Genomic DNA, 72,089 nt, shown 5'->3' with positions numbered 1-72,089 from the left:
ATTTCCACACAGCTCTCTTTTTGCACCGAAGATTCACCTTTTTCAAGCACTCTTGGAATGTTTTCTTTACTCTCTTTTCTTTCCTCACAACAACCCTTGTCTTGCTCACTCACAACATTTTCACTTAATTTCTTTTCACTCCTTTTCTTCTCTGCTCTCTTTTCGGCCACTCTTGATTTTACCTCACCCATTGCTTGTTTAAGCCTTGTTTGGTTTTCATAATTCTGTTTCGGTGTCATAGGTGTCAAAATGATTTTCCTTCCATTCATTTTAAAAGAATACTTATTTTTATACCCATCGTGGATCACTTTTCTATCAAATTGCCATGGTCGGCCAAGTAATAAATGGCCAGCTTGCATTGGAACCACGCCACACATAACCTCATCTTGATACTTTCCTATTACAAAGGAAATTAGCACTTATTTTGTTACTTTCACCTCACTGCTGTCACACCCTACCCCTCTGTAAGGCATAACATGATCCCGTAGTATACCTAATGAATTACCAACTCCGTCTACTGATAACCCATTAAATACACTACAAGGAATTTTAAAAAAAAACTTTTCTTACTTCTTTTATAGTGGTGAGCACTATTTACAGGTGTTAAAGACTTTGGTGAACTGAAGTGAAATAACTAACTCATTTGATTTATTTAGAATTTCTGTAAAATTTTTGGCAAAGTGCCCTCTGTATTTTGGATATAAAGCACTTCTAGACTTTTCCAACTCTCACCTTCAATACATTTCTCAACACAACAATTCATCCACTCCATTCCATACAAATTTTTCAAAGTCTGAGATAAGGAAATATAATACAACAACTTTTACAATCCAAAACACTCATAATTAATTTACAACTTCAAGTACAATTTAATTTACAAATCTCAAAACCAAATACAATATATACTACACAGTGTCATACACATAAAGATAAAAAAAAAAAAAGCGTATAATATACTAAAACTCATTGATGTATATTATATGCATGCTAGACTCTGCTCTCTACTATCTCTCTCTACTGCTGCGCAATAAAAATAAAAATGGAGACAATGTCTCGATGGTGCAAATCCAATTTAAATCACAATTCATAAGTCATGTAAATAGTGGATACTTAAAATCATAATTAAATTCAAGACAATAATTGTCAACAAGAATTTAAACTCCATTTCTCAATATCACAATAATTTTCCATAAGTCAAAATCGTTTTGATTCAAAAAAAAAGATATATATGTGAGAGTTTAAATCCATTTTACAACAAATCACAACACACACATCATCAACACACACACACATCATGATCCATCCATTCATTCATTCATCAAAAAAGCTAATGAATATAAATTTCAATTTCAATCAAAATGAAATGAGGAATAACAATGATAACACTAAAAAAAATAAAAAAAATATGATATTCATTCTATTCACACAACAACACACACACAACACCACCACAAGAGAATTCAAATTCATATCATAATTCAAGAGAGAGACAGAGAGGAATACAATAAATATACATGATAAACCATTTTTCAAACCATTTCAATCATTTCAATCAAAATAAGTTCATTCAAATATCATTCAAATAGTTTTCATTTTTTTTCAAATTTTTCAATATTTTTTTTCAATAAAAATGTCCATCAAAAAACAACAAACAATTTAAAAAAATGAATATTAATGATATATATTTCAAAGAAAAAAAAAAAAAAAAAAAAAAAAAAAAGTTGTGTACAATGTCTCTCTCTATTTTTCTCTTTTTCTTTTTTCTTTTTTTTTTTTTTTTACACAATTTGAAGTGTTTCGAGAAGAAATTAAATTTAAAGTGTTTATTTCTCAAAATTAATTTTTGCAACAATGTTGGTGCAATAAATTATCAATAACTCACCGCAATTATTATCCTTATATATATTTTTTTTTAGTCAGTAATTAATTTATTTAATTTTTAGTATTTAGGGTTTTTAGGTTTGGTTTTTGTTTTTTTATTTTTTTTTTTTTAATTTTTATTTTTTAATTTAATTTAATATTTTTTTTTCGTTTGACCGGACTGTCTAGCCTCGATCGCCTCTCCTTCCTCCTAGGTCTCTCCGCTCAAACTAAAACTTATGTCTCTCTAGGTGGCAAAATCTTATTGCAAAAATTCAAGTCATTATGTATTAAGTTGACCAAGTATCAACATTTACCATTCAAATGGTATTTCAATTTTAATTCAATCAAATTTTGTTGGTCTGGTTTTGTCTTTTTTGAGTTGTTTTTGGACTTTTGCTTGTTTTTGTTGTTTGACTTGCTTTTGGTTGTCTCTTGGTGTAGGTATGGTGTCTTCACTTAATTTTTGGGGAAATTCTGAACAATTTGACCAAAATTGGGTCTGGTTTTTTGGAAACAAATACTATTGCCTTCTGGCTGGTCATTTTTCACAGTGCAATTCTTGTCCATTTATTTGCATTTTTTCAATTTCATCACAATTTTGATTTTTATGTTTGGCATTTTTTTTTTTTTTTTTATTTTGTTTTTAGTTTGTTTTTTCATTTTAATCATTACACACTCTCAATTGTACTCATACTAATAAGGGTTAACACATTATAACTATATACACACATATACACACAAATATACACACCACTACACACACACTTGCCAACACACACTTTATCTTTGCAACTTTTACTTTTTTTTTCTACACCACATACACACACCACACAACATTCATTTACATTATTATTATTTCATTTCATCATTTTAAACACAACACACCACATCATTTTCAATTTCATTACCATTACAAACACACCACAACATTTCAAACTACACATACACACAAATTACAATTTTCATTATTGTACACATCATCACATATATTCAATCACACATCATTCACAATATATATAATTTATTTCTTCCACACACACACACCATAAAAACATTTTCTTCACAATTACAATCAACATAAACAACATTTTCCCAATTCATAATTTCCCATCAACATAATAAACATGATAATAATAACTAAACAAATCACTCACATTTATAAAAATCTTTCCATCAATTATATCATAATTTATCATATCATAACGTGACCTCAAAAAATAAAAAATAAACAACAATAATAACAAAAAAAAAAAAAACCAACCAAACTAAAAACAACAACTATAACATAAAACAAAAAAAATAAACAACAAAAAAAAATAAAAAAAACAAAAATCAAAAATTCATTAAAACCTTCAAAAAAAAAAAAATTGTAAATTCTTCAAATTCTTCCTTGTGATGTGTAGACAAATTTGAAGAAAGTCAAGAAGTGAATGGTGGAAGATGAAAGGAAATGAATGTTGATGGAAATGTCCATGGAGTTTTTCATCCTTCCATGGCAATGTCTCCTGAAATGGTGAAGTTTTTTCTGGATGCTGGGGATTTATAATAGTACATCAATAATATTCATATATTCCTTTATTTACACTACTACCATAATAATTTTTATTTATTATTTTTATAATTAATTTTTTTAAATTAATTTTTTTTATTTTATTTATTATTTTTTTTTATAATTTTTTTTTTTTTTTTTGTTTTTTAATTTAATTTTTTTTTTTTTTTTTTTTTTTTTTAAAATTTTTTTTTAAATTTTTTAATTTTTTTTAAATTTTTTAATTTTTTTTTTTTTTTTTTTTTTTTTTTTTTTTTTTTTTTTTTTTTTTTTTTTTTTTTTTTTTCATTTTTTTTTTTTTTTTTTTTTTTTTTTTTTTTTTTTTTTTTTTTTATTTTACTTTTCTTTTTTCAATAAGGGTTTATTTATGTTTTCAAATGTTTTCGTTGGTTCCCCAAAATTTTCTTTTCTTTTCTCCACACACCCGTTTTTTTTTTATTATTTATTTTTTTTTCTTTTTTTAATTTTTTTTTTTTTTTTTTTTTTTTTTTTTTCTTTTTTTTTTTTTTTTTTTTTTTTTGATTTTTTTTTCGTTTCATTTGTGTATTTTTTTAGGTTTTCTCATTTCTATGTTGCCTCACTCATCCTAGATGTCCTAGGGGTCTGCACAACGGAGGAGCAACAATGGCATCAACTGCATTCATTCAACCACTGTAATTTATAGGGTCTAGGGTGTTTCAAAGTCCTTAACCCTAATCTCTGCACCAAAATAGTACTAGCAACATTGGCACAACTTCCCCCATCAATGATGACACTACAAGCTTTGTCTTGGATAAGACACCTTGTATAGAAAATTGTTTCTCTTTACAATTCATCACCAACATCCTCCTTTACTTGAGTATTTAATGCTCTCATAATCACTAGAGCACTTCCTTCAGCAGCATATCCTACCTCTGCATCCTCCTCCCCTGAAGATGTGGAATCACTCACAATTTCCTCCTTTATTTCTTTCTCACCATTTTCTCTCATGACCATGACTCTCTTGTTAGGGCATTGAGATGCTATGTGTCCACTACCTAAACACCTAAAACACTTCACATCTCTATTTCGGGTAATAGTTGCAACCTCCTTTCCTTTACTTTCTACAAATTTCTTCTCCACCTTCTTTTCCTTTTCCTTATTTTTCTTATATTTACTAACATCTTTTTCCCTATCCTCCTTCTTCCAGTTAGACTTCCAAGATGAAGAAGTACCTGCATTTCCTCCAAATTTTGACTTTCTTTTAAGTTGCCTTTCTACCTTCATAACCATATGGACCATGTCCTCCAACTCAACATAGTGATATAACTCAACAATATGAGCAATCTCCTTTTTTAGCCCATTCAAGAATCTAGCCATGGTGGCTTCTCTATCCTCCTCCACATTTGCTCTAATCATAGTAATTTCCATTTCTTTATGATAATCTTCAACACTTTTAGAACCTTGAGTCAATCTTTGTAACCTCTGATATAGCCCTTTATAGTAATGACTAGGAACAAATCTCTTCCTCATTATAGCTTTCATCTCACCCCAGGTTGTAATTGATTGCTCATAATTTCTCCTTCTACTAATCAACACTTTATCCCACCATACCAAAGCATAATCAGTAAATTCTACTGCTGCTAACTTTACTTTTTTCTCCTCTGAATAGTGATGACAATCAAAGACAGCTTCTACCTTCCTTTTCCATTCTAGATGCACATCTGGATCATTTTTTCCTTGGAAAGAAGGGATGCTCATTTTAATACTTTTGATATTGTCATCTACTCTATTCCTCTCTCTTTCCTCTCTTCTTATCCTCCTATCCCCATTCCTCCTATATTCAGCTCTTCTCTCATACCTACCCCTCCTAGGTCTTTCAACCTCAAAATCATAGTTATCAACCTCATCTTCATCAGATTCAACTATTGGAGGTACAAGATCCCTCCCATTTGGCCTTCTCTCATTTTGCCTATCTCTTTGCTCCAATCTTTCCAACCTATCTATGATTCCATTGCACACAACATTCATTCTTTCAAATTGTTGTCTGACAGCCTGAATATAGAATGGATTTTCACCTTCCCCCTTACTACTATCACCCCTTCTAGACATGTTTTCAAACCTATAAGAAAATGGTTAATGTAAAGAAAAATACCTCATTCACTCCCTTACTTGTTTACACTCAACAGGGGACACTCCACTCATGTTTAATTCAACAAGGCTTTTCCCCTCTTATGAACTCACCACTCTGTGCCTTTTACCTCTCTTGGCTATGTCCACAAGTTCTTATCAAACTCAAGTAACTCAAACCAAGACTGTACTCACAAAAATTTAACACACAATAAAATTCTTGCACGTGACGGATCAAAATGAGTAATCAAGAAAGCAATAATGTGACTCAAGAAGTCAAGAAAAGAAAAGCTCAAGTATGGAAATGTAATGCAATAAGGAATCAAGAAAGAAGACACCAAAATAAAAAAGTAGTAAGCTGGAAAAGAGACAACCTAAAGAAGTGATATCAAGCTTAAATATCCAAGTTCACCACCAACTTATCACAACTACTAGCAGTCCACATAATACACCAAGAATTGCATCAATTTAGGATCACCAAGCAAATGAGTGTATTTTGATCTGAAATTGAGTAGGCAAATGCAACCCAATACTGACTAATTGCTGTTAGAATTTCAAGCTTTTCTTGACAGGTTTACTATGTAAACTAAATTTAATCGTGTCTGCCGCAAAATTTTGGTTCCCCATACAAACGGTTAAATTTTGAGCAGAGATTTAATTTAAGAATAGCTCAAATGTGGCACAAACAACTTGTAAATTTTCAGGAATTTATGGGCTGATTTGCTATGTGAACTTAATTTGATCGGATCTACCGCAAAGTTTTGGTTCCCCACACAAACGGTTGAATTTAAAGCTGAAATTTAATTTGGGAACTACTGAAATGAGGTATAAACACCCTGTAAATTTTTAGGAATTTCTGGGTATATTTGCTATGTGAACTTAATCTGATCGGGTCTACCACAAAATTATGGTTCAGCAGGCAAACAATATCAAACAAACCCTAAAATTTACACCGAGTGTAACACTCCTATTTGTATAGCCTGGTATATTTTACTGTTCCAGTAACCGGTGTCGGTCCGAATAATTAAGGGGATTAGAACCACACTTAAGACAACTAGAGAAGCCATAAATACAAATAATTAGTAATTACCAATTAGTTAAGTATAAATAAGAAAAACAGAATATAAGAAGTTAAATGAGGTGAGAGTCACAGCGATGGGTGATCGTCTCAGGGACGACTGCGAAGCTATTTTAAACTCAAATTTCGAACCGTAAAATGTGACGCTGCGGTCCTTAGGACCATTACGAACACAGTGGACAAAAGGAAATCACAAAAAAGAACTGTTAAGCCAGTCAAATAATTAGGTCAGGGAGCCGGAGGAAATACTGAATTATTTGCAAACCGAGATGAACCGGCGGGGGCAATTTGGTCAATTGACCCCGAGAGCTGACTCCTGACCTAACTGTCAAATAAAATTGAAGAAAAGAAAATTTCAGAATCGAGAATTAAATTAAAGAACTAATAGAAAATAAATAGAAAAAAAAAGAAAATGGAAAAGTCAAAAGATGATGACATCATGCATGACCTCTTGCATGATGCCATAAAAATAATACTTAATATATTTACTTAATTGGAATTTTTGGGTCTTCCATAAGTAAATAAAAGAAAAGAAAAGAAAAACAAAAATCATTGTCTTCCTTATTCCATCCAAGCTGCCACTTCTCTCTCCCTTAGCTCTCTCTCTCAAACTCCACTGAAGCTCCCAATTTAAGCTTCATACACCCCAATTTAGCCATAAATTCTCCTAAAGTCCTTAAGTAAATCTTGCCCCTAGACCTAGATAAGCACTTTGGGAGCAAGAAGGAAAAGAAAATTTGGGGAATTGAAGAATTAGGAAATCTACAAATTGAGGTAAGTGTAATTTCAAGTTTATATTCTTATTGAATTCATGAATTTAAGTTTATGTGTGATGAAATTGCATTAGAAATAAAGGAAATCATGCTTAAATAAGGGAAGAAAGAATGTGGCAGCCATGGAACCCTAAGGTTTTGATGGTATTTAGTTAGGTTAAACATGAAATCTTGGTGAATATATGTTATATATGTGAATTGTATATTTAGATTATATGAATTGTGAAGATTGGACAAACTTAGGGTTTCAGACCTAGGGTTTAGAGACCAAAAATGTGAAAAACTTGTAAATGGTGTCTTTGACTTAATGTGAAGTGAGAAATGGTCATTTGTGACCTAATTAAGTGTGTTAGAAGTGTTGGAATTAAAGTCAAATTCGGAGGGAGTGTTGTCATGCTGCTGCAGCATGACCAAGTCAACTTTGAGGGACCAAAAATGAAATTTTACAAGTCTAATTGGTATGAGACCAATTGGGAATGAAAATAGGCACTAAATGACACAATTTTCATTTAGGAAGCATGCCCAAAAAGTGACTAAAACCTAGTGAACAAATTGACCAAAGTTGGAAAATTGCAAGCTGCTCTGTACAAACTGACCAAATGAACAGTGTTTGTTCATTTGGTCATAACTCAAGCTAGGCAGTCAAAATGATCTGAAATTTTACCAGTGCTTAGATGAGATATAGACCTAAAACTTTCATGAATAACACAAACCCAAATTATTCCATTAACCCAATCAAATTACTCAGCAAATTTGAATCACTGAATCTGCAGAATTGCAGATTTACCATATGAACAATAAAGTTTCAATAGCTATAACTCTCTATAGAAAACTCCGATTTGGGTGATTCTTGAACCGATGGAAACCTACGGCATAGTAGGACATTTCATATGAAGAAAATTAGATCAAATTATGGACTTAACTTAATCAAATTGCTGAACAAATTTGGATCAATAATCTGCCAGAACTAAAATCTGCAGTATGAACAATAACCATAATTTGGATATAACTTGAGCTAAAAAACTCCAATTGGAGTGATTCAAAAAGGAGAATAAACTTAAGACAATAGGGAACATTTTCTATAAAAGGAAGTTTTGCCAAATTCCAACAGAAAAGTGACCAATGGAATAGTGCAACCTTAGACACCAAAACTGAAAATTTGGCAATTTTGCCTAAAAGACCTAAGTTTTGAGAAAATGACCAAAACCAACAAGTTTGGTGACCAAAATGTGGTATGTGGGTGAAATTCGAATTCCCATACCTATTAAACCTTAGAAAGTCAATAATTTGACTTGAATAGTGTAGTGAATAGTAACTCGAAACACAAAAATTTCAAGAACGTCGAGTTTAGCACATTAGAGCTAGGTAAAAGTGAAGTTAAATTTATTTTTGGATTTATGCTAAGTTATGTTACTGAAACACTGTGAAACTGTGTTTCAAATTTGAAAAGACTTGGAAGGTCTGAGAGACTGAGTCAAGGCCTAGAGGCGACTCACGTCAGGTTTGTGCACAATAAACCTTAATTGAGTATTTTGTCATTGAAAAATTGATTTAGTATAATTTATGAAAAATTGATGTTAATCATGAATTGTGTTGCCACCTTGTGAATGAAATTATGACTTTGGAAATTTATCGGATTTCTCATGAATTATTTGAATAAAATGTTTGAAATGGATTTTTGATTCACACTTAGCATGACAGTGCCTTATTACTCCTCCTCCATTCATGGGGTGAGATCGATTATTTTTCCTCCCTCTCTGGTTTACCAGTTGAGGTTGTAGATCGGAAGAATACTCATTAGCTAGCTAGCCACCTCCCTCATTGATTTCGATTAGTGGGGTTGTAGATTGCTTTGTCGTGGTGTACAACACGACATTGATAAAAAATTTTGTGTTATTGCTTAAGTTGTGTATGATTTGGCAACACTTTGTTTATTAAATTATTTGATCAAATTGTATTATTATGAGTTTTGATAATTTGTGAAATGTGATTGAGAAATGTTTAAATTGTGTTTTGGCAATGAATGATTTATGTATTATATTTAAAATTTTTATTGTGTACCAGTGAGTATTTTTATACTCAGTGATAGCTTGTTTTGCTGTCATAGATAAGAGCAAGGAGAAAGCAGCAGAGTGAGCTGCTATCAATATTGAAGATTCTATTGATCTTTTTGTACGGGTATTATTTTATACCCTTGTAGTTATTTTGATGTAAATATTGTAATGTTGTAAATATTGTAATGTTGTATATATCAATGTAAAGTGAGCAGTTGTATAAAAAATTATAATAATTTTATTTTTGGATTGTATATCTGTAAATTTAATTTGTGCATACAATATTGATGGAATGATATGAAATAGTTTGTTTTGAGAATTTTGAGATGACAAATTTTGGATTAAATTATGGAATTGATTTGAGATGTGTTGATTTGAGAATATTTGGAGGTTGGGAGTTATGAAAAATTTATTAAAAGTGCTTTTTACAGGTTTTTGAAGAACTGTTTTCTCAAAATATAGACGGAACTCTGTCAAAATTTTTATAAAATTTGCGAAAAAATTTAAAATGGACAAAAATGTTTACTAGTATTTAAACTTTGAATAAATGATTTTAATTCCTACCAAAATGCTCACCACTTCCAAAATGTAAGAAAATAGTTTTAAAATCCCTTGTAGGGTACTTAATGAGTTATCGATAGGTGAAGTTCGGTAGTTCATTAGGTATTCTACGGGATCATGTTATGCCTTACAGAGGGGTAAGGTGTGACAGGTTTTAGTGGTATCAGAGCATGGTTTTTCAATAAATTTTAACTATGTGTATGAATATTTCTTTGATAAGTACAACTACTCAAGTGTCTTTAATTGATACATATGACATATTTACATCATGAATATGCACTAACAGGAGGTCAATCTCCTTGTGTTTGATCTCAGGAAGTAAAAATTTTGGGAAAACGGAATGGAAGAAGCAGATCATTTCGTAGAACAATCTGTTGAGGCTGAGATTCAAGGGGAAGCCCAGCACTCTATAACGTGATTGGGTCAGCCACTCCAGCTCCTACTCCAGCACCGCAGTTCCCTGCTCAGTTTGTACAGTAGATGGCTACGTTTTTCCAGCAAATGGTAGGAAATGTGCCACCCCAAGTTCAGATGCAAGCACCAGTAGCACAACCATAGCCCTCAGCTCGGCAATATAAAAAATTAATGAAATTTGGGGCCACCGAGTTTAAAGGCACTGTGGATCCACTGGAGGTAGAACAGTGGTTGGAAAGAATGGAACGGTTTTTCAGGAAGCTGCAGTGTATTGAAGAATTAAAATTTGAATATTCAGTATCTCTTCTCCAAGGGGATGCATATGAATGGTGGAAGACCATCCCCCACAGCCTGGTAGAACCTCCAATCCTTACTTGGTCAGACTTTTTGAGGGAGTTTCGATAGAAGTGGGTTCCGATGCATATGTGGATATGAAGTTACAAGAATTCCTGAGTTTGAAACAAGGGGACAGAACTATAGTAGAATATGAGAGAGACTTCTCTCGACTGAGCCACTACGCTGGAAGCTTAGTCTCCACCCCCAGAGATAGATGTAAGAGGTTTGAGTCCGGGTTAAGGCCGAATCTGAGGATGCAAGTTGTAGGATTCAGACACCAGAATTTTTCTGAGTTGATCTCATAGGCCCTGGAATTGGAAAGGATAGAATCAGAAGGGGCAGTGAAGAAGGGTACACAAGAGAAAGAGAAAATTGAAAAGACTACTGGACAAGCACCTGAGAGTGGTTCAGGGAAGAGGAAACAGTCTGGAGGATCTAGCTCTCGCAGATCTGGTAGAGGCAGATTCTCTGGCCAAAGATTACCCCGGTCTGGTCAACAGACCCAGCAAGCACCCCGAGGAGCTCTATCAGTACTGCAGTGTGAAACTTGTGGTAGAACACACGGTGGGGTTTGTTTCAAGGCCACTGGTGCATGTTTTAACTATGGAGGGAGCGGACATTTCGCTAAGGATTGTACTAGTCCACGCCGGTCTGGACCTTCTGCTACATCTGAAGGATCAGCCCAAGTCTCTACACCTAGAGGGTCACAGTCAGCTGGTAGAGGTAGAGGCAGAGGCAGAGGTAGGGGTCCTAGAAACACTCTTGGGAGTCAAAGCACTGTTAACCAGCCAATATCCAGTGGCGCACCAGTCAGAGTGTATACCATGCGTCAAAGGGAGGAGGCTAAAACATCAGACGTAGTAGCTGGTATTTTCTCCATCCTTGACCAAGATGTACATGTGTTATTTGATCCTGGCTCCACACATTCGTATGTTAGTGCTAGTGTGATGTGTTCTACTGCTATTCAGTGTGTACTAATGGATTATGATGTGCTAGTAACTAGTCCATTAGGCCAGGAGGTCAGGGTAAATAAATTATATAGGGATTGTCCTTTGGTGATCCAAGGACATACTTTTTTGTCTGATTTGATTGAAATGCCCTTCAGAGATTATGACATTATCTTGGGCATGGATTGGTTAGCCAGGCATCATGCGATGATTGACTGTAGACTGAAGACAGTCACTTTTGGTCTTCCTCAGTATGGTGATGTAGTAATACATGGAGAGAGGCAGTTATTGCCTTTAAACATCATTTCAGCTGCACTGGCCAGAAAAATGATTAGTAAAGGGTGTGAGGCGTACTTGGCACTTGTGATAGACACCCAAGTGGATAGTCCAGCATTGAGGGACATCCCTACGGTATGTGAATTTCCGGATGTATTTCCTGATGAATTGCCAGGATTACCTCCAGAAAGAGAAGTGCAGTTTGAAATTGATGTTATGCCTGGTGTGGACCCAATCTCCATAACGCCATACAGAATGGCACCAGCAGAACTAAAAGAATTGAAAGTGCAGTTGCAAGAGTTGCTTGACAAGGGCTTTATCAGACCTAGTGTGTCACCTTGGGGAGTGCCAGTGTTGTTTGTAAAGAAGAAGGATGGCACTCTCCGGTTATGCATTGACTATCGGCAGTTGAATAAGGTGACAATAAAGAACAAATACCCATTGTCCCGCATTGATGACTTGTTTGATCAGTTGAGGGGTGCAGCTGTGTTCTCCAAAATTTACCTGAGATCAGGTTATTATCAGCTGAAAGTACAAGAGCAGAGTATTTCTAAAACTGCCTTCAGAACCCATTATGGCCATTATGAGTTCTTGGTTATGCCATTCGGGTTAACTAATGCTCCGGCCGCTTTTATGGATCTGATGAACACTATCTTCAGACCATACCTCGACCAGATTGTTGTGGTATTTGTTGATGATATATTGGTCTATTCGAGGAATGCAAAAGAGCATGATAGACATCTGCGGATTGTACTACAGACTTTGAGGGAGAAACAGCTATATGCCAAATTGTCAAAGTGTGAATTTTGGCTGAAGGAGATATCCTTTTTGGGGCACATAGTATCAGCAGAGGGTATTAAGGTAGATCCTAGCAAGATAGAAGCTGTCCTTAATTGGAAGCCACCCAGAAATATCATAGAGATTCGCAGCTTCAAGTTAGCTGGATACTACCGTCGATTTGTGAAGGGATTCTCCATGTTGGCATCTCCATTGACCAAGCTGCTTAGAAAAGATGTGAAATTTCAGTGGACGGATAAATGCTAATAGAGTTTTGATGAATTGAAGAGATGTTTGACTGAGGCTCCAGTCCTGACTTTACCTACACCGGGTAAAGAATATACAGTTTATAGTGATGCTTCTCATAATGGGTTAGGCTGTGTATTGATGCAAGATCGAAATGTCATTGCCTATGCATCACGCCAGCTAAAACTGCATGAGAGGAATTATCCGACACATGATTTGGAGCTTGCAGCTATTGTGTTTGCTCTTAAGATCTGGAGAAATTATTTGTATGGGGAAAAGTGCTATATCTACACAGATCATAAGAGTTTAAAGTATTTGGGCACCCAGAAAGAGTTGAATTTGAGACAGAGGAAATGGTTAGAGTTGATAAAAGACTATGATTGTCTGATAGACTATCAGCCAGGGAAAGCTAATGTTGTGGCTGACGCCTTAAGTCGCAAGACTATGGCAAGTCTATGGGTTACTCCTTTGTCTATGGTACATGAGTTAGGATCATTACATGTAAGCTTAGAGGTTAATGATGATGGACAGACAACAGTTGCATGGCATGTACAGCCAGTGTTGATTAATCAGATAAGTATGGCTGCTCAGAATGATGAAAGGTATCAGAAGATGTTGGAAGAAGTCAGGCAGGGCAAGAAAGCAGGATTCTCAATCAGAGATGATGGTCTACTGCTACACCAGGGCAGAATATGTGTTCCTAATGATGTTGATTTGAGGCAGATCATTTTGAAAGAAGCACATGAGTCTCCTTTTGCCATGCACCCTGGTAGTACAAAAATGTATAAAGGGCTGAAGGAGCATTACTGGTGGATGGGTATGAAAAGAGATGTGGCAGAATTTGTTTCCAAATGCCTAACTTGTCAACAAGTGAAGGCAGAGCATCAAGTACCCACTGGGTTGTTACATCCACTACCAGTGCCAGAATGGAAATGGGAAAGAATAGTGATGGATTTTGTGATGGGACTTCCAAAGACACAGAAGAGTCATGATGCAGTATGGGTCATTATTGACAGACTGACTAAGTCTGCTCATTTTCTGCCAGTCCGAATGGACTACAGTTTAGATAGATTGGCCAGGTTGTACATCGATGAGATTGTGAGACTTCATGGAGTGCCAGTATCCATTGTATCAGACAGAGATCCTAGGTTCACTTCTAGATTCTGGGGTAGTCTTCAGAGAGCCCTAGGAACTACAATGAACTTCAGTACTACATTCCACCCATAGATAGATGGCCAGTCTGAGAGGGTAATTCAGATCTTAGAGGATATGCTACGGGCTTGTGTGATTGAGTTTGAGGGCAGTTGGGATACACACTTGCCTTTGATTGAGTTTGCTTATAATAACAGCTACCAATATAGCATTGGGATGCCTCCATATGAAGCTTTGTACGACAGAAAATGTAGAACCCCGTTGTGTTGGGATGACGTGGGTGAAAGAAAAATGATTGGACCCGAAATTGTTCAGCAAACTGAGGAGAAGATCAGGGTAATCAGAGACCGAATTAAGACTGCATTAGATCGTCAGAAGTCTCACATTGATTTGAAAAGAAGGGATATTGAATATGCAGTGGGTGACAGAGTATTCCTCAAAGTTTCTCCTTGGAAGAGAATTATGAGATTCGACAGAAAGGGGAAACTGAGTCCTCACTTTATTGGGCCTTATGAGGTTCTGGAAAGAGTGGGTCCTTCGGCATATCGTTTGGGACTACCTCCAGAGTTGGAGAAGATACATAATGTCTTCCATGTGTCTATGTTGAGGAGGTATCGATCAGACCCATCTCATGTATTACCAGTAGAAGAAATTGAAGTGAATCCATACCTCACATATGAAGAAGAACCCATAGAGATTCTGGCTTATGAGGTGAAACAGCTACGGAATAAGCAGATACCATTGGTAAAAGTGCTGTGGAACCATCATTCGGGCCAGAAGGCTACTTGGGAACGAGAGGAGGACATGAGAAGACAACACCCACAGCTGTTCAGAGATTAATACCAGGTAAAAATTCGAGATGAAATTTATTTAAGGGGGGGAGAATTGTAACACCCCTATTTGTATAGCCTGGTATATTTCATTGTTCCGGTGATCGGTGTCGGTCCGAACAATTAAGGAGATTAGAACCACACTTAAGACAACTAGAGAAGCCATAAATACAAATAATTAGTAATTGCCAATTAGCTAAGTATAAATAAGAAAAACAGAACATAAGAAGTTAAATGAGCCGAAAGTCACAGCAATGGGTGACCGTCTCGAGAACGACTGCGAAGCCATTTTAAACTCAAATTTCAAACCGTAAAATGTGACGCTGCGGTCCTTAGAACCATTACGAACACAGTGGAAAAAAGAAAATTATGAAAAAGAACTGTTAAGCCAGTCAAATAATTAGGTCAGGGAGCCGGAAGAAATACTGAATTATTTGCAAGCCGGAATGAACCTCCTAGGGGCAATTTGGTCAATTGACCCCAAGAGCTGACTCCTAACCCAACTGTCAAATAAAATCGAAGAAAAAAAAATTTCAGAATCGAGAATTAAATTAAAGAACTAATAGAAAAATAAATAGAAAAAAAAAGAAAATGGAAAAGTTAAAAGGTGATGACATCATGCATGACCTCATGCATGATGCCATAAAAATAATACTTAATATATTTACTTAATTAGAATTTTTGGGTCTTCCATAAGTAAATAAAAGAAAAGAAAAGAAAAACAAAAATCATTGTCTTCCTTATTCCATCCAAGCCGCCACTTCTCTCTCCCTTAGCTCTATCTCTCAAACTCCATTGAAGCTCCCAATTTAAGCTTCATACACCCCAATTTAACCATAAATTCCCCTAAAGTCCTTAAGTAAATCTTACCACTAGACCTAGATAAACACTTTGGGAGCAAGAAGGAAAAGAAAATTTGGAGAATTGAAGAATTAGGAAATCTACAAATTGAGGTAAGTGTAATTTCAAGTTTAGATTCTTATTGAATTCATGAATTTAAGTTTATGTGTGATGAAATTGCATTAGAAATAAAGGAAATCATGCTTAAATAAGGGAAGAAAGAATGTGGCATCCATGGAAACCTAAGGTTTTGATGGTATTTAGTTAGGTTAAACATGAAATCTTGGTGAATAGATGTTATATATGTGAATCGTATATTTAGAATACATGAATTGTGAAGATTGGACAAACTTAGGGTTTGAGACCTAGGGTTTAGAGACCAAAAATGTGAGAAACTTGTAAATAGTGTCTTTGACCTAGTGTGAAGTGAGAAATGGTCATTTGTGACCTAATTAAGTGTGTTAGAAGTGTTGGAATTAAAGTCAAATTCGGAGGGAGTGTGGTCATGTCACGCAAAGATGACCAAGTCAACTTTGAGGGACCAAAAATGAAATTTTACAAGTCCAATTGGTATGAGACCAATTGGGAATGAAAATAGGCACTAAATGACACAATTTTCATTGAGAAAGCATACTCAAAAAGTGACTAAAACCTAGTGAACAAATTGACCAAAGTTGGAAAATTACAGGCTACCCTGTACAAACTGACCAAATAAACAGTGTTTGTTCATTTAGTCATAACTCGAGCTAGGCAGGTCAAAATGACCTGAAATTTTACCAGTGGTTATATGAGATATATACCTAAAACTTTCATGGAGAACACAAACCCAAATTATGCCATTAACATAATCAAATTACTGAGCAAAGTTGAATCATTGAATTTGCAGAACTGCAGATTTACCATATGAACAGTAAAGTTTCAATGGCTATAATTCTCTCTACAAAACTCTGATTTAGGTGATTCTTGAACTGATGGAAACCTAAGGCATAGTAGGACATTTCATATGAAGAAAATTAGACCAAATTATGGACTTAACTTAATCAAATTGCTAAACGAAGTTGGATCAATAATCTGTCAGAACTAAAATCTGCAGCATGAATAGTAACCATAATTTGGATATAACTTGAGCTACAAAACTCCAATTGGAGTGATTCAAAAAGGAGAATAAACTTAAGACAATAGGGAACATTTTCTATAAAAGGAAGTTTTGCCAAATTCCAACATAAAAGTGACCAATGGAACAGTGCAACCTTAGACACCAAAACTGAAAATTTGGCAATTTTGCCTAAAAGACCTAAGTTTTGAGAAAATGACCAAAACCAACAAGTTTGGTGACCAAAATGTGGTATGTGGGTGAAGTTCGAATTCCCATACCTATTAAACCTTAGAAAGTCAATAATTTGACTTGAATAGTATAGTGAATAGTAACCCGAAACACAAAAATTTCAAGAACGTCGAGTTTAGCACATTAGAGCTAGGTAAAAGTGAAGTTAAATTTATTTTTGGATTTATGCTAAGTTATGGTACTAAAACACTGTGAAACTATGTGTTTCAACTGAAAAAGACTTGGAAGGTCTGAGAGACTGAGTTAAGGCCTAGAGGCGACTCACGTCAGGTTTGTGCACAATAAACCTTAATTGAGCATTTTGTCATTGAAAAATTGATTTAGTATAATTTATGAAAAATTGATTCTAATCATGAATTGTGTTACCACCTTGTGAATGAAATTGTGACTTTGGAAATTTATCGGATTTCTCATGAATTATTTGAATAAAATGTTTGAAATGGATTTTTGATTCACACTTAGCATGACAGTGCCTTATTACTCCTCCTCCATTCGTGGGGTGAGATCAATTATTTTTCCTCCCTCTCTGGTTTACCAGTTGAGGTTGTAGATCGGATGAGTACTCATTAGCTAGCTAGCCACCTCCCTCATTGATTTCGATTAGTGGGGTTGTAGATTGCTTTGTCGTGGTGTACAACACGGCATTGATCAAAAATTTTGTGTCATTGCTTAAGTTGTGTATGATTTGGCAACACTTTGTTTATTAAATTATTTGATCAAATTATGTTATTATGAGTTTTGATAATTTGTGAAATGTGATTGAGAAATGTTTAAATTGTGTTTTGGCAATGAATAATTTATGTATTGTATTTAAAATTTTTATTGTGCACCACTGAGTATTTTTATACTCAGCGATAGCTTGTTTTGCTGTCACAGATAAGAGCAAGGAGAAAGCAACAGAATGAGCTGCTATCAATATTGAAGATTCCATTGATCTTTTTGTACGGGTATTGTTTTATACCCTTGTAGTTATTTTGATGTAAATATTGTAATGTTGTATGTATCAATGTAAAGTGAGCAGTTGTTTAAGAAATTGTAATAATTTTATTTTTAGATTGTATATCTGTAAATTTAATTTGTGCATATAATATTGATGGAATGATATGAAATAGTTTGTTTTGAAAATTTTGAGATGACAAATTTTGGATTAAATTATGGAATTGATTTGAGATGTGTTGATTTGAGAATATTTAGAGCTTGGGAGTTATGAAAAATTTATTAGAAGTGCTTTTTACAGGTTTTTGAAGAACTGTTTTCTCAAATTATAGACGGAACTCTGTCAAAATTTTTATAAAATTTGTGAAAAAATTTAAAATGGTCAAAAATGTTTACTAGTATTTAAACTTTGAATAAAGGATTTTAATTCCTACTAAAATGCTCACCACTTCCAAAATGTAAGAAAATAGTTTGAAAATCCCTTGTAGGGTACTTAATGAGTTATCGGTAGGTGAAGTTCGGTAGTTCATTAGGTATTCTATGGGATCATGTTATGTCTTACAGAGGGGTAAGGTGTGACACCTAACGTCTTAAACACACCTAAATAATGCTGGTACAGTTTCAGGCCAAATAGGTAACTCAAACTCAATAACCCAAATAAGCTCTCATGCTTGATATCAAAATGAAGGAAGCAAAATAGATAGCTAGAATAATGACTTTGGCTGGATTAACCCAAAACCCTAAGACAAACTCAACAAAATAAATTTTTAAACAAACAAATCATACTAAACCCCAAGAGCCAATTTTGATCAAGCATATAATGAACAAAAATATAAATAACAGAAACACAATAAGAAACAAAACAAGGTTTAGCAAGAAAGAACCAGGTGCAAGATAAAGAAGAAGAAGCAAATATGGAACTAAAGCCAAATAACAAACATGAAAAAGGTAACAAATACAAAGTAAGCACAAAGAGTAAGAAGCACACAGAGAATTTACCTTGTTTGGACGTCCCTTTGCTTAGATACCAAAACTGATGTGAACCCTCAAGTAATTGGTTACTTGAAAATCCACATTCAAGAATTAAAGGAACAATATGGAAAGTACCAAATTAAGATGTGTGAATTTGATTCTTTTAACCAGCACAATCAGATTACTGTGTAATTCAAAGAAAATATCAAAAATGGGATTCTTGACCTAATTCATATGGAGAATGAATAAACCAAGAATATTATGCACATTAAACCTTGCAAGATAGAAATCTCAACAAGTTAATGTGCTTCACAAGAACAAAGGCAACAGCCAATTTACTCACTAATGGAGCAGAAACAATCTTTTATTAATATTCAAGTGTGTCCTCCATCTCTCTCATTACACTTGTATTTATAGCCTCTTTGCCCCAAAGAGAAAGACAAAAATATCCCTACTTTGGTAACAGCTACAAGGAGCTTTAAGTCCAAACAGAAATTAATCTATCAAAAGACTAAAATGTCCCAACAAAAAGCAAACTTAATATAGCAGTAATAAGGGCATTTAAGTCCCAAAAGAGAGTAGTTATAACAGCAAGCTTCAAAAAGGTGCCAGCAGCATGGGTTGGATCTGGTGCATGCATGTCCATAGGTTATTCCATGTAACCTAATACTCCACATGACACCTGATCACTTCCAAGCTTAATTTTCACCAAATTTAATCCTTTATAATTTTTTTCATGCCATTCCAGCTTATAATCCTTGCTCCTCAAGATTTCACAAATTAAATTCTGAAGTGATTTAGCTCTAGCTCTAGTAATTGGACCTTGGATGAAATCCTTTGGCGTGGATGTAGCTTGATTCTTATCAATGTGTCACCATCTCATGGTGCCACATGTCACCTTGTGAAATGACCAAATTACCCTTGTGTTGTAATTTTGAGTTCTCAATCCAAAATAATTATTTCTCCTCTTCTAATCAATTTATATCAAATATAAATTAATTAATTAATCTCTATCAATTAATTTCTCATAATTAAATTCATATTTAAACACTTTAAATATAAATTTAACTTATACTATACATCCAATAACCTAGATTTGATTTCAAGCCATGCTAGGGACTTTGCAATCTAATTGCAAACTAAACCTATTTAATTAATAAATTAAACTCTTTAACTAATTAATTAAATCATATTTAACTTGGTAATTACTTATGTATGTGTGTAACTCACTAGGCTCATCACTAATTGGCAATGAGATATGATATTAAGTCTTAATATTATCAAAACTCTTTCTTACCATAAATAATTGCTCTAAATCATTTTATGCACCTCATTGACCATGGTTAATACTTAACATAGCATGCCATAGCCACTCAATTAGTAATAAGGAATACCTTAAATGAACATTTTATCATATGTTACCATGCACTAGAATCTCTCTGTTACAAAATCTCAATTCGAGCTGGAGTCATGGTTTGTGTCAAATTCCATTTGCTATGAATATTATGTTCTCTTTTAATTCAAATTCTTGATTAAAAAGATTTTTCTCATCAGAAACTCTTTTCTGATTAAATCTATCTGTCATGGCTAGGAACTTGAAATATCAAGAATAATTAAATGAACATAGGATTTTATCCCTATTTACTTAGGGTAACAAATTCCATCTTGATCAATACCTACCTCCATATATAACTAGTAGAAGCCAACACATGCCCATATACCCATACACAGTACAAATATGAAAGCAGTATCAAACTCAAACCACCTATATACAAGATAATTGTGCTATCTCAGGTCTAAAAATTATATGCACTGATATGATTTATGACAATACATAGACAAGATTAAACTCCATGTGCTTGTCATAAATGTCACTGGTTTGGCCTACTAATTATGCATAAGTGTCTATCATGTTTGTTATATGGCATGAGACTCACCATTTCATCTTATTTACATCTCATATAAATAACTTGGGAACAAATATGATTACAATCTTTCTGGATAAGTCATGTCCTTATTGTGAAGTATCCTCGATTATGAACTAATTTATGATACTTTGTGCTAAAAATACTGTCACTCATATTCTTAACAACTTAAGAATAGAATTTCTAACAAAATATCAATGGGCCTTTTCTATTACACATAAATATACTATGTAAACAGAAAAGTAAAATGCCTTTTTTATTAATAAAACATGTACAAGATACATATTAAATGATATGCTTTAGGGCATACTACCAACAATCTCCCACTAGCACTAGAGCCATTCATTACAATATCTTAAACCCATTTTCTCAAGATGTCGGTCTAATTGAGCTTGTGACATAGGCTTAGTGAATGGATCAGCTAGATTTTCAGCTGATGCTATTTTCTGCATGGCTACTGTCACACCCTACTCCCCTGTAAGATGTAACATGATCCCGTAGTACACCTAATGAATTACCGTACTTCGCCTACCGATAACCCATTAGATATACTACAAGGGATTTTAAAACAATTTTCGTGAAATTTAAATCATCGTTAAAATCTAGTGTTATAAATTTTTTTTCAAAATTTCGGCAAAGTGCTAGCTGTATTTTGAGAAAACAATTCTTCAATCCTGCAAAAGAAAATGCCCTCAATATGTTTTCTCAAATACAACTTCAATAACTTCATTTCAATTCACAATTCAATTCTCCATAAACAATCAATTCATTTTCAAACTAATCTCATCATAAAGAAACATTTCATTGATTACAAGACTCAAAATTTATAATACAAAACTATTCAAGTAAATGAAATCTCAAATTTATATTTACAATAATTTACATTTAATTATATACTAAAATGTTTTACAAGAGTTTTTATACAACTGCTCAAATAATTTACATACATATTATTACATGCATACATCAAAACCTATGTACATGGGTATACCTATAATATACCTGGAGCTAATATGAAAGTGTCTTCAAAGAAATTTACTCACTGCTCTATGCTCTTCTTACCTGCGACAGCATACAAAGCTATCACTGAGTGGTGAACTCAGTGGTGCACAACTATAATTTAAAACATAGTACAATATACATTGACAAAATTTACAGTAAATAATTTGGAAATCTGAATACTCATCAAATTCCAAAACTCAAAATATTCATTACCAATAATGTAAATCATTTGTATAAAATGACTTTGATCACGAAATTCAATTTATCAAATCATGACTAACCATTTAAGGTAGTTCCAACAAAATCAATTATACATAAATCATAACTGAAATCATAATTCTTTACTGTTCAAAAACATTCTGTGTTTCAAAAATCATGTTGTATCTCAAAAACCATGCTGTATCTCAAAAACTATGCTGTATCTCAAAAATCATTCTTTATCTCACTAACTATGCAAGACTAATCCGAAAGGGCCATATTCAATGTGATTCTAACTCCCTATGGTCCGGGAGGTTGAATCAGATTCTAACTCCCTATAGTCGGGGAGGTCGAATCATCGTGCATAGTACCATCACAATAATGAATCTTCCGCAAGGGCCATAACGATAAAATAAACTTAGATCTAACCTCAAATCAGAGGAAAATCTAAGCCTGTGCACGTACCATGGTAATCAAAACACAACTAACTCCATTGTCTTCTCAACAAATGAGAGAGATAGGTAATAACCTAGTCAAACATCTATAGTGAGATATAAAACAATATCACAATCCTTTTAGTGAGCATAAATCACAATATAATTCGATTCAAAGTCAATTCCAATATCCAATAATTTTTATGTTCATCACAATTCAAATCATAAATTTGCATTTTTCCATGAAAATTACCATCACAATTCAAAACATGTTCTATCACAATTTTCCAAAACATAATTTATTCAATCCATAACAATGCTTAATACTTGTGGAAATACCATTTCACAAAGCTAAATTCATACATACTATAACAATTTCAATAATCATTGAATTAAATCCGATGCTTGTTAAACATAATACATAAGAAAAATATGTCATTTAATCATATGAAATATTCAAAACAAAATCAGTTAAAAACTAGTTATGCACAAACCTCTGATAACTGTCTCTTGGCTATGACTCAGTGTTTCCTTCCCCTTCCCTGAGTCTTTGCTAACTGAGAAACACAATTTGAAGTGTTTCAGTACTCATTTAAACTGTCTCTAAGAATAAGGTTCAATAATTAATTTATCAAATTCTATTATTTCATTAGTCAACCTAATATGTCGACCCTCGATGCGTTCTAGGTAAATTCGGTTTTAATGTCACTAATATGTCACATTCAATAGTCTTTTAGGGTTGGTACATGTTACCAAATTCATTTCCATGTATCTTGCATTTTCTTGCAATTTGCTGGATTCCGGGATACTAGTTTGACCTAGCCGGACGACCTAGTTCCCTTGGTTTTTGAGTTTTGGTCAAAACTACAAACTTGTAGATCTATGTCTTATCGCACGTAGGGCAAAATTTCAGGTCATTCTGAGTTATGTAGACCAAGTTATGGTCATTTTACTATTGCTGGTCAAATTGCACTAAAATTGGTCATTTTAGGTCATTTTAGGTCAATTTTGGTTTGGCCAGTTTTTGGACCCGAATTTGTGCAAGCTATTTGACTTGCTTATGTTCATTTCTGGGCTTTAGTGTCTTCATAAGACTTGTAGATATGGGTCTTAACTATTCATGGTCAAAATTTCAGGTCAATTGGAGCTGTTTTGAGTGAGTTATGGCCTAAACACTAACTGCTGCCCAATTGATAAATTTTCAGGCCTTTATTGCACTTAATCCGGATTTGGTCATTTTTCAAGCTACCTTGCAAGCAGAATTTTGGCAAGCTTCCTTCATGAAAGTTTGCACATTTTGTGCCTAGTTTCACCTCCAATTGGTTTCATACCAATTGGAGCCACACACTTAAGGTTATAAGCCCAAAATGCAAACTGCCTTATTATATTTCCTTCATACACATCAAAGACCACTTTTAACACTTACCAAACTCAACATTCAAGCCAATTCTGGTTTGTACCATAACCTAAACATAGTTCACAACATATTATAGGTCATTTTAGCAGCTTACAATTACATTCAACATACACCATAAAGTGCAGAATTTTTCAACTCAATTTACAACAATTCAATCACCTAACCATAACACTTTTTTCATGTCTAACTTCACACCATCATATATACACTCAAACTGCCTTAACATCCAACACAATTCAACATTAATATACCATAAACCAAGCATGAATTCTAGCATTCTTCAAGAGTTAACAACCTGCTGTAATGGTACCTTTACATTCCATTAATTTCTAAGCTTCAAATTTCAATTCACATTTACATATACTAAGTATACATCACCCAAACAATTTCCTACACAATATATATTTAATCAATCATTTAATTCACCATTTACAAGCAAAAATAAACTGTCTTCAAGGTGTTTCCATGGCTGCCAAAAGTACACTTCCCCATTCAACATCAAACCTCAAAAATCTCTCCACAAATCAAACACCCATAACATCCTTACAAACTTTAATTAAACAATAATAAAAAACACAAACTTACCACTTTGGAAATTCTTCAAAACTCCACAAAAACTTTCCTTTCTTGCTGCCTATCTACTACCCATGGTGTGAGGATCAAAATTAATGAAGACAAGTAAACAAAATCTAGCTTGAAAATGGGTGCAATGAACCATGCATTTGGGTGGCCATGGGAGGTTTCTCAAGCTTCCTTTCGGCAATGGTGATTTTTAAGGTTGAAGATGAAGTGTGAGTGGAGGTAATCTGCCCACTTAATGCATATTTTAAATCCTTTGTGGTCCACACACCTATTTTAAATCATATTATATGTTTAAGTGCTAATTACCCAAATTACACTCCACTTTTGGCTATTTACATTAGGTACCCCTAATTTAATTTTTCATTATATTTTCCAAGTGTAATATTATTTATTTTTTATGGAAATTTAGGACAAAAGACAACTCGGGGTGTCGAATGACCACAATACCCCTGTTCGGGTTACATTCCCGATTTTTCGGTAACACCGGATTTTGTCTGTTTTTCGATTTCTCACTTTTCTTTGTACTAACTATTTAATTTTAATTTAATATTTCTAATAGTATTTGTATTTCAATAGGTGTCTATTTAAGTCCTAAAAATATTTTCCAGGGTTCCCCGTGGTCCAGGGTGTTAGTAGTATGCCCTAGAGCATATCATTTAGTATGTATCTTGTACATATTTTTATTAATAAAAGGCATTTCCACTTTTCCGTTTACATAATATATTTATGTGTAATAAAAAAGGTCCATTGATATTTTGTTAAAAATATTATTCTTAAGTTGTTAAGAATATGAGTGACAACATTTCTAGCACAAAGTATCATAAATAGGTTAACAATCGAGGATACTTCATAATAAGGACATGACTTATCCAGAAAGATTGTATTCATGTTTGTTCCCAAGTTATTTATATGAGATATAAATAAGATGGAATGGTGAGTCTCATGCCATATAACAAACATGATAGGCACTTATAAATGATAAGTAGGTCGAACAGGACACTTATGACAAGCACATAGAGTTTACTCTTGTCAATGTTTTGTCATAAATCATATCAGTGCATATAATCTTTAGACCTAAGATAGCACAGTTATCTTGTATATAGGTAGTTTGAGTTTGATACTGCTTTCATACTTGTACTATGTATGGGTATATGGGCATGTGTTGGCTCCTACTAGTTATATATGGAGGTAGGTGTTGATCAAGATGGAATCTGTTCCTCTAAGTAAATAGAGATAAAATCCTATGTTCATTTAATTGTTCTTGATGTTTCAAGTTCTGGCCAGACAGATAGATTTATTCGTAAAAGAGTTTCGATGAGAAAAATCTTTTAATCAAGAACTGGAATTAAAAGAGAACATAATATTCATAGCAAATGGAGTTTGACATAAACCATGACTCAAATTGAGTTGGGATTTTGTAACAGAGAGATTCTAGTGCATGGTAACATATGATTATAGGTTCATTTAAGGTAAATCTTATTACTAATTGGGTGGCCATGGCATGCTATGCTAGGTGTTAACCATGGTCTATGAGGTTCATAAAATGATTTAGAGAAATCATTTATGGTAAGAAAGAGTTCTGATGATATTAAGAGTTGATATCATTTCTCATTGCTAATTAGTGATGAGCCTAGTAAGTCACACATATACACAAGTTATCACCTAATTAAATATGATTTAATTAATTAATTAAAGAGTTTAATTGATTAATTAAATAGGTTTGGTTTGCAATTAGATTGCAAAGTCCCTAGCATGACTTGAAACCAAATCTAGATTATTGGATGTATAATATAAGTTAAATTTATATTTAAAGTGTTTAAATATGAATTTAATTAATGAGAAATTAATTAATAGAGATTAATTAATTAATTTATATTTGATACAAATTAATTAGAAGAAGAAAATAATTATTTTGGGTTAAGAACTCAAAATTAAGACACAGGGGCATTTTGGTCATTTTGCAGTGTGACACGTGGCATCATGAGATGGTGACACATGGGATTACACATAAGCTTGCCAAATGTTTTTTTAATCATGTAAGATGATTAAAATCAAGATTAAATATAGGTTTGACACTTGGCACAATTTGATTAGGTCACTTAAACCTAGAGCTAATCAAAAGGTGACATGTGGCTAGGGTTTAATGTGTTAACCTAGCTATTTAAGTGTGGTTATGAAAAGAAAAAATAACCAGCAGCCTCTCCTCTCATTTTTCACGCCACTTTGAGCCTCTCCAGCTATTTCTCTTCATCTCTCATCAATTCAAAAAGATTAGCCATCAATCTCTTGAATTAAGAACACTAGAAATTGTTTCTAGTGTCCTGTTTACATCTCTAATCTCTTAAAAGGCAGAACTTGAATTTCTAATTAATAGAAAAGGCTTTAGAAGCTGTTCAAGGGCTGCCATAAGTGTTCTTGGTGTGGACAAGCTAGAGGGACAACATCTGGTGTCCTGAAGACGAATCTCAAAGGCTCAGACACGCTGCAGCACATCAAGAGGTTAGTGTAATCGTTCTTGATTTAATATAGGGTTCTAAAATTAATCTGATTAATTTTAAAATCTTAAATGGCAAATACAGATCCAAAAACATATTAAAAGAGTTTTAATATGTTGTTTATCATTGAAATCAAATAGATAAAAATAAATCTTGCATGATGCATGTGACCCTAGGTGAAAATTTTGAATTCAATGGTATAAACTTGTGTTTTTCACGCCTGCCTTCAATTGGTATCAGAGCCACTATATTTGCCATTTAGATTGTTGATTATATAATTTAATTGTGTGTTTGATCATGAGATCAAGAGATTCATTGCTGGTTGGATCAAAAGGTGTGGCGGCACACATGGTGAAGCCACCATTGGTGGCGGCAACAATGGTTCCATGGGTGGTTCAAGGTTTGGCTTTTAATTCTGCAATTGTTGTATGATCTAAGGCCTATTCTTTGACTAATTAAAGTGTTTAATTAGTTGTTTTAATCACACAATTAAATTATGATTCAAATCAGAATTTTAAAAAATTGTTTGAATGTGATTCAAATCTGAATTTTTAAAGTTGTTTGAATCATATTTAAATCTGATTTTTTAAAATTGATTCAATAAAATTCAGATCTGATTTTTTAAAAAATATTTGAATGTGATTCAAATCTGATTTTTTAAAAAATATTTGAATGTGATTCAAATCTGAATTTTTTAAGTTGTTTGAATGTGATTCAAATCTGAATTTTTAAATTTGTTTGAATGAGATTCAAATCTGAATTTTTAAATTTATTTGAATCATATTCAAATCTGGATTTTTAAGTTGAATATGAGATATTCAATTTAATTTAAGTATGTATGTTTTATTTAATTGTTAAATAGTGATATGCATGATGGATGATCATGGACTATAAAAGACCAATGTGATTGGATTTATTTCTTTTATGTTTCTTTGGGATTGTAAATTAATTAATTTATTTTAATTTATTTTGGGCATGTATTATTAAGTTTGTAATATTTTGGGTTGTAATTTCATTTATTTAAGTTCTTGTATATTCACCTTGGTATGCCAAGGATTACTATGTAATAATGGATTGCAAGAAGTTCAAGGAGGTCAAGAGCATTGGTGGGACCAAAGGGGAGGAATTCAAGATCAAGTGTTGATTATGTACTCCTTCAGCAACTCTTGTAAAATGAATGAATGAAATACACCTAGGAATGCCCGATTCAATTCTTGGTGGCTCGAATTGAATCCCTTAGAAAGTCCATGATCATACCATATTTACTGCTTATCCATGAATGCATGAGATGTATGGGAATGTATGCAATTCTATGATATATGCATGCTAAATGGATAATGTGCAAAGTGAGACCTTAATAGTAATTAGGATGGCTATAAAATCTTCCAAACAAATGATTAAGTTGGAAATGCTATAATTAAAGTAATTATAACATAAGCCCTCCATTGGGGCAATTATTTTAAGAAATTTTAAATAGTTGCATGAGATGCAATTAATTTAAGAGATTTTCTTAAGAATAATTGTTAAGCATGAGATGTTGTAAATATGTAAATGGTTTGGTGGCCAATATTGGATGTACCTGAGGACATTAAAATTATTTGCATAATTACTAGCTCAATGGGATCAACTTAACTAATGCAAGATAAGTCAATAATGGATGTACCTGAGATTTTGAGCATTAGGGGCTAGGTAAAGGATTGAACCTCACATGAGATGTGATGGGCAAGGAGTTGCTCACTTATAGTTTATTGTAATTCCAATAATAGATGTATCTGAGGATGATCAATAGAATTATAAGAATTCAATCACCCATTAGAAATCTATCCAACTAGGATTTCCGCTTTCTACTCGGAAGTGTAGGATTCGCTAAGTTAGTGGGAGGACCAATTTGATTAAAAGACCATAATCATTTTGGTTAATTACAAGATACATTTACTAATTAATCAAGTTATTTTCTCAGCTTAATTTTCTCGATAAAAATGAGCACAAAACAACCACCACCATCCAATATCCTTGCAAGCATACTTGATCACAACAGTTGACAGGACCTAATCTGACTTATTGGGAAAGAAAATTGAAACTTGTCCTGAACCTTGAACATATAGGATATGTTCTAGATTCAAATGTTCCTGGTCCCTTACCTCCAGAGGCCACACAAGAGGAACATGAAACTTTGGACAAGTGGAAGGAGCATGATATGAGAGCTAAGTGTTACATGCTTGCTTCCATGAGTAATGAGTTACAGAAGCAACATGAGAATATGCAGAGTGCTAGTGAGATCCTCCTTCACCTACAAGAGTTGTATGGTAAGCACAGCAGGAATGCTAGGTATGAGATATCTAGACAGCTATTCTGTATGAGAATGTCTGAGGGACAGAATGTTGGGGATCATGTCCACAAGATGATTCGGCTGATTGAGCACTTGGAACATCTTGACTTCAACATGGATTTCCAACTACAAACGGATTTGATCCTTCAGTCCTTTCCTGAGTCTTTTGGAAATTTTGTGACAAATTTCCATATGACTAAACAGGAATGCACCTTAGCTGAATTACTCAACATGCTGGTTATTGCCCAAAAGAATATGCCAGGCAATAAAGGAAAAGAGGTAGCTTTGGTTGCATCTTCTTCTGCTGGAAAGTCCAACAAGAAGAAGGGCAATAAGAAAAAGAAACCTCAGATTCCTGGTTCTTCTAAGAAAATAGCTAAACAGAAAAACAAAGACCAAAGCTGACAAAGGCAAAGGAAAGTGTTTCCATTGCCATTAAGAAAGTGTTTCCACTGCCAACAGGAAAGTGTTTCCATTGCCAACAGGAAATTGTTTCCATTGCCAGTAAGAAAGTGTTTTCACTGCCCAGAGTGTAGCAATCTAAATTAATGCAATGCCATGGTGAAAACCAACTCAAGTTCAAAATATATTTGGCACTTAAGGTTATGTCATGTTGCAGAAGATAGGATTGCAAAATTGGAGAAAATGGGGATTCTATCCTCATTGGGCTCTGAGCCTACTCCAACTTGTGAATCTTGCCTTCAGGGCAAAATGACTAGATCACCCTTTGTTGGACAAGGGCTAAGAGCTGAAAATATTTTGGAGCTAATACATAGTGATGTATGTGGTCCATTTAAAGAAATGGCTAGAGGGGGTTTTCATTATTTTATTACCTTTACTGATGATAAATCAAGGTTTGGGTATTTGTATTTGATGAAATACAAACATGAATCTTTTGAAAAGTTCAAAGAATTTAAATCTGAAGTAGAAAATCAAACAGGAAAGAATATTAAAGTTCTTCGATCAGATCGTGGAGGTGAATATTTGAGTACTGAATTTGATGAATACTTGAGAGAGCATGGCATTGTTTCTCAGCTGACTCCTCCAGGAACGCCACAGCTGAATGGTGTATCTGAATGGTACGTAGTATGATGAGCTATACTGATATGCCAATCTTCCTTTGGGGATTTGCATTAGAATCAGCTTTGTATGTTCTGAATAGGATTCCATCAAAATCAGTTTCTTCCACACCTTATGAGATATGGCATGGAAGAAAACCAAGTCTAAAGCATGTTAAGATTTGGGGTTGTCCATCTTATATCAAAAAGCTGAACACTAATAAATTGGAGACCAGATCAGAAAAAAGTCGATTTGTTGGATATCCAAAAGATAGTTTTGGATATTATTTTTATTTGCCTACTTCACAAAAGGTTGTGATAAGTAGAGATGCCACATTTCTTGAACAACAGTTTGTTCAAGAAGGAGGCAAAGGAAGGCAAATAGAGTTAGAATTGGAGAATTCTGACCAACCAATGCATCGATGGATATAGATCCATCTAGTCAACCTATACCCATTGATGAAACATCTACAGCTGTTCCTCGTAGAACAACCAGGGTATCTCACCCACCAGTGAGATATGGTTTTCTTCATGAAGAAGAACAAGAGTTGTCTACTCATGAAGAAGTAGATCATGGAGATGTAGATCATGGAGATGATCCACTTACCTATGAAGAAGCTATATCAGATATAGACTCTTCAAAATGGATTGATGCTATGAAATCCGAGATTGATTCCATGTATAAGAATCAAGTTTGGGATCTTGTTGACCCACCTGAAGGTATTATACCTATAGGGAACAAATGGGTTTTCAAGAAGAAAATTGGTTCTGATGGAAAGGTAGAGACCTATAAGGCAAGGCCTTTGGCGAAAGGGTTTCGCCAAAGGCAAGGAATAGACTATGAGGAGACTTTCTCACCTGTTGCCATGCTTAAATCAATTAGGATTTTATTAGCAATAGCTGCATACTATGATTATGAGATTTGGCAGATGGATGTCAAAACAGCTTTTCTCAATGGATACATTGAAGAAAACATTTTCATGGAACAACCTAGGGGATTTGAATCCCAAGATGGTTCCAAGGTATGCAAGCTAAAGCGATCCATTTATGGGTTGAAACAAGCTTCGAGGAGTTGGAACATCCGTTTTGATGAAGCCATTAAATCCTTTGGTTTTATCAAAAATGAGGATGAGCCATGTGTATATAAGAAGGTTAGTGACAGAGTTATCACTTTCCTTGTCTTATATGTGGATGACATACTGTTGATAGGTAATGACACAGGTATGTTGACGACTATAAAGGTATGGTTGTCAAATACATTCTCCATGAAAGACTTAGGGGAGGCAACCTATATTCTTGGGATTCGCATCTATAGAGATAGAGCGAAAAGAATAATAGGTTTATCCCAAAGTCTATACTTGGAAAAGGTGTTAAAGAGGTTTAACATGCTTGATTCCAAGAGAGGATTCTTACCAGTGAGACATGGTATCCATCTTTCTAAAGAGATGTCTCCAAAGACACCCGAAGAAAGAGATAAGATGGCCAGGATTCCATATGCTTCGGCTATTGGAAGTTTAATGTATGCAATGTTGTGTACTAGGCCAGATATCACATATGCTGTTAGATTGACTAGCAGGTATCAATCCAATCCAGGTTTAGAACACTGGATAGCAGTCAAGAATATCCTTAAGTACTTGAGAAGAACTAAGGATTTATTCTTGATTTATGGAGGTGGAGACTTGCAATTGGATGGTCATACTGATTCTGATTTCCAATCAGATATCGATGAAAGAAAGTCTACCTCTGGATATGTGTTCATTTGTAATGGAGGTGCAGTCAGTTGGAAGAGTTCCAAATAGAGCACGACTGCAGATTCCACTACAGAGGCTGAGTATATTGCTGCATCGATGTCAGAAGGAAGTCGCTTGGATAAAGAAGTTTGTGACAGAACTTACAGTAGTTCCTTCCATTGAGTTAGCAGTTCCACTACACTGTGACAATAATGGAGCAGTCATACAGGCTAAGGAACCAAGGTCTCACCAGAAATCCAAACACATAGAAAGGCACTACGACATTATCAGAGATATAGTTGGGCAAGGCGATATAGCCATGCAGAAAAATAACATCAGCTGAAAAATCCAGCTGATCCATTCATTAAGCTTTTGTCACAAGTTTAGTTAGACCGACATCTTGAGAAGATAGGTCTAAGATATTGTAATGAATGGCTCTAGTGGTAGTGGGAGATTGTTAGTAGTATGCCCTAGAGCATATCATTTAGTATGTATCTTGTACATATTTTTATTAATAAAAGGCATTTCCACTTTTCCGTTTACATAATATATTTATGTGTAATAGAAAAGGTCCATTGATATTTTGTTAGAAATATTATTCTTAAGTTGTTAAGAATATGAGTGACAATATTTCTAGCACAAAGTATCATAAATAGGTTCACAATCGAGGATACTTCATAATAAGGACATGACTTATCCAGAAAGATTGTATTCATATTTGTTCCCAAGTTATTTATATGAGATATAAATAAGATGGAATGGTGAGTCACATGCCATATAACAAACATGATAGGCACTTATAAATGATAAGTAGGCCGAACTAGTGACACTTATGACAAGCACATGGAGTTTACTCTTGTCAATGTTTTGTCATAAATCATATCAAGCATATAATCTTTAGACTGAGATAGCACGATTATCTTGTATATAGGTAGTTTGAGTTTGATACTGCTTTCATACTTGTACTATGTATGGGTATATGGGCATGTGTTGGCTCCTACTAGTTATATATGGAGGTAGGTGTTGATCAAGATGGAATCTGTTCCTCTAAGTAAATAGAGATAAAATCCTATGTTCATTTAATTGTTCTTGATGTTTCAAGTTCCTGGCCAGGACAGATAGATTTATTCAGAAAAGAGTTTCTGATGAGAAAAATCTTTTTAATTAAGAACTGGAATTAAAAGAGAACATAATATTCATAGCAAATGGAGTTTGACATAAACCATGACTCCAGCTTGAGTTGGGATTTTGTAACAGAGAGATTCTAGTGCATGGTAACATATGATTATAGGGTCATTTAAGGTAAATCTTATTACTAATTGGGTGGCCATGGCATGCTATGCTAGGTGTTAACCATGGTCTATGAGGTTCATAAAATGATTTAGAGAAATCATTTATGGTAAGAAAGAGTTCTGATGATATTAAGAGTTGATATCATTTCTCATTGCCAATTAGTGATGAGCCTAGTAAGTCACACATATACACAAGTTATCACCTAATTAAATATGATTTAATTAATTAATTAAAGAGTTTAATTGATTAATTAAATAGGTTTGGTTTGCAATTAGATTGCAAAGTCCCTAGCATGACTTGAAACCAAATCTAGATTATTGGATGTATAATATAAGTTAAATTTATATTTAAAGTGTTTAAATATGAATTTAATTAATGAGAAATTAATTAATAGAGATTAATTAATTAATTTATATTTGATATAAATTAATTAGAAGAAGAAAATAATTATTTTGGGTTAAGAACTCAAAATTAAGACACAGGGGCATTTTGGTCATTTTGTAGTGTGACACGTGGCATCATGAGATGGTGACACATGGGATTACACATAAGCTTGCCAAATGTTTTTTTAATCATGTAAGATGATTAAAATCAAGATTAAATATAGGTTTGACACTTGGCACAATTTGATTGGGTCACTTAAACCTAGAGCTAATCAAAAGGTGACATGTGGCTAGGGTTTAATGTGTTAACCTAGCTATTTAAGTGTGGTTATGAAAAGAAAAAATAACCAGCAGCCTCTCCTCTCTTTTTTCACGCCACTTTGAGCCTCTCCAGCTATTTCTCTTCATCTCTCATCAATTCAAAGAGATTAGCCATCAATCTCTTGAATTAAGAACACTAGAAATTATTTCTAGTGTCCTGTTTACATCTCTAATCTCTTAAAAGGCAGAACTTGAATTTCTAATTAATAGAAAAGGCTTTAGAAGCTGTTCAAGGGCTGCCATAGGTGTTCTTGGTGTGGACAAGCTAGAGGGACAACATCTGGTGTCCTGAAGACGAATCTCAAAGGCTCAGACACGCTGCAGCACATCAAGAGGTTAGTGTAATCGTTCTTGATTTAATATAGGGTTCTAAAATTAATCTGATTAATTTTAAAATCTTAAATGGCAAATACAGATCCAAAAACATATTAAAAGAGTTTTAATATGTTGTTTATCATTGAAATCAAATAGATAAAAATAAATCTTGCATGATGCATGTGACCCTAGGTGAAAATTTTGAATTCAATGGTATAAACTTGTGTTTTTCACGCTTCCGTTCCTTCACAGGGCTAGTCAACGGTCCACGCCGTGACTTCCCGGTGCGGTCACCCATCGCTAGGGTTCTCGGCTCGCTTAACTTGGTTACATTTCTTTGCTATTATTTTTCCTTTGTTTTTCTTGTATTTTCTTTTCTTGTATTTCATTATTTTATGTCTCCTCACTCATATCGAAGTGTAGTTCTAGGCATCCTAGCTGTCCGGACAACACTGGTCACTGGAACAGTAGAACGCACTACCGAACATAAGGGTGTTACAGCTACATCGCCTCGCCCAACTATCTCTCTGATAATGTGGTAGCACCTTTCTATGTGTTTGAATTTCTGGTGAGACCAGGGTTTCTTATCCAAACAACCTCTTTTACAGCATCTAATACCGCAATGTACTCGGCCTCTGTAGTGGAATTAGTAGTCATACTCTGTTTGGATCTCTTCCAACTAACTGCACCTCCATTACAAATGAACACAAACCTAGAGGTAGACTTTTTATCATCGATATCTGATTGAAAATCGGAATCAGTAAAACCATCCAATTGCGAGTCACCACCTCCATATATTAAAAATAAATCCTTAGTTCTTCTCAAGTACTTAAGGATATTCTTAATAGCTATCCAGTGTTCCAAACCTGGATTGGATTGATACCTACTAGTAAAACTAACAGCATATGCTATATCCGGCCTAGTACACAATATTGTATACATCAAACTTCCAATAGCCAAAGCATATGAAATCCTGGCCATTTTATCTCTTTCTTCAGGTGTCTTTGGAAACATCTCTTTAGAAAGGTGGATACCATGTCTCATCGGTAACAATCCTCTCTTGGAATCAAACATGTTAAATCTCTTTAACACCTTTTCCAAGTATAGACTTTGGGATAAACCAATTATTCTTTTCGCTCTATCTCGATAGATGCAAATCCCAAGAATATAGGTTGCCTCCCCTAAGTCTTTCATGGAGAATGTATTTGACAACCATACCTTTATAGTTGTCAACATACTTGTGTCATTACCCATTAACAAAATGTCATCCACATATAAGATAAAGAAAGTGACAGCACTATCACTAACCTTCTTATATACACATGGTTCATCCTCATTTTTGATAAAACCAAATGACTTAATGGCTTCATCAAAATAGATGTTCCAACTCCTCGAAGCTTGTTTCAACCCATAAATGGATCGCTTTACCTTGCATACTTTGGAACCATCTTGGGATTCAAAACACATAAGCTGTTCCATGAAAATGTTTTCTTCAATGTATCCATTGAGAAAAATTGTTTTGACATCCATCTGCCAAATCTCATAACCATAGTATGCTGCTATTGCTAATAGAATCCTAATTGATTTAAGCATGGCAACAGGGGAGAAAGTCTCCTCATAGTCGATTCCTTGCCTTTGGCGAAACCCTTTTGCTACTAGCCTTGCTTTATAGGTCTCTACCTTTCCATCAGAACCAATTTTCTTCTTGAAAACCCATTTGTTCCCTATAGGTACAATACCTTCAGGTGGGTCAACAAGATCCCAAACTTGATTCTTATACATGAAATCAATCTTAGATTTCATAGCATTAATCCATTTTGAAGAGTCTATATCTGATATAGCTTCTTCATAGGTAAGTGGATCATCTTCATGAGTAGACAACTCTTATTCTTCTTCATGACGAAAACCATATCTCACTGGTGGGTCAGATATCCTGGTTGATCTGCGAGGAATAGCTGTAGATGTTTCATCAATAGGTGTAGGTTGACTAGATGGATCCATATCCATCTGATCTGTTAGTTAGTCAGAATTCTCCAATTCTAACTCTATTTGCCTTCCTTTGCCTCCTTCTTGAACAAACTGTTGTTCAAGAAATGTGGAATTTCTACTTACCACAACCTTTTGTGATGTAGGCAAATAAAAATAATATCCAAAACTCTCTTTTAGATATCCAATAAATCGACCCTTTTTTCTGATCTGGTTTCCAATTTATCAGTGTTCAGCTTTTTAATATAAGCTGGACAATCCCAAATCTTAATATGCTTAAGACTTGATTTTCTTCCATGCCATATCTCATAAGGTGTGGAAGATACTAATTTTGATGGAATCCTATTCAGAATATTCAAAGCTGATTCTAACGCAAATCCCCAAAAGGAGATTGGCATATCAGTATAGCTCATCATACTACGTACTATATCTAATAGGGTACGATTTCTCCTTTCAGATACACCATTTAACTGTGGTGTTCCTTGAGGAGTCATCTAGGAAACAATGCCATGCTCTTTCAAGTATTCATCAAATTCAGTACTCAAGTATTCACCTCCACGATCTGATCAAAGAGCTTTAATACTTTTTCCTGTTTGATTTTCTACTTTAGATTTAAATTCTTTGAACTTTTCAAAGGATTCATGTTTGTATTTCATCAAATACAAATACCCAAACCTTGATTTATCATCAGTAAAGATAATAAAATAATGGAAACCACCTCTAGCCATTTCTCTAAATGGGCCACATACATCACTATGTATTAGCTTCAAAATATTTTTTAGCTCTTAGCCCTTGTCCAACAAAGGGTGATCTGGTCATTTTGCCCTGAAGGCAGGATTCACAAGTTGGAGTAGGCTCAGAACCCAATGAGGATAAAATCTCCATTTTCTCCAATTTTGTAATCTTATCTTCTGCAACATGACCTAATCTTAAGTGCCAAATTTATTTTGAACTTAAGTTGATTTTCACCATGGTATTGCATTCTTTTAGATTGCTTGCATTAGATTTGTATTTAACATTATTATCTAAATAATAAAGTCCATCATGCATATAACCTGAACCAACATATTTATTTCCTAAATAAATATTACAAACATCATATATGAACTGAAATTCATAACCATCTCTAGTCAAACTAGATATAGAAATGATGTTCTTAAAAGCATCAGGTACATGCAAAACCTTATTTAAATACAAAACATGTCCACGCATGTATAAAGATTTAGATCCTATGGCTAAAGCTTCAATAGTTGAGCCATTGCCAACTCGGAGTCTAATATCTCGTTACTGCAAGTTGCTACTACTTGCTATACTCTGGGCAGTTCCTATTCCAGTGCCCATCCTTCTGGCAGTAGAAACACTTTCCCTTGCCTTTGTTAGCTTTGATCTTTGTTTTTCTATTTGGCTATCTTCTTGGAATATTCTAGAACTTAAGGTTTTTTTTCCTTATTGCCCTTCTTCTTGTTGGACTTTCCAGCAGAAGAAGATGTAATCAAAGCTACCTCTGTCCCTTTATTGCCCAGCATATTCTTTTGAGCAATAACCAACATGTTAAGTAAACCAGCCAAGGTATATTCCTGCTTAGTCATATGGAAATTTGTCATAAAATTCCCAAATGACTCAGGAAGGGACTAAAGGATCAAATCCATTTGCAGTTGGAAATCCATGTTAAAGTCAAGATATTCCAGCTGCTCAATAAGTCGAATCATCTTGTGGACATGATCCCCAACATTTTGTCCCTCAGACATCCTCATGCGAAATAGCTGTCTAGATATCTCATACCTAGCATTCCTGCTATGTTCACCATATAACTCTTGTAGGTGAAGAAGGATCTCACTTACATATTGCATATTCTCATGTTGCTTCCGTAACTCATTACTCATAGAAGCAAGCATCATGTAACACTTGGCTCTCATATCATGCTCCTTCCACTTGTCCAAAAATTCATGTTCCTCTTGAGTGGCCTCTAGAGGTAAAGGACCAGGAACCTGTGCGTCTAGAACATATCCTATATGTTCAAGGTTCAGGACAAGTTTCAAATTTCTTAGCTAATTAGAAAGATTAGGTCCTATCAATCTATTGTGATCAAGTATGCTGGCAAGGATATTGGATGGTGGTGGTGGTTGTGGTGTGCTCATTATTATTAGAAAATTAGTTGCAAAAAATAACCAGATTAATTAGTAAATGTATCATGTAATTAACCAAAATGATTATGGTCTTTTAATCAAATTGGTCCTCCCACTAACTTAGCGAATCCTACACTTCCAAAGTAGGAAACGAAAATCCTAGTTGGATGGATTTCTAGTGGGTGATTGAATTCTTATAGTCTTATTGATTATCCTCAGGCATATCCATTATTAGAATTACAATAAACTATAAGTGAGCAACTCCTTCCCCATCACATCTCATGTGAGGTTCAATCATTTACCTAGCCCCTAATGCTCAAAATCTCAGGCACATCCATTATTGACTTATCTTGCATTAGTTAAGTTGATCCCATTGAGCCAGTAAACATGTAAATAATTTTAATGTCCTCAGGCACATCCATTATTGGCCACCAAACCATTTACATATTTACACCATCTCATGCTTAACAATTATTCTTAAGAAAATCCCTTAAATTAATTGCATCATATGCAAGTATTTAAAATTTTTTAAAATAATTGCCTCAATGAAGGGCCCATGATATAATTATTTTAATTATACAATTTCCAACTTAATCATTTGTTTGGAAGATTTTGTGGTCGGCTTAATTACTATTATGGTCTCACTTTGCACATTATCTAATTAGCATGCATATATCATATACTTGCATACATTCCCATACATCTCATGCATACATGGATAAACAATAAATATGGTATGATCATGGACTTTCTAAGGGATTCAATTCTGAGCTACCAAGAATTGAATCAGGGCATTCCTAGGTGCATTTCATTCATTTATATTACAAGAGTTGCGGAAGGAGTACATAATCAACACTTGATCTTAAATTCCTCCCACTGGTCCCACTAATGCTCTTGACCTCCTTGATCTTCTTGCAATCCATTACATTGTAATCCTTAGCATACCAAGGCGAATTTACAAGAACCAAATAAATGAAATTACTACCCAAAAATATTACAACCTTTATAATACATGCCACTAAAATAAATAAATTAATTTACAACCTAAAGTGTAACATCCTCACTTTAGCTAGTCCGTACAGTCTACTGTTCTGGTGATCGGTGTCGGTCCAGACGGCTAGAATATATGAAAAAATAATTAAACTAAAGTGAGGGACTATAATTAACTCAAATATTAATAAGAAAAATTTAGGAAAAATTTTAGAAATCAAATACACTAAGGTTAAACGAGCCGAAACACCAGGGATGGGTAACCCGAAGGGGAAGTGACGGTGAAGGCCGTTAGCGGCCCTAGACCAGGGGGAAAAATTATAAAATAATTTTTTAGACTCCAGAGAAGGGTTATTGAGGTTCTTATGGCATTAGAATGCCAAGAAAATACTTAGAAAATTTTTTCTATCGGTACACACAATTTTAGCTCAGTAAGCCAAATGGAGGGCATTTTGGTCATTTCGTCTTCAGAGATGATTTTTGACCAACTTGTCCATTTATGTAAATGAATTATATGACATAAAATGTGAACAAATATTAATCAAAATTGATTTAAAAATGAATAAGAAATGAAAGAAAAATAAACAAGATAATGGGATTTATTACCTCATGCTTATGTAAGCATGAGGTAATTAAAAGTGTATGGGCCAATCAAATTTAAGCAAGACCATTAAAATAAAATAAAATGAGTAAAGAAGGCAAAATTCTAGAAACCAAAAATCAGCTCCCTATCTTCTTCTTCATGCCGCCACTCACCCTTACCCATTCCACCATTAACAACTTTCCATTTCTCATTTTTTCTTAGCTTTCTTCCACTAAAAACCCTAATTACCAATACAAAAATTCATTCTATCATCTTGGTGATTATTGTGGGAGCAAAAAGGAAAGGAAACTAAGACTTTGAGCAAGGAGGAAAATCACTCCATTAGAGGTTAGTGACCTAACCTTGTGTATTTCACTTTAAATTCATGTTTAAAGGCTTTAAATTAGTGCAAATGACAAAGGAAATTGATTAAAATACCACTTGTATGCCATCTCTTATTTTTGGCAGCCATGGTTAGGGTTTGATGGTGTTGAGTTTAATGAAGTTAAAAGGGTATTAGGGCTGCCCACAATATGTATTTGTTAAGTAGATTGATGAAATAAAGTAAAAGTGCATGTTTGATAATGTTGAGCTAGGGTTTGGAGTGGGAAATGAGATCTTGATCTTGTGATGAGGGAAGTAGATTTTAATGGTCAATTAGTGACCATTTGGTTTGGTTTGAATAAAAAATGAAGTGAATTGGGTTGTGGGGTTTGAGGTTGGAGTGGCTGCCTTGGGTGACCTGCAGGTGTGGCTGTGAGTCCAGCCTGTTTGGACAGCCATAACTTGAATTGTAGAGGATCAATTGGTGTTTGGCCAATTGGACATAAAACTAGACACATAAGGGCACAACTTTGATGAAGAAACCATGCCCAGAAAACCAAACCAACTTGACCAAAAGCTTGCCCTAATTCGGGTGACCTGCACTCTGCCTGGGCAAAATGACCAAATGAATAGTGTTTGGTCATTTGGCCATAAATCAATGTAGAAAGGTCCAATTGACCTGAAATTTTACCAGCAACAAGGTGACATATAGGCCAACAACTTTCATGAAGAAACCTGACCCAAATTATGATCATAACCTAGTCAAATTGCCAACCAAACTTGAGACACCAAATTTGGCAGAATCAGTTTTGCCCAGAATTTTGGAATCTGCCCAATCCGGCCAGTTATGGTATTTAGGCCATAACTTGAGCTACAAAACTCCAAATGGAGTGATTCAAAAAAAGAAATTCATCTAGACAAAATAAGGAACAACTTTTATGTTGATCACTTTTCCAAAATACCACTGCAAAGGTGACTAATGGAACAGTAAATTTAAGGCATGAAAACTAAAAATTTTGTCTAATTATCATTAAGCTTAGAGATGGTGTTGGCAACCAATACCAGCAAGTTTAAAATGTAAAATGTGGTATGTTGATGATATTTAACCTAATTTACCTATTGTCAATGCAAAAGTCAACATTTTGGTTGACTAATGAAATGAATAGTAATCATTAAAATTTCAATTTCAAAGAATTACACAAATTAAAAGTGTTAAATGCCCTAGTAGTCCTAATGTGATTGGTTTGGATAGGTTGGCATGCCAATAGGGTTCTGTTAGCAGTACTGCATATGGCTTCATGCCGTTCTGTATTTCATGGCATCCCATGCCATTCTGTAACATAATAGCCTTTGGCTATGATAGTGAGTTGTTATACTTGGGTTTAATCCCTGATAATTATTACAGCTTATTAGCTGTTCTGTTGCACACCGGGAGACACAATGTGACCGATGGTGTGATGGTCCGAGGTACTTAGTACCCTGTGCCAGTTTACCCATTTATCCAGTCCAGTCAACTAGTATAGGTTACTCGAGCAGTGTTAATAAATCTTACTCAACTTTAATCGAATAATATTGCAATAAATATTTGAAATTTAGTCCACCCAAAAATGTAAACCTACATTCTGCATATTTTATTATATTTTATTTTATTCTATTTTATATTGTCACTACTAAGCAGAATTGCTTAGCGCGTCGCTTTTGCCACGCGCAGTAATCGAGATTTAGCCGGGAGTCCAGCAGACCGCATCTTGGGTGAGCCATCATATCCGCACTCGAGTTGAGTCACCTCACATTGCAAAGGCATTTGGTAGGACATTAGGCCATCTGGGATATTTTGATATTTTTTTATTTTGTATTTTGTAAACTTTTGTTATGTACATTATAAACTCATGTACTTATATTTTTGCTGTAATTATCTATGAACTGTGTTCAGAATTAAATATGAGTATTTCTCATTGAACTTGGTGAATGAGTTGAATGTAAATTTTGGAATACTGAATTGATTTGAGAAATGATTGAGACTGAGATTGTAATTATATTGGGAGTGTTTTTAAACAGGTGCAGAAGAACTGTTTTCCAAAATATAGCCAGCACTCTGTCGGATTTTCTATAAAATTTACGGTAAATATAGATTTTTTCAAAAATTGTAAATAAATAAATAAAAGGGGATAAATTGAAATTAAAACATGAATTGATGTTCCGACACACTGAGTGGCATAACTTGCTCGGCTACACTGTAGACGGGTAAGGGGTGTCACACAAAGAAATAAAAAAGAAATAAATCCAATCACATTGGTCCTTTATTATTCATGATCATCCATCATGCATATCACTATTTAACAATTAAATAAAACATATATACTAAAATTAAATTGAATATCTCATATTCAACTTAAAAATCCAGATTTGAATCAGCCAAACAAATTTAAAAATTCATATTTGAATCATATTCAAACAAATTTAAAAATTAAGATTTGAATCACATTCAAATAAATTTAAAAATTCATATTTGAATCATATTCAAACAAAATTAAAAATTCAGATTTGAATCACATTCAAACAAATTTAATTATGTGATTATAATTCTAATTAAACAATTTAATTAGACATAGACATAATTATGGGCATCAAACATACAACAATTGCACAATTGAAGTCCATACCATGCGCACCATTGAGGTGCTTTGAATCCGCCACCTATGGTGACTCCACCATGTGTGCCGCCACACATGAACATCCAAACAGCAATGATCAATCAATTTTTTGATCAAATCACACAATTAAATTTCATATTAAACAATCTAAATGGCAAATATAGTGGCTCTGATACCAATTAAAGGAGTGGAAGTATGAAAATTATTAGATTAGAATATTGAATTCAAAATTTTCTTCTAGGGTCTCATGCATCATGCAAGATTCATTATTTATCTAGTGATTTCAATATTCAATAGCATATTAAAACACTTTTAATATGTATGTGGATCTACATTTATTATTTAAGATTTTAGAATTAACATATTAATTCATTAGAACCCTAGATTAATTCAAGAACATGTGCACTAATCTTTTGATGTACTGTAGATGTGTTTGGTACCTTTGGGAAGCACCTAGGACCCCAAATGTTGTCCCTCTAGATTATCCACACCAAGATCACCAATGGCAGCCCTTTGAATAGCTTCTACAGCCTTGTCAACCAATTAGAAAATAGGGATTTGCCTTTGGAGAGATTGTAGATGTATACAGGACACTAGAAATGATTTCTAGCAATTTTAATTTAAGAGAATATGGGCAATTCTCTTTGAATTGATGAAAGAAGAAGAAGAAAAGAGAGGAGAGCCTCTTTGGGTGGCGGCACCTTAAGAGAATAATCAGATTGTTATGTTATTCTTTCATTGTCACACCCCACTCCTCTATAAGATGTAACATGATCCCGTAGTATACCTAATGAATTACCGTACTTCTCCTACCGATAATCCATTAAATATACTACAAGGGATTTTAAAACAATTTTTGTGAAATTTAAATCATCGATTAAAATCTGGTCTTATAAATTTTTTTTTTTTTAAAATTTCGGCAAAGTGCCGGCTGTATTTTGAGAAAACAGTTCTTCAATCCTGCAAAAGAAAATGCTCCCAATATGTTTTCTCAAATACAACTCCAATAAACTTTATTTCAATTCACAATTCAATTCTCAATAAACAATCAATTCATTTTCAAAACAATCTCATCATGAAGAAATATTTCATTGATTATAAGACTCAAAATTTATATTACAAAACTATTCAAGTAAATGAAATCTCAAATTTATATTTACAATAATTTACATTTAATTACATACCAAAATGTTTTACAAGAGTTTTTATACAACTGCTCAAATAATTTACATACATATTATTACATGCATACATCAAAACCTATGTACATGGGTATAATTATGATATACCTGGAGCTGATCTGAAAGTGTCTTCAAAAAACTTACTCACTGCTCTATGTTCTTCTTACCTGCGACAGCATACAAAGCTATCGCTGAGTGGTGAACTCAGTGGTGCACAACTATAATTTAAAACATAGTACAATATACATTGACAAAATTTACAGTAAATAATTTGGAAATCTGAATACTCATCAAATTTCAAAACTCAAAATATTCATTGCCATTAATGTAAATCATTTGTATAAAATGACTTTGATCACGAAATTCAATTTATCAAATCATGACTAACCATTTAAGGTAGTTCCAACAAAATCAATTATACATAAATCATAACTGAAATCACAATTCTTTACTGTTCAAAAACATTCTGTCTCAAAAATCATGTTGTATCTCAAAAACTATGTTGTATCTCAAAAATCATTCTTGATCTCACTAACTATGCAAGACTAATCCGAAAGGGCCATATTCGATGTGATTCTAACTCCCTATGGTCGGGGAGGTCGAATCAGATTCTAACTCCCTATGGTCGGGGAGGTCGAATCATCGTGCACAGTACCATCACAATAATGAATCTTCCGCAAGGGCCATAACGAAAAAAAAACTTAGATCTAACCTCAAATCAGAGGAAAATCTAAGCCTGTGCACGTACCATGGTAATCAAAACACAACTAACTCCATTGTCTTCTCAACAAATGAGAGAGACGGGTAATAACCTAGTCAAGCATCTATAGTGAGATATAAAACAATATCACAATCCCTTTAGTGAGCATAAATCACAATATAATTCGATTCAAATTCAATTCCAATATCCAATAATTTTTATGCTCATCATAATTCAAATCATAAATTTGCATTTTTCCATGAAAATTACCATCACAATTCAAAACATATTCTATCACAATTTTCCAAAACATAATTTATTCAATCCATAACAATGCTTAATACTTGTGGAAATACCATTCCACAAAGCTAAATTCATACATACTATAACAATTTCAATGATCATTGAATTAAATCCAATGCTTGTTAAACATAATACATAAGAAAAATATGTCATTTAATCATATGAAATATTCAAAATAAAATCAGTTAAAAACTAGTTGTGCACAAACCTCTGATAACTGTCTCTTGGCTCTGACTCAGTGTTTCCTTCCCCTTCCCTGAGTCTTTGCTAACTGAGAAACACAATTTGAAGTATTTCAGTACTCATTTAAACTGTCTCTAAGAATAAGGTTCAATAATTAATTTATCGAATTCTATTATTTCCTTAGTCAACCTAATATGTTGACCCTAGATGCGTTCTAGGTAAATTAGGTTTTAATGTTACTAACATGTCACATTCAATAGTCTTTTAGGGTTGGTACATGTTACCAAGTTCATTTCTGTGTATACTGCATTTTCTTGCAATTTACTGGATTTCGGGATACTAGTTTGACCTAGCCGGACAACCTAGTTTCCTCGGTTTTAGGGTTTTGGTCAAAACTACAAACTTTTAGATCTATGTCTTATGGAACGCGGGGCAAAATTTCAAGTCATTCTGAATTATGTAGACCAAGTTATGGTCATTTTACTATTGCTGGTCAAAATGCATCAAAATTGGTTACTTTAGGTCATTTTAGGTCAATTTTGGTTCGGCCAGTTTTTGGACCCGAAATTGTGCAAGCTGTTTCACTTGCTTATGGTCATTTCTGGGCTTTGGTGTCTTCATAAGACTTGTAGATATGGATCTTAACTATTCATGGTCAAAATTTCAGGTCAATTGGACCTGTTTGAGTGAGTTATGGCCTAAAAACTAACTACTGCCCAAATGGTCAATTTTCAGGCCTTACTTGCACTTAATCCGGATTTGGTCATTTTTCAAGCTATCTTGCAAGCAGAATTTTGGCAAGCTTCCTTCATGAAAGTTGGTACATTTTGTGCCTAGTTTCACCTCCAATTGGTCTCATACCAATTGGAGCCACACACTTAAAGTTATAGGCCTAAAACTCAAACTGCCTTATTGAAATTCTTGCATACACATCAAGCATCACTTTTAACACTCACCAAACTTAACATTCAAACCAATTCTGGTTGTACCACAACCTAAACATAATTCACAACACATTATAGGTCATTTTGGCAGCTTACAATTACATTCAACATACACCAACAAGTACAGAATTTTTCAATCCAATTTATAACAATTCAATCACCTTTTTATGCTCATTTACATGTCCCACTTCACACCACCTTACACACACTCAAACTGCCATAACAACCAACACATTTTAACATCATTATTCCATAAACTAAGCATGAATTCCAGCATTCTTCAAGAGCTAACAAACTGCTACAATGGTACACTTACATTCCATTACTTTCCAAGCTTTAAATCTCATTTTACATTTACATATACTAAGTATACATCACCCAAACAATTTCCTACACAATATACATTTAATCAATCATTTAATTCACTATTTACAAGCACAAATAAACTGCCTTCAAGGTGCTTCCATGGCTGCCAAAAGTGCACATTCCCATTCAACATCAAAACTCAAAAATTTCTTCATAAATCAAACACCCATAACATTCCTACTAACTTTAATGAAGCAATAACCCAAAAATACAAACTTACCACTTTGGAAATTCTTCAAAATCTCTCCAAAACTTGGTCTTCTTACTGCCTATCTACTGCCCATGGTGTGAGGATTAACTTTAATGAAGGAAGGTGCAAAGAAGGAAGCTTAAATCAAGCTTGCATGAAGCTTTCAAATGGACGTCAATGGTGGATTTTCTTGGGAGAAATTTGGCTGGTTCTTGGAGAAGTGAGGAAGAAGATGATCTGCTGTCCAAATGAAGTGGTAGTGGTCCACTTTCATGAATTAGTGGAGCACTATGTCAAAATAAATTATTAGTTTAATCTAAAATTTCATTTTCCCACATTAAGCTTCCCATTTTTGCTATTTACATTAGGTACCCCTAAATTAATTTTTCATTACATTTTCCAAGTGTAATATTATTTATTTTTAAAGGACATTTAGGTCAAAAGATAACTCGAGATGTCAAATAACCACAATGCCCCTATTCGGGTTGCATTCCCGATTTTTCGGTAACACCGGGTTTTGTCTGTTTTTCGATTTCCCACTTTTCTTTGTACTAATTATTTAATTTTTATTTAATATTTCTAATGATATTTATACTTCAATAGGGGTCTATTTAATTCCTAAAAATATTTTCCAGGGTTCCTCGTAGTCCAGGGCTAGTCAACGGTCCACGCCGTGACTTCCCAATGCGGTCACCCATCGCTAGGGTTTTCGGCTCGCTTAACTTGGTTACATTTCTTTGCTATTATTTTTCCTTTGTTTTTCTTGTATTTTCTTTTCTTGTATTTCATTATTTTATGCCTCCTCACTCATATCGAAGTATAGTTCTAGGCATCCTAGCTGTCCGGGCAACACTGGTCACTGGAATAATAGAACGCATTACCGAACATAGGGGTGTTACATTAATAACATCACATTATATAATTAGGTCATCACTTAAAACTCTTGCCACATGTCATCTTCTTATTGGCTTAGAATTTTAATTGGCCTAATCACATTAAGCCAAGTGTCAAAGCTAGATTTAATCTTGACTTTGATCATCTTATATGATTGGAAGACAAATCGCAAGCTTATATGGTGCCATGTATTACCATCTCATGGTGCCACATGTCACCCTGTGAAATGACCAAATTACCCTTGTGTTGCAATTTTGAGTTCTCAACCCAAGATAATTATTTCTCCTCTTCTAATCAATTTATATCAAATATAAATTAATTAATTAATCTCTATTAATTAATTTCTCATAATTAAATTCATATTTAAACACTTTAAATATAAATTTAACTTATACTATACATTCAATAACCTAGATTTGGTTTTAAGCCATGCTAGGGATTTTGCAATTTAATTGCAAACTAAACCTATTTAATTAATCAATTAAACTCTTTAACTAATTAATTAAATCACATTTAACTTGGTGATTACTTGTGTATGTGTGTGACTCACTAGGCTCATCACTAATTGGCAATGAGATATGATATTAACTCTTAATATCATCAAAACTCTTTCTTACCATAAATGATTTCTCTAAATCATTTTATGCACCTCATAGACCATGGTTAATACTTAGCATAGCATGCCATGGCCACCCAATTAGTAATAAGGAATACCTTAAATGAACCTTTTATCATATGTTACCATGCACTAGAATCTCTTTGTTACAAAATCCCAATTCGAGCTGGAGTCATGGTTTATATCAAACTCCATTTGCTATGAATATTATGTTCTCTTTTAATTCCAATTCTTGATTAAAAAGATTTTTCTCATCAGAAACTCTTTTCTGATTAAATCTATCTGTCCTGGCCAGGAACTTTAAACATCAAGAACAATTAAATGAACATAGGATTTTATCCCTATTTACTTAGGATAACAGATTCCATCTTGATCAACACCTATCTCCATATATAACTAGTAGGAGCCAACACATACCCATATACCTATACACAGTACAAGTATGAAAGCAGTATCAGTATCAAACTCAAACCACCTATATACAAGATAACTGTGCTATTTCAGGTCTAAAGATTATATGCACTGATATGATTTATGACAATGCATTGACAAGAGTAAACTCCATGTGCTTGTCTTAAATGTCACTGGTTCGGCCTACTTATCATGTATAAGTGCCTATCATGTTTGTTATATGGTATGAAATTCACCATTCCATCTTATTTATATCTCATATAAATAACTTGGAAACAAACATGATTACAATATTTCTGGATAAGTCATGTCCTTATTGTGAAGTTTCCTCGATTGTGAACCAATTTATGATACTTTTTGCTAGAAATACTGTCACTCATATTCTTAACAACTTAAGAATAGAATTTCTAACAAAAATATCAATGGTCCTTTTCTATTACACATAAATATATTATGTAAATGGAAAAGTAAAATGCCTTTTTTATTAATAAAACATATACAAGATGCATACTAAATGATATGCTCTAGGGCATACTACTAACATTAACATCCAATGTAAGGTTCAAGTGTGAAATCTTAATTCCGGAATTGTTTCAAAATAGATTGTTTCGTTTTAAGTTTACCATTCTAGTGTTTAATAAACAAACTTCATTCCCTCAGTATTCGATAGCCTAAACAGTCAAAATTACTGTGTAGATTGGTACTTACTAATCAAATTCCTTGTGGGAACGATACTTTACTTATCACTCTATTACTTGTTAGCAATCTGTGCACTTGCGGGGTTATAAAATCAGTAAAATAAGTTTTTGGCGCCATTGCCGAGAAATTTTTAGCTTTAGTAATATCGAGCGATAGACAATTTAGCTGATTTAGGCAATAATATTATTATCTAATTTTATTTAATTTGTTTTATTTCTTTTCTTTTCTCTTAGGTGCTTGACCTGGTATATGACCAGAACAAGGCCAGAAGAAGAAATTTTAGACTGTGATCCTGAGATAGACAGAACTTTGATAGCCATCAAGAGGGAAAGAAAACACCAAGAGCACGATTAAGAAGATCCTGAAATTCCAACCATGGCAGATAATAATAACAGGCCAAGACTCTTAAGAGATTACGAAGCTCCATTCGTTTAAGAATTTCAGCCCAGTGTCACAAGACCCACAGTGGAAGCCAACAACTTTGAGTTAAAACCAGCATGGCTTAAAATGATTCAACAAACCCAGTTCGGAGGTTCACCAACAAAAGATCCATACTATCACCTCCAGTGCTTTCTTGCCCTATGTGACACATTCAAGATGAATGGAGTTTCTGATCAAACCATAAGGCTCAAAGCATTCCCATTCTCCCTTCGAGATAGAGCAAGGAAGTGGTTACTTTCTCAACCAGCTAGAACATTCACCACTTGGGAAAACCTCTCATAAGCTTTTCTAACACGGTACTTCCCACCGGTAAAGATTGCAAGACTGAGGCTTGAGCTCAACACCTTCAGACAAAAGGAAGGTGAATCACTCTATGATGCATGAGAAAGATATAAGGAACTACAGAGGGAATATTCACACCATGACATAGAGGATTGGCTACTAGTGCAAAATTTCTATAATGGGTTACTACCCTCTACAAGGAGCACAGTAGACTCGGCTGCAGAAGGTGACCTAATGGAGAAAACAGTGACACAAGCACTTGAACTTCTAGAGAGGGTGGCATACCATAATTATGAGTGGTTAAATGAAAGAGGAAATGCAAGGAGAATAGAAGGGTCCTGGAAGTGGACGCCCTAAGCCTGATAAATGCCCAATTTGATTAGCTCATAAGGAGGCTTGATAAAATGCAAGCCAATGCAGTAGAGATAAATAGTCAACATGAGGACATCTATGGAGGAGGATACATGAATTCAGAATATAACAGCTTCAATGAACCCTCCACAAAACAGATGAACTATGTGAATAATGGAGGAAACTTCAACCAGAGGTAGCTCAACAATCCATATTCGAATACTTACAACCCTGGATGGAGGAACCACCCAAATTTCTCATGGTCTAATCAACAGAATCAGCCAATAAACAAACAACAGGGGTACAAACCACCAGCACCCCCTGAATTTCAGAACAGAGGCCAAAACTTTGCACAGCCACCACCGCCTCCTCGACCTCAGCAACCTAAACCAAAGATGACCATGGAATCCATGACGAAAGGTTTCCTAGCAGCTCAACAACAACAGAGTGAATTGATTAAATAGCTGACTTCCAGAATGGACCAGCTTGCTACCCATAACAAGATGCTAGAAAACCAAATTACACAACAAGCAAGTTCTTCAAGTAAGGCTGCTGGTAAACTGTCTAGTCAACCAAAGATGAATCCAAGGGAGCATTGTAAGGCAGTTACATTGAGGAGTTGTAGAACTCTAGTACCACCAGAGGAAGAACCAACAGAGGAGACCTTAGAAGAATCTAAAAGCCAAACAGAAAAGTAGGAAGAAGAAGCCAAGAAAGATCAGAAAGAGGAAGTAGGGAAGAAAATGAAGTTACCAGAGCCATACCAGCCTCCCCTAATTTTTCCTCAGAGATTTCAGAAAGCCAAATTGGACAAGCAGTTTGAGAAATTTTTAAAAGTTTTACAGAAACTTTATATCAACATTCCCTTCACTGAAGCACTCTTTCAGATGCCATCCTATGCCAAATTTCTTAAGGAAATTCTGTCAAAGAAAAGAAAATTAGAAGACTATGAGATAGTTTCTCTGATAAAGGAATGCAGTGATGTACAACAAAACAAACTACCTCCAAAGTTGAAAGATCCAGGAAGCTTCTCCATACCATGCTTTATTGGTAATAAGAAAATAGACAAGGCCCTCTGCGATCTTGGAGCAAGTGTGAGTTTGATGCCTCTATCAATATGCAAAAAACTAGAGATCGGAGAACTGAAGCCCATCACAATTTCACTACAATTGGCTAATCGATCAGTTAAATATCCAGTGGGCATACTTGAGAACATCCCCATCAAAGTGGGAAAATTCTTCATTCCAGTAGACTTTGTTGTCTTTGAGATGGAAGAAGATGTTCAGATCCCTATCATCTTGGGAAGACCATTCTTGGCAATCCCCGGAGCAATCATAGACGTCAAAAATGGGTGACTGACCCTCAAGGTAGGAGAAGAAGAAGTGGAATTCAACTTGTTCGACACAACGAAAAACAAATTTAAACTTGATGAATGCTTTAAGGTTGACATAATTGATAAACAAGTTAAAGAGGAATTTCATAAGATACATCCTAAAGATCCTCTTGAAGCATGCATTGTGCACAGTCACATGATAAATAATGAAAACACAGAAATAGTAGCCTGTGCACAATAGTTAGCAGCTCATCCACCCCTACCCCTAGCTCAAGCTTCTGAGATGGAGAATTTGAAGGAGGAATAGCCTAAGGACAAGCTCCAGGAAAACACCAAATAGGTAGAGCTTAAACCTCTCCCATCCTCACTAAGGTACGCATTTTTGGACTCAAACTCTAAATATCCTGTTATAATCAATGCTAGCCTATCTAAGTTAGAAAAGAAAAAATTGTTAAGAGAACTTAGGATCCACAACAAGGCCATAGGGTATACAATAGAAAACCTGAAAGGGATTAACCCCTCGATTTGCATGCATAGGATACCTATGGAAGAAAACAGTAAACCCACTATAGAACACCAAAGAAGACTTAACCTAAACAAGAAAGAAGTAGTCAATAAGGAAATTTTGAAACTATTAGATGCAGGTATCATATACCCAATTTCTGATAGTAAATGGGTTAGTCGAGTACATGTAGTTCCTAAGAAGGGTGAGATAACTGTTATCCAAATGCAAACAATGAACTGATCCCTACTAGGTAGTCACTGGTTGGCGAATATGCATATATTATAGGAAATTGAACAGTGCTACTAGAAAAGACCATTTTTCTCTCCCTTTCATTGACCAAATGTTAGAAAGGTTAGCAAAACACTCTTATTTTTGTTATCTAAATGGGTATTCGGGATTCTTTCAAATTCCTATTCATCCAGAAGACCAAGAAAAGGCCACATTCACTTGCCCTTATGGAACATTTTCATATAGGAGAATGCCTTTTAGTCTTTGTAATGCCCCTACTACCTTTCAAAGATGCATGATGGCTATTTTTTTTTTATTATATTGAAAATATCATGGAAGTATTTATGGATGATTTTTCTGTCTATGGAACTACTTTTGATGATTGCCTAGCTAATTTATCTAAAGTGTTGCAAAGATGTGAAGAATCAAACCTTATTCTAAGCTGGGAAAAATGCCACTTCATGGTAAGGGAAGGTATAGTGCTAGGACATTTAATATCAGAAAGAGGAATTGAGGTTAATAAGGCAAAAATTGAGATCATTGAAAACATGCCACCACTAACATCAGTCAGGGGAGTGTGAAACTTTTTGGGACATGCAGGGTTCTATAGAAGATTCATTAAAGATTTTTTCAAAATAGCTAAGTCACTTACCAACCTGTTAAATCAAGATGTTCCCTTTGATTTTGATGAAAATTGCCTTGTCTCTTTTAACAAGATCAAAGAAGCCATGATCTCAGCACCAATAATGCAGCCACTAGATTGGGAGCTACCATTCGAGGTGATGTGCGATGCGAGTGACTTTGCAGTTGGAGCAATGCTCAGGCAAAGAAAAGATAAAAAGTTTCATGCCATTTATTATGCCAGTAAGACACTTGATGACGCACCAATAAACTATGCTACCACAGAGAAGGAATTCCTAGCAGTAGTGTTTGCAATGGACAAATTCAGATCTTACCTAGTTGGGTCAAAAGTCATTATATTCATAGATCATGTTGTAATCTGGTACCTTTTGAACAAGAAGGGAGTGAAACCAAGGCTGATTCGATGGATTTTACTCTTGCAAGAATTTGACCTTGAAATCAATGACAAAAAGGGATCCGAAAATATAGTGACTGACCATCTTTCCAGGCTGAAATTGGAGTACACAGGAGACCTCGAGGATTTGCCAATTGATGATTCATTTCCTGCTGAGCAATTATTAGCATTCTCCCAAGCTCTATGGTATGCTGACTTTGTTAATTTTCTTGTATGCAGGGCATTGCTTCCAAACATGACTTATCAGCAAAGGAAGAAATTCCTACATTATGTGAGATACTACACATGGGAGGAACCTCTACTATATAAGAGATGCAATGATGGACTAATAAGAAGATGCATACCGAAGGAGGATATGGAGAGCATCCTCTAGGACTGCCATTCATCACTATATGGAGGACACTTTGGCATCACAAAAATAGCAGCCAAAATTTTACAAGCTGGATTCTACTGGCCACATTTGTTTAAAGACGTGAGATCCTTTGTGTTACCTTATGACCAATGCCAAAGAACAGGTAATACCTCAAGAAGGAATGAAATGTCACTGCCTGGTATACTTGAGGTAAAATTATTTGATGTATGGGGGATAGACTTCATGGGCCCATTCCCCTCTTCCCATGGAAATAAGTATATTCTCGTTGGTGTTGATTATGTGTCAAAATGGGTAGAAGCAATAGCCACACCAACCCATGATGCTAGAGTGGTCACAAGGTTCCTTAAGAAGAATATCTTCACAAGATTTAGCACACCACGAGCAATAATCAGTGATGGAGTCATAAATAACTCAAATAATAATAAGAAAAATTTAGGAAAAATTTTAGAAATAAAATACAACCAAGTTAAATGAGCCGATGCCCTAGCGATGGGTAACCTAGTGGGAAGTTGCGGTCTTCCTAGCTAGAAGCCCTAAACCCAGGAGAAAATTTATGAAATAGTTTTTGGGACTCCAGAGAAGAGTCATTGAGGTTTTGATGGCATTAGAATGCCAATAAAATCCTTAGAAAAATTTTTAGATTGGTATAGACGATTTTGGCTCGATAAGCCAAACGGAGAGTATTTTGGTCATTTCGTCTTCAGAGATGAATTTTGACTGACTTGTCCAGTTAAGTAAATAATTATTATGACATAAAATGTGAATAAATATTGCTAAAAATTTAATTGAAAATGAGTAGAAAAGAAAAGAAAAGAAAAATGAAATATAAGTAGATTAATGACATCATGCATGAGGTAATTAAAATTGCTAACCAAAGGGAAATGGACAAGTCACTTAAAAGGGATGTCTTGAATATATGGTTAAAATTTGAGATTTATTTGACGGTTAGATCATTATATATAAATTTGAATGCACAAGCTGCCAGATTGGGTATTAATGGTTTGCGGATTTGAGATTTATGAAAGGAGTTTAGTCCAATTTAAGGGGAAATGCTATTAAATTTTTATTGGATATTTAATTTGGGAAAGTGAAGTTATAATTGATTATGATTATTATGGTTCTAGGAGAAATCTTGAAGAATAACAAGCTCAAGTTTGATCTCAAAAAGGTTAGTGCTAATTCATCCTTAAAACTTTGTATATATATCATGTGGAGTATGAAATGAGGGTGAAATTAAGAGAATTCAAACAAGTTTTGCATGAATAAATTCCACCAATTTTGGCAGCCTTAGGATACAGTAGGGTTTCATTGATTAGATTGAGTTATAGTTGTACATGGTTGCCATTGAACATAAATTTGATGCTTTGATTCATTGATTGCATGTATATGGAGAATTAAAGTTATTGGAGTTAGGGTTTAGGCAACAAATTTATGATTTTGCTCATGTATTAGTGAAAGGAAATTCTAATGGTCAATTAGTGACCATTTGGTTGTGTTTGAGTAAGAATTGAAGTGAATTGTGCCATGGAAATTGAGGTTAGAGGTGCTGCCTTGAGTGCCCTGTAGGTCTAGATGTGAGTCCAGCATGTTTGGACAGCTATAACTTGGGTTGTGTAGGTTCAATTGGTGCAAGGCCAATTGGACATGAAATTAAACACATAAAGGCACAACTTTGATGAAGGAAGCCTGTCTAGAAAACAAACTTAGGATGCCCTAAAAATTGACCAAATCCGAGTAACACACATTCTACCTGGGCAAAATGACCAAATGAACAGTGTTCATTCATTTGGTCATAACTCAATGTAGAAAGGTCCAATTGACCTAAATTTTATATCAATGGAAAGCTGAGGCAATTTAGAACAACTTTCATGTAAAATAAAAAATCAAATTCTTGACTTAACTAAATGAAATTGCTAGCCAAAGTTGAACTACTAAATCTGGCAGAACCAAAAATTGCCCAGAAATTATGTGTAAAGGCAATCCGACCAGTTATGGTGAAATAGCCATAACTTGAGCTAAAAAACTCCAAATGGAGTGATTCAAAAAGTGAAATGTAACTAGACACAACAAAAAACAACTTTGATTAAGAACACTTGTCCAAATTCTCACTGTAGAATGGCCTAATGGAACAGTGAACTCTAACACCCAAAATTGAAATTTCTGATTTATTCTTCATTGGTTAGAAGTATGGATTGGCAACTAATGCCAACACTTTGGGATCCAAAATGTGGTAAATCTATGTGATTAAAACTCACGTAACTATTATATATGAGAAAGTCAATATTTTGACTTAAATGATCAAATAATTAGTAACCTTACATGTTAAGTATAAATATTCAAGAAATAACTTTGTAATATGCCCTAGAAAGCCTAATGTGATTGGTTTGGATAGGTTGGCATGCCAATAGGGTTCTGATAGTAGTACTGCGTATGATGTATGGCTCCATGTCATTCTGTGATATGATAGCCTATGGCCATATTGATTATGATGTTATACTTGGCTTTATGCCTTATTGCTTTTATGGCTTATTAGCCATTCTATCTGCACACTAGGAGACACATTGTGATTGATGGTGTGACAGCCCGAGGTACCTAGTACCCAGTGCTAGTTTACCCATTTATCTAGTCAGGTCAATTTGTATAGGTTACTTGGGCATGGAAAAGTATAAATGTAATTGAATTGATTATTAAAAGAAGTAAGGAAATTAAATATTAAGATAAAGAACAAGAATTATTACAATAAAAAGAGGCTAAAAATCATCAAGAAAACGATTAATAAAATGCTAGAAAGAATTAAAATGAATTGAACTGATGATAAAAAAAAAGTTATCTATTATTGAATGCACTGGGAACTTTAATTATTGTGAAATAATTTATAATAACCTAGAAGGTTTTGAATTAAAGGATACAAAAAGATTAATAATAGAAATATAACTTAAATAAATGTTACAACTGTACCTTTCATAATAATATTAAGTTAAGAATAATGCTATTAGAATATTAGCATATTGTATATTCTTACTGTAACCTTATGAATTAAGCACCTCCAAAGAGGATTAAATTAGGAAAAAAAAAAAGGGATATTAAATGTTAGCAACCTTATTGAAGCATAATTAGATCTAAATTATCTGAACTATGTTTTATTTTCATCTGTATTTTGTATATTATTTTCTTTATTATATTATTGTACCACTAAGCAGAAATGCTTAGCGCGATGGATTTGTTTCCTCGTGCAGATACTTAAAGTAAAGCCCAACGAATATTAAACACAGATTTTAGAGTTATGATATGCAGAAGTGTCAGAAGTGTCAAGATTGTCACCTCCTCAGCAATGCATGTAGATAGGGCTCACATTAGTCATATTATGTAATTTGTGAATTATAATTATTTATTATGTTGTAATGAAAATTAGAACATTGTATGTAATATGCACCTGATGTAAATTATGAATTTATGCAATTAGTTTGCAAATTATGTAAACTAATGAAATTTAGAATTTTGATATATGTAATAAGCATGAATGAATTTGTACAAATGAGGATGGATTTGAATTACATAATGATTTTTGAAATGATGATATGAGTATGGATGAATTATTATATGTAAAATATTATTGAAATTTTCAAACAGGTGAATAGTGAAACACGTTAATCGATAATAAAATAGAGAAAACTCCGTTAGTTTCTCTGTCGAAAAATAATTGACATTAAAAGATAATAATTTGAAAATTATTAAAGGAATAAAGTAAGATAAGATAAGGTGCTCCGGCACCGAATGTAGCACACCTCACTCGGCTACACTGTAGTCTGGTGAGGAGTGTTACAAAACTCTTTCCAAGAAAGCTGAAATCGAGATGGTCTGGACCTTTTAAGGTCACTCAAGTCTTCCCGTATGGAGCAGTAGAAGTATGGAGCAAAACCTCAGGAGCATTTAAAGTCAATGGGCAGAGGCTGAAGCCTTACTTTCAAGGAGAACCAATAGAGAGCGGAGTCAATTGCACCCTCGACCATCCTCCTGATAGACCATAAAAGATGAAAGCAAAGTCCAGCTAAATACTATAAATAAGTACTTTTTGGGAGGCAACCCAAAAATTTCTAATTTTTCTTTCTTTCTTTCTTATTTTAATTTTGTTAATTTTTGTTCACATTTTCTTTTGTAGGAATCCCAAAAGATCTCAAATTCGGAAAAGCAAGGGGGAATAGAAAACAAGAGAGGAGAGGAATCATAAAGTCAAAACCACAAAAGAGAAAATTGAACAAAATTGGAGAAGTAGCTCTGTTGCTAACCTCTACATCCATTTCATACATTGTGGTGATAAAAACTTTCATAAGGGAAAATTTTGGAGAATCAAAAAATTACACGGGTCATGTACTAGTTTCACATGCCCCGTGTAACTTTTTGAAAGTCCATAAATTTCTTATAATCTTTAACTCTAAGGGAGACAGAAAGTTACACAGGTCCATAGCCCAATTTACATAGGCCATGTAATGTTGCTAGCAGAATAATCTAACGACAGAAGGTTACACGGGTCCCCTTTGTAATTTACACGGACCGTGTAACATGTCCAGCAAAGCAACTCGAGAGACAGAAAGTTACACAAGTCCTAGAGCTCAATTACACGAGCTGTTTACTATGAAAGAATTTGAAATTTTCGGGCAGAAATTTACACGGCCCCACATGTCGGGACCCATATAGTGATACATGACCCATGTATCATGTCGCAGATGTGACTCCTGGAGGGCAAAACGAAGAGTTTTAACGGCTCTTTAAATGCACCCCTCACCTTAAACCCATTCATAAAGACAAAACCCTTAATCTCCACCACTCATAGTCTATAAAAATCCCTCAAATATCTTCTCCCTTCACCAAACCCTAGTCTTCTCTTTTTCAAAAGTCTCCCATGGCTCCTGCAAAGCAATCTGCATGAAAAATGGGCTCTTCTTCAAGGCAAGGAGGAGAATCCTCACCTTCTCCCCCTCAACCGACACCCCAACACCCAAGAATAAAGGCAGCCTCTCCTCAACTAGCCCATCCTCAACCACAACCCGCTCAACAAGCCCCACCGCAACCTCAGCCACGAGCTGCTCCATAACCCAAAATCTCCATTTCTTGGGGATTCTGTGATGATGTGTCACACCATACCCCTCTGTAAGGCATAACATGATCTAATAGTATACCTAATGAATTATCGACTCCATCTACCAATAACCCATTAAATACACTATAAGGGATTTTAAAACAATTTTCTTACTCTTTGAAAGTGGTGAGCTTGTTTAGCAGGTATTAAAAAGATTTACTTGAAGTTTAAAGATTTGATAAAATTTTTGTCCATTTTGATTTTTCTGCAAATTTTGGAAAAATTTTCGGCAAAGTGCCTACTGTATTTGAGAAAATTGAAAATTTTACCAATAGAAAACACTTCTAATATAACACATCATCAACTCAAAACCACCATTATAACTTAAATCAGCATAATTTCCTCCAAACTCCACAATTCAATCAATATTTCATAACTCAAAATTTCAATTCAATTATTTCCAAAAATAGTAAAAATTAATTTCATACACATTGCATTAAAGAAAATTTAATTTACATTTATCAGTCCAAAAATTACATTAGAAAATCCAAAATAATATTATTATAAAATCTGTACAACTGCTCATGACCAATTTACAAATGTACATATAATCAATTACATCAAAATAAATATTTACAATCAGGGTATAAAATTATATCCAACAAAAGGTCCAGAAGTAGCTCTGAAATCCTCAGCAGCTCACTCTGCTGCTCTACTAGTCTCTCTATCTGCGACAGCAATAAACAGCCATCGCTGAGTACTATGACTCAGTGGTGCACAACATACTAAAATAAAATTTTATGCATAAATCAAATCACATTTATTCAAATATGGTAATGAAAATGAAAATAAATACAAAACAAAATTTATAATTTTAGTCAAAACAGTCTCATTTCGGAAAGTCCCAAAAGAAATTTCATAAAAACACACAGTTATATCATGCCATCAGTACAATATTCATCTCAATAACCGGAGGCTCATGAGGAATCTCAAGACTAGCTAGCTCAAACTATGGGTACCCATTTAATTTTTTCCTTTACTAGCACACACCTCAACACTTCAGCTAGAGAGGAAATTCAAAATTCAAAACTAATTCCTCCCACTAGGCATGCTTGTAAGGCATTCAGATATATGGTCATGACACTGTGGTATCAAAACTATCTTAACATTTTACTAAACATTTATTGACAATTCAAACACATACAATTAAATTTCCAACAATTTAAGTCAAAAGCATAATATTCATTTCATTCACAAATTTGAAATAAAAATAAATCACAATTTATTCATCAAAACAAATTGTCAAGAGAATTTACAGAAAAATTTTATGTTGTGCACAAACCTTGTGCGAGTCCCCTCTAGGCCTTGACTCGATGTCTCGAATTCTTTTCCAGTACTTTTTCAACTGAAACACATAATTTTACAGTGTTTCGTTATCATAACGTATAATAAATTCAATAATAAATTCACAATTACTTATGTCTAGTTCTAATATGCTTAATTTAAAGTTCTTTGAATTTTGCATTTCGAGGTTACTATTCACGATACTATTCAAGTTAAATTGTTGACTTTCTTATGCTTAATAGGTGTAGGAATTTCAATTTCATCCACATACCACATTTTGGTTGCTTAATTAGTTGATTTTGGTTGCCCCTTCAATTTTTAGGTCTCCTAGGCACAATTTCAAATTTTCAGTTTTGATGTCCTGTATTGCACTGTTCCATTGGTCATGTTGCTATGGAATTTGGCTAATTGTTCTTCATAGAAGTTGTTCCTTATTGTCTTAGCTTTAATTCCCTTTTTGAATCACTCTATTCGGAGTTTTGTAGCCCAAGATATGACCATTTGAGCATGACTGGCCATATTAGTTTAATCCAGATTTCTGGGCACTTAATTTGGTTCTGGCAGTTTTGGACCACCAACTTTAAGTAGCAAAATGATTGGGTTGTGGGCAGAACTTCATGAAAGTTGTAGTGTCATGTCATACCTTTCCAATTCCACAAAAATTAGGTCATTTGGACCTGTATAGCCCAAGTTATGATCAAATGAACAAACACTATTTATTTAGTCATTTTGGTACAGTGGCAGTGCACTACACCCAGATTTGACCTAATTGTTCACTATGTTAATGTTATTTTTTGGGCATGGTTCCTAAATGAAAAAATGGCCATTATGTGTCTATTTTCATGCTCAATTAGTTTCACACCAAATAGATTGGTAATTTTCAATTTTAGTCCCTGAAAAAGACCTAGGTCAAGCTACCAGAATAGTGACCCTAACCAATCCGAATTGTACATGGTTTCTACCAATTCAAACATACCACAAATGGTTCCAATTGACCATTTCTCACTTCAATTGGGGTCATTTGTACCAATTGAACATTTCCCCAATTTTTCCCTAATCTTCAAGATGTTTAAGAATCCTAATTACACAATTGTGCAATCTAATGCAATTAAAGTTTATAATCATTGTCTACATGCTTAATTCAACCTAATTAACCATTAAAGTTCATCAAAATCTTGCAAATCAAGTCCCCCCCTATAGCTAGCCAAAATTTCTATTTGGTCCTTCCATGATAATTTTTGTTTGAATTTAAGTTCAATTCTAGGTTAACTTAACTAAGAACATGAAAATTTAACAAAAGATGTTACGTTTAAGTACTAACCTTTGTTTGATTTCTACTTCTTCAATTTCTTCCTTTTTCTTCCTTTCTTTCCTTCCTCAAACTTCTTCTCAAGTGAAGATAACAAGCTTTTATGAGGTAATTGTGGGGAAAATTAGGGTTAAGTGAGGGAAATCAATCTTAGAGCATGCTTTAATGGAGGTTTGTTAATGGAGGTGGGAGTGGAGCATGGGGTAGTTAAAAATAAGGAAGGAGAAGAAAGTGATTTGCTTTTTAATTTTTATGTATTTTATGTGTCATTTTATGTATTTGACTTGGTCAATTATTAGGGGCAAATTAATTTTAATTTTTGACATTATTGTTGAAGTCATCACATGATGAAATAAATCAACTTTTCCTTACTTTTTCTTTTTCTTAAATTTTTCAATAGTTCTTTAATTTAATTCTAGATTTCAAAATTTTCATTTCTCCAATTTTGTTGGACAGTTAGGTCAGAAATTACTTCTAGGGGTGAATCGACCAAATTGCCCCTCACCGGTCTGATCTGGTTTGTTAGTTATTCAATATTTGTTCTGGATCACTGACCTAATTATTTAACCTGCTTAATAACTCTTTTCTGTGATTTTCTCTTTTCCACTATGTTTGTAGTAGTCCTTAGGACAGTGGTGTCACATTTTCCAGTTCAAAATTTGAGTTAAGACTGACCTCGCAATCATTTCTCAGGAAGGTCACCCATCACTGTGACTCCTGGCTCATTTAACCTTTTATGTTCTGTTTTTCTTATTTATACTTAACTATCTAGTAATCACTAATTATTTGCATTTGTGGCTTATCTAGGTGTCTTAGATGTGGTTCTAATTCCCTTAATTGTGCGGACTGACACCGATCATCGAAACAGTAAAATATACCAGGCTATGTAAATAGGGGTGTTACAATTCTCTCCCCCCCCCCCCTTAAAATAACTTTTGTCTCGAAATTTTACCTGGTATTAGTCTCTAAAAAGCTGTAGGTGCTGCCTCCTCATGTCCTCCTCACGTTCTCAAGTAGCCTCCTAGCCTGAATGATGGTTCCACAGCACCTTTACCAACGGTATTTGCTTGTTCCATAGCTGCTTCACCTCATAAGCTAGAATCTCTATGGGTTCTTCTTCATATGTGAGGTCTGGATTTACTTCAATTTCTTCCACTGGTAACACATGAGATGCGTCAGATCTGTACCTCCTCAACATAGACATATGAAAGACGTTATGCATCTTCTCCAATTCTAGAAGTAGTGCCAAACGATATGCCAAAGGACCCACTCTTTCCAGAACCTCATATGGCCCGATGAAACGAGGACTCAGTTTTCCTTTTCTACTAAATCTCATAATTTTCTTCCAAGGGGAAACCTTGAGGAATACTTTCTCACCCATTTTATACTCAATATCCCTTCTCTTTATATCAATATAGGACTTCTGACAATCTGATGCAGCTTTGATTCGATCTTTGATTAATCTGATTTTCTCCTCAGTCTACTTAATAATTTCGAGCCTAATCATCTTTCTTTCACCCACTTCATCCCAACACAAGGGAGTTCTGCACTTCCTGCCATTCAAAGCTTTATATGGAAGCATCCCAATGCTTGATTGGTAGCTGTTGTTATAAGCAAACTCAATCAGAAGCAAGTGTGTGTCCCAACTGCCCTCAAACTCAATCACACAAGCTCGTAGCATATCCTCCAATATCTGTATTACCTTCTCAGACTGGCCATCTGTCTGTGGGTGGAATGCCATACTGAAGTTCAATCTAGTTCCTAGGGCTCTCTGAAGACTACCTTAGAATCTAGAAGTAAACCTAGGGTCTCTGTCTGATACAATTGATACTGTTACTCTGTGAAGTCTCACTATCTCATCAATATATAATTTGGCCAATCTTTCTAAACTATAGTCCATCTGAACTGGCAGAAAATGAGTAGACTTGGTCAGTCTATCAATAATGACCCATACTGCATCATGACTCTTCTATGTCCTAGGAAGTCCCATCACAAAATCTATAGTTATTCGTTCCCATTTCCATTCAGGCACTGGTAATGGATGTAATAAACCAGCTGGTACTTGATGCTCTGCCTTCACTTGCTGACAAGTTAGGCATTTGGATACAAATTCAGCTACATCTTTTTTCATACCCATCCACCAGTAATGTTCTTTCAATCCTCTGTACATTTTAGCACCACTAGGGTGCATAGCAAAAGGAAATTCATGTGCTTCCTTCATAATGATCTGTCTCAAGTCAACGTCATTAGGAATGCACATTCTGCCCTAGTGTAGCAGTAGGCCATCTTCTCACACTGAGAATTCAGGTTTCTTGCCCTGTCAGATTTCTTCCAGTAGTTTCTGATATCTTTCATCATTCTGAGTAGCCATTCTGATATGATCAATCAACACTGGCTGTATATGCCATGCAACTACTATCTACCCCTCATCATTAATCTCTAAGCTGGCATGCAATGCTCTCAACTCATGTACCATAAATAAAGGAGAAACTCTCAGACTTGCCATAGTCTTGCGACTTAAGGCGTTAGCCACCATATAAGCTTTCCCTGGCTGATAGTCTATCAGACAATCATAGTCTTTTATCAACTCTAACCATCTCCTCTGTCTCAAATTCAACTCTTTTTGAGTGCCCAAATACTTTAAACTCTTATGATTTATGTAGATGTAACACTTCTCCCCATATAAGTAGTGTCTCCAGATCTTAAGAGCAAATACAATAGCTACAAGCTCTAAGTCATGTGTTGGATAGTTCCTCTCATGCTGTTTCAGCTGGCTTGATGCATATGTAATAACATCCCGATCTTGCATCAATACACAGCCTAACCCATTATGAGAAGCATCACTGTAAACTGTGTATTCTTTACTCGGTGTAGGTAAAGTAAGGACTGGAGCTTCAGTCAAACATTTTTTTAACTCATCAAAACTCTGTTGGCATTTATCCGTCCACTGAAATTTAACATTTTTTCGAAGTAGCTTGGTCAATAGAGATGCTAACATGGAGAACCCTTTCATAAAACGGTGATAGTATCCAACTAGACCCAGAAAACTGTGAATCTCTGTGACATTTCTGGGTGGCTTCCAATTAAGGATAGATTCTATTTTACTTGGATCTACTTTGATGCCTTCTGCCAATACTATGTGCCCTAAGAAGGATATTTGCTTCAGCCAAAATTCACACTTTGACAATTTTGCATAAAGCTATTTCTCCCTCAAAGTCTGCAGTACAATCCATAGATGTCGATCATGCTCCTCTGCACTCCTCAAATAAACCAATATGTCATCGATGAATACTAACACAAAATGATCAAGGTATGGTCTGAAAATAGTGTTCATCAGATCCATAAAAGTAGTCGGAGCATTGGTTAACTCGAATGGCATCACCAGGAATTCATAATGGCCATATCGAGTTCTAAAGGCAGTTTTTGGGATACTCTGCTCTTGCACTTTTAACTAATAATAAGCCGATCTCAGGTCAATTTTGGAGAACACAGCTGCACCCCTCAACTGATCAAATAAGTCATCAATACAAGGCAATGGGTATCTATTCTTTATTGTCACCTTATTCAACTGCCAGTAGTAAATACATAAGCGGAGAGTGCCATCTTTCTTCTTAACAAGCAACACTGGCGCTCTCCAAGGTGACACACTAGGGCAGATAAAGCCCTTGTCAAGCAGCTCTTGTAACTACACTTTTAATTCTTTCAGTTCTGCTAGTGCCATTCTATATGGTGTTATGGAGATTGGGTCCACACCAGGTATAACATCAATCTAAAACTGCACCTCTCTTTCCGGAGGTAATCCTGGCAACTCATCAGGAAACACATCCAGAAAATTACATAATGTAGGGATAACACCCCTCACCCGTCTATAGTGTAGCTGAGCAAGGCGTGTCATACGGAGTGCCGGAGCACCTGATCTTATCTAATTTCATTACAGTCCTTGATTTATTTATTCAAAAACTTTATCTAAAGTTTTGGCTATTTTTACTGTTTATCAAAATCTGACTAATTTTGGAAATTTCAAAAATTTTAACAATAATCCAGTAGAGTGCAGGTTGTAATTTGGACTAACAGTTCTTTTGAACCTGCCAAAAACAATTTCAATCAATGCTTAAATTCATGACTCAGATTATCTCAAAGCATTCTCATCAGTTTCTCAAACTCAGATTCAGTCTCCAAAATTTCTCAAATTCAATCTCATTCAGAATTATTATGATTAGATAATCAATTCAAATATCAGAATTCTTATATTTCATTAACTTATATAATTTGCCAATTAAGTACATAAATTTATCAAGTACTGGATATACAAATAAAATTATAGTTACTAATTCACATTACAATATGAGCAGTAATTATAATGTACATATTAGAAAACATGCTTAAAATAAGCCCTTTCTACATACATTGCTAAGGAGGTGACAACCTTGAACTCTTCTGACACTTCTGCAGATCTGGACTCCAAAAATCTCAGTCGATAGTCTACTGGTTTTACCTTCAGTACCTGCGCGAGGAAGCAATCCCATCGAGCTAAGTATTTCTGCTTAGTGGTGCAATAGTATAACAAGAAATAATATATACAATTAAAGAAAAAAAATAAATCATAATTCGGATACTCAAGAATCAATTTAATTTGGTATGGTATTTCTAGTATCAACGATTTTATATACTAGTTTGTTCCTCTTTGGAAGTGCTTAGTTTATAACTTTTCAGTAATACTACCTAGTATACAAATTATTCTAACTGTATTGTATTTCAAGTCTCTACGGTTCTGTAATTTATATTTTTGTTATGATTCTTTTGCTAATCTCTTTTACTCATTCATTCAATACTTAATTTAATTGTACTGAAATTTCATTATACTTAACTTAACTTAGCTTCCTGAATTGAATAATATTTTAAATGACTGCCCATATAGCCTATACACTAACCAGACTGGATAAATGGATATACTAGTACTGGGTACCTAGTACCTCGAATCGTCACACCATCGGTCACAAAGTGTCTCCTGGTGTGCAAACAGTGTGGCTAAAAAGCCATATAATCAATCAGACATTAAGCCGAGTATAATAACACAATATGTATAGCCATAGGCTATTAAAATCATAGTATGGCATAATAAGCCATAAAATACAATATGACGTAAAGCCATTGTAACACCCCTATGTTCGGTAGCGCGTTCTACTATTCCGGTGATAGTGTCTGTCCGGATAGCTAGGATGCCTAGAACAACACTTAGATATGGGTGAGGAGAAATAAAATAATGAAATACAAGAAAAGAAAATACAAGAAAAACAAAGGAAAAATAATAGCAATGAAATGTAACCAAGTTAAACGAACTGAGAACCCTAGCGATGAGTGACCGCATCGGGAAGTTGCGGCGTGGACCGTCGACTAGCCCTGGACCGCGGGGAACCCTAGAAAATATTTTTAAGACTTAAATAAACATCTATTGAAGTATAAATATTATTAAAAATATCAAAAAAAATTAAATAATTAGTACAAAGAAAAACGAGAAATCGAGAAAACGACAAAACTTGATGTTACCGAAAAATCGTGAATGCAACCTGAATAGGGGCATTGTGGTTATTTGACATCCCGAGTTGTCTTTTGACCTAAATGTCCATTAAAAATAAATGATATTACAATTGGAAAATGTCATGAAAAGTTAAAATAGTGGTACATAATCTAAATAGCAAAAGATAAGAGAAAAATGTGGAAAATTGGAAAGTTTAACATTAAAATATCCTTTTATTCAATTAGTGCTCCACTAACACCACTTAAGTGGACCACTAATCAACCCTTGGATAGAAAAATTGTGTCATCTTCAACCTTCAGAAAAATCAGCTGAAACAAGGGAGAGAAACCTCCATGGCCAAATTGCATGCAAGCTCTCATTTCACCACCTTCAAGTCATAAATTCTTATAAGTCCCTTCCTTAAAAGTGATCCTCACACCATGGGCAGTAGATAGGCAGTATGAAAGTTAAGTTTCTGTGAGGTTTTGAAGAACTTCAAAAGTGGTAAGTGAGTGTTTTCAATTCTTGTTTCATTAAAAGTGTAACCAAGGTTGTGGGTAATTGATTTATGGAAGAATTTTTGAAGTTTGATTAATTAGTGGAAATGTACATTTTGGCAGCCATGGAACTTCACTATGAACAGCTTATTCTTGCATGTAAATAGTGGTTTGAATGATGATTTAAATGTTTAATTATATTGTAGTTGAATTCCATGTGTAAGGTTTGATTTGGAAGCTTGAAAAGTGAAAATGGAAATTGATGAGCATGTGTAAACTTGTGGCAGCCTCATGAAGAAGATTGAAGTGTTTGAGTTCATGAAATGTTATTGAATTATGTTGTCATTGATGGCAGCATGTGTATATAAATAATTATTTGAATTTGGACATGAAAATGAGGTAGGTTCATGTGGTTGAATTGTTGTAAATGGGACTTTAATTGTTGTAAATGGAACTTTGGAAAATTCTGTATTATAGTGTGTTTGCTGAGAGTGGTTACAAGCTACCAAAATGACCAAAAATGTGAAGTAAAGTGTGTTAGTGTTATGGTACAATCCAGAATTGGCATGGAAGAGTTAATTTGGTAAGTGTTGGATGTGTAATTGGTAAGGATGAACAATGTGTAATAGGGCAGTGTATGTTTTGGCTTAGAACATTAAGCGTGTGGCTCCAATTGGTATGAGACCAATTGGAGGTGAAACTAGGCACAAAATGTGCCAACTTTCATGAAGGAAGCTTACCAAAATTCTGCCTAGAAGGTAACTTGAAAAATGACCAAATCCGGATTATGAATTGAAAGCCTGAAAATTGACCATTTGGGTAGCAGTTAGTGTTTTGGCCATAACTCACTCAAAACAAGTCCAATTGACCTGAAATTTTACTATAAATAGTTTAGACATATATCTACAATTCTTATGAAGACACCAACACCAAAAATGACCATAAGCAAGTCAAATAGCTTGCACAAGTTCGGGTATAAAAACTGGCCGAACCAAAAGTGACCTAAAAATGACCTAAAGTTACCATTTTGGTACATTCTGTCCAGCATTGGTAAATTGACCATAAATTGGTCTACACAACTTAGAATGACCTAAAATTTTGCCCCGCGTGCAATAAGACATAGACCTACAAGTTTTTAGTTTGGATCGAAGCCCGAAAACTGAGGGAACTAGGTCATCCAGCTAGGTCAAATTAGTATATCGAAGTCCGACAAATTACAATAAAATGCAATATACTTGGAAATGAAATTGGTAACATATACCAACACTAAAGGGCTATAAAATGTGATATACTGGTAACATTAAACCTAATCCACTTAGAGTGCATCGATGGTCAACATTTTAGGTTGATTAAGGAAAATAATAAAATTCAATAAATTAATTATTAAGCCTTATTATTAGACATAGTTTAAATGAGTACTGAAACACTTCAAATTGTGTGTTTCAGTTAGCAAAGACTCAGGGAAGGGGAAGGAAACACTGAGTCAGAGCCAAGAGACATTTATCAGAGGTTTTTGCACAACAGTTATTTCTTTTGAATTTTTCAATTGAAATGAATTATGACTATTCATATATGATTGTTTTAAATTGTGGAAATGTGTTGAATGGATATTTGATGGATACTTATTGCTTGAAAAATATTGTAAATGGTTTGAAACCACAGCTATCATGTATATTGATTGAATTCCTCGCTAGCTTGTCTAGTGGGATGAATTGACTTTGAATTCCCTCTCTGGCTGAAGTGTTAAGGTGTGTGCCTGTTGAGGACGAATAGAATGAGCACTCATATTATTGCTAGCTAGCTATGTTATTCCTCACTAGCCATCGGCTTTTGGGATAAATTGGACTTTGGAACATGATTAAGCTGTGTGTGTGATTCATTAATATTTATTGTGATATTGTGAAATGGAGTTTAAATTCTTTATGACATTCACTATCTTTGAATTTAACTATGGTTTTAAGTATCCACTATTTATATGACTTATGATTTATGTTTTAAAGTTGTATTTTGTTAATGTTGTGCACCACTGAGACATTGGCTCAGCGATAGCTTTTCATTACTGTCGCATATAGACTGACTGACAAGGCAGCAGACTAGGCTACTAGTGCTTTATTGAGAGTTCATCGGGTATATTGAGTATACCATACTTTGCATTTTGTATTGTAATGTATGTTCACTGTATGTATATATTGTTCTTGGTTTTAAGCAGTTGTAAATTAAAATTGTACATTGAAGTTGTAAAATAAATTGTGAATTATTTTGGCTTGTAAAATTTGTGATATATTTCTTTTATCTTAGCTTTTGAAAACACTAAAAAAATTATTGTGGATTTGAGTTGGCAAATGTTGAGAAACATATTATGTTAATTAAATATTGGAGTTTGGGGATTGAACAAAATATAGGAAGTGCTTTTTTTTACAGGTTTTAGAAGAACTGTTTTATTCAAAACACAGATGGCACTCTGTCAAAATTTTTACAGAAATTATTGATACTTTAAATGTGTTATTTAGTTTCACTTCAGTAAAAGAAAATTTTTAACACCTGTCAATAGTGCTCACCACTGTAAAAAGAAGTAAGCAAAGGTTTAAAATCCTTTGTAGTGTATTTAATGGGTTATTAGTAAACAAAGTTTGGTAATTCATTAGGTATACTACGGGATTATGTTATGCCTTACGGAGGGGTGGGGTGTGATATGTTTAAGTCGTATCAGAGCTAGTTTTTAAATTATGTTTCCACCTATAATTTGAATATTTTTTCTTCATAGTACAACTGCTCAATGTCATTGTTTGATACATACAGTACATTACATTATAAATATGCATTAACAGGAGGAAATCTCCTTGCGTTATTTGTTCAGGAGGTCTAAAATCCTCAAATCGACTATGGAAGAGGGTGATCGTTCAGTCGATCAATCTATAGAGGCTGAGGTACAAGGGGATGCCCCAGCCCTACACAATGTCAGTGGATCAGCCGCACCAGCCCCCTCAGTACCGCAGTTTCCTGCTCAGTTCGCTCAGCAGATGGCTGCAATGTTCCAACAAATGGCTGGTAACATGCCTACTCAAGTCCCACTACAGACACCAGTGGTACAACCACAGTCTTCAGCTAGGCATTATGACAAGCTGATGAAATATGGGACTACTGAGTTCAAGGGGACAGTAGATCCTCTAGAGGCAAAACAGTGATTAGAAAGAATGGATAGGGTGTTCAAGAAGCTACATTGTACAGAGAAGCTCAGATTTGAATATTCAGTATCTCTGCAATAGGGGGATGCATATGAATGGTGGAAAATCATTCCCCATAGTCTGGTAGAACCTTCAGTGATAACATGGAATGATTTTCTACGGGAGTTTAGACAAAAATTTGTCCCTGATGCTTATGTAACACCCCTATGTTAGGTAATGCGTTCTACTGTTCCGGTGACCAGTGTTATCCGGACAGCTAGGATGCCTAGAACTACACTTCGATATGAGTGAGGAGACATTAAATAATGAAATAAAAGAAAAGAAAATACAAGAAAAACAAAGGAAAAATAATAGTAAAGAAATGTAACCAAGTTAAGCGAGCTGGGAACCCTAGCGATGGGTGACCGCACGGGGAAGTCACGGCGTGGACCGTTGACTAGCCCTGGACCGCGGGAAACCCTGAAAAATATTTTTAGGACTTAAAGAGACATCAATTGAAGTATAAATATCATTAGAAATATCAAAGAAAAATTAAATAATTAATACAAGGAAAAGTGAGAAATCAAAAAACGGATAAAACCCGGTGTTACCGAAAAATCGGAAATGCAACCCGAACAGGGGCATTGTAGTCATTTGATACCCCGAGTTGTCTTTTGACCTAAATGTCCATGAAAATAAAGTAGTGTTAAAGTTTAGAAATTACATGAAAAATTAAAGTTGGAATGAAATATAATGAACGAGAATTATGGGGTATAATGTGAATAATTAAAAGTTTAAAATTACCTTATTATTTAATTGAGTTAGTGGACCATTATGCACCATATAAAAACCAAAAGTGGACAGAATTTTCCACTATCTTCATTCATCTTCTTCACCTCTCAAGTTGCAGAATTTAAATTCCTCTCAAACCTCTATTAAAACACCTTCATGCAAGCTTTAAT

The 72,089-nt window shown here is 34.3% G+C and overlaps 1 pseudogene; it reads left to right on the top strand.

The window, feature by feature from the left end:
• Positions 1-51,630: 51,630 nt before the first annotated feature.
• Positions 51,631-58,446, top strand: LOC131174587 (uncharacterized; annotated as a pseudogene).
• Positions 58,447-72,089: the final 13,643 nt, after the last annotated feature.

This window comes from Hevea brasiliensis, chromosome 16 (genome assembly GCF_030052815.1).
Source record: "Hevea brasiliensis isolate MT/VB/25A 57/8 chromosome 16, ASM3005281v1, whole genome shotgun sequence".
Classification (NCBI taxonomy): Eukaryota; Viridiplantae; Streptophyta; class Magnoliopsida; order Malpighiales; family Euphorbiaceae; genus Hevea; species Hevea brasiliensis.
This window is presented reverse-complemented; position numbering and strand designations above follow the sequence as displayed.